This window comes from Oncorhynchus mykiss, chromosome 20, assembly GCF_057628025.1.
Source record: "Oncorhynchus mykiss isolate SJ-2025 chromosome 20, ASM5762802v1, whole genome shotgun sequence".
In the NCBI taxonomy this organism is placed as follows: Eukaryota; Metazoa; Chordata; class Actinopteri; order Salmoniformes; family Salmonidae; genus Oncorhynchus; species Oncorhynchus mykiss.
The window spans coordinates 21,658,755-21,730,843 of NC_143041.1; the positions used below are offsets into that span (position 1 = coordinate 21,658,755).

The 72,089-nt window shown below is 41.8% G+C and overlaps 2 protein-coding genes and 1 long non-coding RNA gene across 3 annotated transcripts; 2 read left to right on the plus strand and 1 right to left on the minus strand.

Annotated features, from left to right (window-relative positions):
* The first annotated feature begins 295 nt into the window (after positions 1–295).
* Positions 296–17,758, plus strand: LOC149974431 (dual specificity protein phosphatase 3-like). Its single transcript, XM_090212591.1, has 3 exons — positions 296–715; positions 10,663–10,895; positions 15,236–17,758. Exons 1-3 carry the CDS (start codon positions 543–545, stop codon positions 15,475–15,477), a joined length of 648 nt encoding a protein of 215 aa, XP_090068717.1. The 5' UTR covers positions 296–542; the 3' UTR covers positions 15,478–17,758.
* LOC149974432 (uncharacterized) lies at positions 4,736–42,410 on the minus strand. Its single transcript, XR_016489393.1, has 4 exons — positions 42,135–42,410; positions 29,258–29,371; positions 28,228–28,940; positions 4,736–6,413 (listed from the first exon to the last, which is right to left on the minus strand). It is a non-coding gene; the product is annotated as an uncharacterized LOC149974432 (long non-coding RNA).
* Positions 40,732–46,767, plus strand: LOC110499072 (sclerostin). The gene is made up of 2 exons (XM_021575950.3): positions 40,732–41,431; positions 44,587–46,767. The coding sequence occupies exons 1-2, from the start codon at positions 41,191–41,193 to the stop codon at positions 45,006–45,008; spliced, it is 663 nt and encodes a 220-aa protein (XP_021431625.1). The 5' UTR covers positions 40,732–41,190; the 3' UTR covers positions 45,009–46,767.
* The last annotated feature ends 25,322 nt before the right edge of the window (positions 46,768–72,089 follow it).

Genomic DNA, 72,089 nt, shown 5'->3' on the forward strand with positions numbered 1-72,089 from the left:
GACATGTCTTCCACTCTCTGATTAGTACAAGCTATGATGTAATATGTGTTGGTATAGAGTGTTTAAATGTTTTTTTTTAAGAAAAAAAAGAAAGAAAAAAGGTTTTTAAGATGCTTTAGACATATTTGCATATTTCATTATAGTCAATGGCAAGTGATGACTCGCCAAAATGTGACAACCAATTTATTCTGTAATTAAACTAAATATATAAAAAAATATAATTGGCGGGGAATCAACTAGCACAGAAAGAAGGAAAATAAGGCCACGTGTAAAAATGGGTTTACTTTCCCTTTAATGGTGCCCTCTCTGCCTTATTTTTCGGTAGCCACTCTTGTGTTGTCAACCAATTCCTATCCCGAGTGTCTGACCCGCGGTGGGCGAGTTGGGGTGTGTCTGCGAACGAAGAGAGCGTACGTTTCAGACTCCGTGTAGGTTACACAACATGACTTAACGGAGAATAAAATTCTGCAAAATCATAAATTGACACGACCCAAGAGTCTGACACGTGTTTGTTCGCCAGTTCGGAGAGAGAGCCTGGAACCATGAACAAATCGAGCCCGGCAAAGCAGCAACCACCACCAGCTGAAGTCGCGGTGCCAGACGACGAGGTTACCGTGCAACAACTGAACGAGCTTTTGTCAAACAGCAGCGGATTTTACAGTTTACCAACACAGCATTTCAACGAGGTCTTCCCTAGAATATACGTTGGTAACGCGTAAGTTATTTTTATTTGACCGAATTCTGAGGAATGTGTGCGTTAGTTGTGCCGAACAATTTCTAATGTATAACAATTGTATAGAACAGGACTCACCAACCCTGTTCCTGGTGAGTTACACTTGGTGTAGGTTTGGGCACCAACCCGAGGTTGTAATTTAAATGATTGTTAACGAGCTAATTATTAGAATTAGGTGCGCTATATTAGGTTTGGAGTGCACCTACAGAACAGTAACTATCCAGGAACTGGGTTGGAGAGCCCTAGTATACAATTTCATCACCAATTAAAACCCTAATTGTAAACGAATATTTTCCAAATCAAACCATTCCAAAAACATCGTCAAGACAAGGTGTCTCCGGATTCAATTGGATTGAACTAACCTTGTCAAGTAATGTATTTTATGCCTTAGGCGAATGCAATCTCTTCATAATATTTGCCACGAGCATGGGAGGAGGTAGCCCAATATTGGGCTAAAGGAGTCTAAAGTTACTCCTTAGTCCAAGAATCTTACATGTTGTTTTTAAAGGTGCAATATGCAGAAATCACTGCCATTTCCTGGTTGCAAAAATTCTAAGTTAGCCTAATTTCAGTTTGTGACAGAACAAGCAACCATTGTCTACTCTAGAGAATCATTGTACCATCTAAACTGCAGTGTAATATCTTTTCCATAACCCAAAGTATTGTATTTACAGCTGTTTGAATCTGGTGTACAAAACCTAAAGTAAACAAAAGGTAAGAATGGGAAGCATAGAAATGGTGCACAGAACAGATCTGCTGCTTAGACTTGCTTTCAATGAGTGACAGATCAATAACACACATTTCTATGTGAATTTGGTCAGTTGCCCAAAAAGTTACTTATTGCAGCTTTTAAGGGTGAATTGTCTCAAAGCCAAAACAGCCAAATACTCCATCCAAATGTGACTCGGTTGCGGTACGGTTCTAGAAACATAAATCCCAGTACTTTAATCACATCACCGATAATTTGACCAGCGAAAATGTATTCCATTTCAGAGAAGATAGCTAATAAGCACAAGTAGTTCACTCTGTCTTCCCCCTGATTTCCTTAAACGCTGTAACATGGCCGTGTGGGAACCCTAACCCTATAAAGGTGTATCAATTTAACCTTTTTGTTTTTTGAAAATAATTTCTTGCAGGTATGAAAAAGTCCTTATGCTTTCAAAACCGTACCTCAAGCGATATGTGTTTAATGTTCAGACCGAGCATTGCGGCTCTTAACAATACTTCCCCCTACAGAAGACGCCTTCGTCCAATGACTCTTATATGTAATGGAACTGAGTCAGGATCTAGGGAGGAGGTTGCTCTCTTTTTCTGAAGGAAATTGTGAATATTCTACAGACTCATGCACACCCTTGAACGTTCGTGTTTGTATTTCAAGGGAGATACGAAGCTCTATTTTTATTTTTTATTAAATGAAACAATTCCATATTGTTTAATGATATTGAGACACTTTTTCATTGGCATCACCCCCTTACCTCGTCTCACTTACCTTTTACACACACACACACACACACACACACACAAAGGGGGATGGAGGGTTAGACCAGTCTGTCATGGTATTCCGCTGGCTTTAAATCCATTGTGGTTGGTTACCCATAAAGGCGATGTACCCTACAATTTATAGCCTGCCATTCCACTTAGGTCAGTTCTTAGGCATCCTTTATGCTGATTGTGTGTGCAGGAGGTGTGGGGGTCCCAATGTAAATGCAAAGTCCACCTCACAAACACAGTATATACCTAGTCTAGACACAGAGTAAGGTGTAAAACAATATATATTATAATTCTCAATGCATATGTTTACATGTATTGGGTGAAAAAAATCCACATTGAGTACATGTGCATAAAAAAAAAAGTAAATGTTATTATATAGAATACGTCAATCTAGTAGATTGTATAGCTTTACTTTCCCTTTACCCATATAAAGGGCCATGTACAGGAAGCCCATGCTGTAGAAGGATGTCTCTATTGCACAGTCGTGGCCAAAAATAGAGAATGACACACACTAATTTTCACAAATTTTTCAAGTTTGCTGCTTCAGTGTCTTTAGATATTTTTGACAGATGTAATTATACTTCAGTATTCCATAGTAACACTGAAGTATAATTACAAGCATTTCATCAGTGTCAAAGGCTTTTGACAATTACATGAAGTTGATGCAAAGAGTCACTATTTGCAGTGTTGACCCTTTTTCAAGACCTCTGCAATCTGCCCTGGCATGCTGTCAATTAACTTCTGGGCCAGATCCTGACTGATGGCAGCCCATTCTTGCATAATCGATGCTTGTAGTTTGTCAGAATTTGTGGGTTTTTGTTTGTCCACCTGCCTCTCGATGATTGACCACAAGTTCTCAATGGGATTAAGGTCTGGAGAGTTTCCTGGCCGTGGACCCAAAATATCGATGTTTTGTTCCCTGAGCCACTTAGTTATCACATTTGCCTTATGGCCAGTTGCTCCATCATGCTGGAAAAGGCATTGTTCATCACCAAACTGTTCCTGGATGGTTGGGGGAAGTTGCTCTCTGAGGATGTGTTGGTACCATTCTTCATTCATGGCTGTGTTCTTAGGCAAAATTGTGAGTGAGCCAAATCCCTTGGCTAAGAAGCAGCCCCACACATGAATGGTCTCAGGATGCTTTACTGTTGGCATGACACAGTTCTGATGGTTGCGCTCACCTTGTCTTCTCCGGAAACAAGCTTTTTTTCCAGATGCCCCAAACAATTGGAAAGGGGATTCATCAGAGGAAATGACTTTACCCCAGTCCTCAGCAGTCCAATCCCTGTACTTTTGCAGAATATCAGTCTGTCCCTGATGTTTTTCCTGGAAAGAAGTGTCTTTGCTGCCACCAGGCCATCCTCCGAAAGTCTTCGCCTCACTGTGCGTGCAGATGCACTCACGCCTGCCTGCTGCCATTCCTGAGCAAGCTCTGTACTGGTGGTGCCCCGATCCCGCAGCTGAATCAACTTTAGGAGACGGTCCTGGCGCTTGCTGGACTTTCTTGGGCGCCCTGAAGCCTTCACAACAATTGAACCGCTCTCCTTGAAATTCTTGATGATCCGATAAATGGTTGATTTAGGTGCAATGTTACTGGCAGCAATATCCTTGCCTGTGAAGCCCTTTATGTGCAAAGCAATGATGATGCCACATTCCTTGCAGGTAACCATGGTTGACAGAGGAAGAACAATGATTCCAAGCACCACCCTCCTTTTGAAGCTTCCAGTCTGTTATTCAAACTCAATCAGCATGACAGAGTGATCTCCAGCCTTGTCTTCGTCAACTCTCACACCTGTGTTAATAACGAGAGAATCACTGACATGATGTCAGCTGGTCCTTTTGTGGCAGGGCTGAAATGCAGTGGAAATGTTTTTTGAGGTTTAAGTTCATTTGTATGGCAAAGAGGGACTTTGCAATTAATTGCAATTCATCTGATCACTCTTCATAACATTCTGGAGTATATGCAAATTGCCATCATACAAACTGAGGCAGTAGACTTTGTGAAAATGAATTTGTCATTCTCAACTTTTGGCCACGACCTGTATAATGATGTCATTGCCCAGAGGGCAGCAATAGGGTGAGTAGGACAGAAAGCAAGCACATTACCTCTCTTACAACAAAATCATTTTGAATATGCCACTCTCCAGGGCCAAGAGCCAGCTAACACGTTGACGAGACGTCTTGACTATTGTGTAAACTTAGAGGAAGACATGATCTAGGGCACGTGTCAAACTCGTTCCAGGGATGGCCAAGTGTCTGCTGGTTTTCGCTCCTCCCTTTTTTCTTGATTATGGTCGCTAATTTGTAATTAACTCCCGACACCTGGTTGTCTAGCGCTTAATTGAAAGGGAAAAACCTGCCGACACTGATTTTTGACACCCCTGGGTTAAGGGGGTGAGGTGTCTGTGCAAAAGGCTGTTTTTGCCTTGTTTTTAAAATGTGTAAAGTAGACCCTTTAGATATTTGAGACGGCACAGTATATATGTGCATCTCATTTGTTCTTACAGGAAATTAGAATATTTCACTCAGTTTTATTATTGGTTTACACAATTAAAATAACGTTTAATATGACCTTGCATATTGTGAAGCGTCATCCCCCAGTGTAGAGTTAAGGCGTAGGTACAATTAAGATTTATGGACTGCCTATCGATTTAAGATCCACTCACACAACTGTCCACTCCGGAGACTAGTGGCTTCACATGGTCTGTGATATACTGTAGGTCAGCTAGAGCTGTTGCTACCATAGATCAAGCTGATGAGTAGCTGGCTGCTGTTCAATCAAAAAAATGGACACGCACTAGGGGTGCCATTTTTAAAACGATAAGAAAAAAATCATAAAATTCTATGTCTATTCACAATGCAGAATAATGGTCCTATTAACGTGTGTATATATGACCTCTAGGGCCGGGCAATGAAGTCATCTACCGCAGTCATCCTTGAAAGCTCCTTGGTTTGTCTGGAAGGATAGCCTACACTACGTCTTTTTAAATGCGCCATTGGAACAGGCATTTTACTTGGCTGTAAAGGAATGACGCTTCTGAAGCGAGACTAATGTCAACTAGGCAACCAGAACTGTCAATCAAAATGTCTCGGATCTGCCTCTGCGCAGCCTGCCTGCACACAAAGTACTTTAGTGTGTTAAATACCGTGACTTACCAATACATTTTTAGTATAAAATATATCTTCCGTTAGTAATCAACTCCTAAGATTCAGTATTTTTGGAATGGAGGAGACTCATTAGTTGGTGTACTTCTGAGAACACAAACACTCACATCTTTTATAACGAACTAGAGAGGGGAGCAGCAGGTTGGCCACCAGGCAGATGGCGTCAGAACCGTGCATTAGGCGTATGAAATTTAATTTGAAATTACTTAGAATGTATGTGTTGCCCCCCTAGGGTCACACACTACTCATAAAGCAGATATAGAACTTATTATTCAAAAACATAAAATATTCATCAGACCAGAGAATCTTGTTTCTCATGGTCTAATAGTCCATCCCTTTGGTGGAGTGTTGGCGAAACTGCCCAAATCCATGTGTGCAAGGTTGTAATCGCTGCCAAATTCCTAAACTTGTTTTTGCTTTGTCATTATGGGATTGTGTGTAGATGAGGAAAATAAACGATTTAATCCTTTTAGAAAGAGGCTGTAATGTAACAAAACGTGGAAAGTCGAGGGGTCTGAGTACTTTCCCGAATGCACCATCTCAGGTGGCCTTAAAGGGTACAGTAGCACAAAGCACTCCCTCTATGCACAATTTAATATTGATCAATACTACTAATGTTGCATAATATTTTTGTCTATCGTTTATATTTATACCCTAAACCATTGGTTTCCAAATATTTAAGAGTGAACTTTGCTATTGTGTTTTTTTTTCACCATAAATCGCTTCCAGTTAAGCCCAGTATGCTCTTATCATGCCCGGTTTGTATTGAAACACATGGGAATAGTGTGTTTATCCCCAATAATCATCAGCATAAATAGTTTTGTTTTCGATTTTTAAGTTGATTTAAAACACACACAACTACAGTTAAGCATATTATGCGTCTAGCCATGGTGCCTTTACCAAGATTAGAAACCTCTGTACTCTTTCCAAGACGTTTGGAGTGGACAGGTAGTCGTTGATGCAGAGAGAAGAATAAGATCAGGGTTGAGGGATATCTGGGACAGAAGACCTAGAAGTGGTGGACCTAAAAAAAAAAATGCAAAGAAATGAGGGACACAAAGATTAATATTGGGAGACTACTCATGCACTCTTTGGGTGGGGGAATTGTCATCTTGTCGTCTTTCTTTCATCCAGGTGATCCTGTTTTTTGGTCCCCCACCTGTACCTTTTGTAATACAATAGTTTCAAACCTCCCGCTCTACTATCTTCAGCTAGGCTTTAGGAAGTGCTACTACTTCCCTGATGAATAGTAATGATCTGTTTCTTTTAATAACTGTAGGGGAGATTAATATAATTATTCTTACAGAAATTAGGGCAGTATGCGTCAGACATGTCTAAACTTACTGTATGTTTGTCCTGGCTGCTATCATGGTGGAACACTCCCTGAATGATACGTTCACTGTGCATCTCAGTGACTGGATTCAAGACAAACTCATTACACAAACTTGAGGCGTGAGTCGCTCTCAAACGACACCATCCATGGAGCCAAAAGTAAATGGAAGGTGCACTAAAATGCTTTTATTGACACCCGCTCAGTCTTTAATATAAAAGTGCTGGGCAGCCCCTGCTTGACGGCACACTTTGGTTCTTTTGTAAGGGCTTGTTTTAATAATGCATGGTCTGGGGCTGCACAGAGGAGGACTGAGTGGAGGACAGGGCAGGTAAATGGAGGGCGTGAAGGCATTAGCCATGCACTGAGTTCAGCCTGTGCATGTACCTATATGCGTGCACACATACAAACATAAGCATACACTTGGGTAGGCACTGGTGTACGACACATTCAGACGCGTAGATGCTTTATTTGTACACTTTGGTGCTCACAGGCACATCCTCTGACACGTACTGTACACATGCTCAAAGTTGCACATTCATCCTCACCCATTTACACATAGGCTTTGTCTTTACAAGAGAAATGTGACTCGATTCGCGAGAATAGACCGAGCCTCCGAGGGAGTAGTGAGAGAGTGAAGTAGATGGCAGTGAGATGAAGAAGGGTAGACACAGGAGAGAAAGGGAGGAGCGCGAAGGGTAGCTATATCCGGTTATGTGAGCCTCATGTACTCAAGCCATTGCTCCATCACCTCAGAGTAGCCTTGGCCTGCAAACAGGCCAGACAGATGGGCAACCTCATCCCCTAGTCATAAACTAAGATGGTGGCAGACTGGATCTTTATTAGTTAGCCCTGCAGTGGGAGGCAGTGCAGGCATGTTCACCCTCTGTCCCAGGGGACCCATCCAGGGTCACTCAACCTCTCCACACCTCTGCCTGGAGCCTGATGATATGCTCATCCAACTGCAGAGCACTCTGGGATGGGATAAAGCCCCCAGAGCATAGTAAATACAGTAAACGGGACCTGCATTCAATGAAAGAGCTCAGAGACAGGATTGTGTCGAGGCACAGATCTGGGGAAGGGCACCAAAAAATGTCTGCAGCGTTGAAGGTCCCCATGAACACACTGGCCTCCAACATTCTTAAGTGGAAAAAGTTTGGAACCACCAAGACTACTTCTAGAGCTGGCTGCCTGGCCAAACTGAGCAATCTGGGGAGAAGGGCCTTGGTTAGTGAGGTGACCAATAACCCGATGGTCACTCTGACAGAGCTCCAGAGTTCCTCTGTGGAGATGGGAGAACCTTCCAGAAGTTCAACCATATCTGCAGCACTCTACCAATCAGACCTTTTTATGGTAGTGACCAGATGGTAGCCACTCCTCAGTAAAAAGCACATGATGGCCCGCTTGGAGTTTGCCAACAGGCACCTGAAGGATTTTCAGACCATGAGAAACTAGATTCTCTGGTCTGATGACCAAGATTGAACTCTTTGGCCTGAAAGCCAAGTGTCATGTTTGGAGGAAACCTGGCACCATCCCTATGGTGAAGCATGGTGGTGGCAGCATCATGCTTTTGAAAACCTGCTCCAGAGCGCTTAGGACCTCAGACTGGGGCAAACGTTCACCTACCAACAGGACAACGCAGGAGTGGCTTCAAGACAAGAGCCTGGACTTGAACCCGATCGAACATCTCTGGAGAAACCTGAAAATAGCTGTGCAACTATGCTCCCCATTCAGCCTGACATCTGCAGAGAATAATGGGAGAAACTCTCCAAATATAGGTGTGCCAAGCTCGTAGCATCATAACCAATAAGACTTGAGGCTGTAATCATTGTCAAAGGTGTTTCAACAAAGTAGTGAGTAAAGTAATGTGATATTTCATATTTATTTTAAGTACATTTGCTAAAAATTCTGAATCTGTTTTTGCTTAGTCATTATGGGGGTATTGTTTGCAGATTGGGGGGGACTATTGAATCCTGTCGTGGAATTATTGTAATCAAAAGGACTTTATTTTTTACATTTCTTCAAAACAAGTAAACTTTAATCTAATACCTGCAGTAATGGAGCTTGTCAATGAGCCCGCCCCCCCCGTAGGTGATATGTTGAGCACACCGACAAAATATACCATGGCCTTATACAGCAAAGATACACCCCTTCAGTCTACATGGCAAACAACAGATGTATGGAATGAGTCACAAGGTTAAGATTCGTATGAAAGATTTTTACAGACAGTGTCTGCTGTAAAAACTGTTCTCATTGCGTAGAAACCAGTGTCTGGCCCCGAGCCATCTCTTCCTGGTACCTTATTTTATAAAACAGAAACTTTAACTCATGCTCTGGAATGCGGTATCACCCAAAGACATTGTAAGTCTTCTGTCAGTGTTAAATCTCCCAGAATTCCACTTTTAGTTCACATAGACACAATGGAGTTATAAGAACCCTCTATTCTGTTGCATGAAACAACCATTTGATGCAATTACAGTATTATAACATAATGTTGCTCTCACAATCCCATTTTAGAATAAGGCTGTAACGTAACAAAATTTGGAAAAAGTCTAGGGGTCGGAGTACTTTCCAAATGCACTGTATGATAAAGCATTCCATGCGTCATCTCATTTGCAAACGTATGTAAGAGCCTACTATTTGTAATGTGATGAGTAGATGGTCATAACTCCATCACTGTATGCAAAAAGGACCGTTAACTGCATTGCGAAACGCCTATAGTGTAGAGGCCTTGGCTATAGTTTTTATTTATTTACATTTGACAAATTACAGAGTACTCTACTGACACTCAGATCAATAAAAACGATGTTGTCCATATAATAGGCCTATGAGAAGGGGAGACCCAAATAAGAGGACATGATTGTCCAAAAACAAACTTACCACCAATAATAGAGTGAATGAGAGCACTCACCGGGGATATGGCCGATGCCAATAAGATAGGTAATAGGGCTACTGTTCCCTCAATTTAATTTGAGAATTTTGATAACTAAAAGACAAATTAGTCTTTTCTGTCTTCTCTTTACAGTGTTAGCCATTTTCTTTCCAAACTATGTTTCCTGCTATTAAAAAAAAAGATATATTATTTATTGTGATATTCCTGGCTAGGCCTCTAGTTTTTCTTTGACAGTTGCAACTCAGCAAGCATCTATTTTGTATTTGCAGTGCGATCTGCCTTTCCGAATGTAGGCAAAACAATACAAAAAAAATGAAGGCTAGGGAATCAACTTCTGGCCAAATCATGCTTTAGCAGCCTATTTTGAATGATAGTATTTCTGTGTAGGCTAATTAGGCCATCTAATTTTGGCAATAGAATTCAAGCCTTATGGACGCTCTGAGTCAATCTACTATCCCCCATAGTAAAGTTTGGTGGAGCAACTTTTAGACAGTGGATATGTCTGCCTATGTTAGTGGTTCCCCAGGGGACGGGAGTGTTCAGAGCCCAGTGCCATGCAGACCAGTGTTTCCATTAGTCGGTAATAGCGTGCTTTTGGCCATAATTTTTGTTGTTGAAAAGCTGATTAAATAAATTTGCCACCGGCCAATTGTCAGGCAAAAGACAAATGATTCATTGCTATAAAAAAAAATGTATATGTATGTAGTCTATTCATATGAAATTACCTGCTGGGCTCTATCGTCCCTCAATTGTCCCAGAGTCTGTTTGGGCTATTTCTTTCTCAACAAGCTGACCTTTCCACTTCACAATAACAGCACTAATAGTTCACCGGGGCAACTCTGTTAGCGCAGAAATTTGACATACTGACTTGTTGGCAAGGTGCCACGTTGAAAGTCACTGAGCTCTTCAGTAAGGCCATTTTAATTATGGAAGCCTTCAATATAACTTAATTGAAGTGTTCCAAAGCAATGTACTCGGGTCTGCCCCGTGCTTAATCAATGTCTGACGTCTACCTCAGAAATAGATAATTCTATGGTTTATATCTCACAGGTTCGTGGGCCAGAATCTGATGCGTCTGCAGAAACTGGGCGTGACCCACATCCTGAATGCAGCGGAAGGCAACTCCTTTATGCACGTCAACACCAATGCAGATTTTTACGCTGGCTCGGGCATCACCTACCATGGCATCCAGGCCAATGACAAGCCGCAGTTCAACCTCAGTAACTTTTTTGAGGAGGGGGCGGACTTTATTGAGAAGGCTCTGGCACACAACAATGGCAAAGGTGAGTCTGACCACTCTGGGTTCTCTTTTACCTTATTCATAGGTGATTATTGTGTCTTTAAACCATTTCACCATGTAGTTTATAAGCAAATACCTGATTTCTATATGATAGAATAGTGGCAACTGCCTCTTATACAGTGCCTTCAAAATATTCATACCCCTTGACTTATGCCACATTTTGTTGTTACAGCCTGAATTCAGGCTGTATTAAATACATCTCACCCATCTACACACAGTACCCCATGATGACAAATTGGGAACATGTTTTATGTTTTTTTTGCAAATGTATTGAAAGTTAAATACAGATCTAATTTACATAAGTGTTCAATACTGTATAATAACTAGTGATGCACCGATATGACATTTTTGGCTATACCGATATTTTCCTTGCCAAAAACAACCCAATACCGATAACTGATATTTACCATTTTTGCGACCTTCTAAGCATTATAGTACAGTTAAATAGTTAACACCCATACGGACGCAGTGGTCTAATGCACTGCATCTCTGTTTGCTGACTCTTTTGTACAGCTTTGACAGTGCTACTGTATCTTTTATGACACGCAAAGACCCAAACGGCGTTCCATAGAATGTATGTTGTGAAGCTGATCGCAGTGGCGCTATTACTGTGTAACTCCGGTAGGGCTACGTCTGAAAAATAGCGCACCGGTGCCCGGCCAGTCGGCGAAAGCCAACATCACCCACGACAAGCGGTTGATTGTCAAGGGCAATGAATTCTATTATCTTGGCTTTAATGGATTTCGCCTTTGAGTTGTCTCTCTAAAATGTTCTTACTCTTTCAAATGACTGCTCTACTTGTTGACTGCTTGATCCACACAGCAGACATTGTGGGCTAGGTTAGGAATGCTGTGTTGCACGTGTAGCGTAACATTTTACGTGGCGTCATTACGTCAATTACATTATATAGGTATGCACATCAGCTTTGACATCGTTTTTTAACATCGGCGTTAAACTAGACATCTGGCCTATACCGATGTTGGCATTGTTAGCTAATATCAGCCGATTCCGATATATCGTGCATCCCTAAATAATAACATTTTGTAGCGATGGCAGCTGTGAGTCTTTCTGGGTAAGTCTAAGAGCTTTGCACACCTGGATTACACAATATTTTCAAAGTTTCCAAGTTTGTTGGTGATCATTGTTAGACAAACATTTTTCAAGTCTTGCCATAGATTTTCAAACCGATTTTTAAGTCAAAACTGTAACTCAGCTACTCAGGAACATTCACTGTCTTTTTGGTAAGCAACTTCAATGTAGATTTGGCCTTGTGTGTTCTGTTATTGTCCTGCTGAAAGGTGAATTAGTCTGCTTTTCACCAGACGCTGGGAGATTAAGGCAGGTTTTCCTCAAGGATTTTGCGTGGAAAATTCTTTAAAAAGTCCTTAATGATTACAAGCATACCCATAACATGATGCAACCACTATGCTTTGAAAAACTGGATAGTGGTACTCCGTAAGTGGCATCTAGTGGGCAAAGCTTGGTACTTTCTCACAAATGTTATGGTAAATAATGCATGTGACTTCAAATGGCTAATTTCTCTGAACAGAGGAAAAAACATCACCAGATTCACAGGAAATGCATTACAAAGGATGAAGCTGCAATACTCCATGCAGCAGCTCCATACTACTTGTCAAACATGGAGAACTGATACTGTGTACTGGTTGGTTGAGGGGTACGTGAGTGGCGTTTGACCATTTTATTGGATTCCTCATCTGAGATGATGGGTGTCAGTCCTCATTCTTGTGCTTTTTGAGGTTGAGTGACTCCTCTAATATCCTCTGCTATCAATAGTTTGTTCCCCTTTGGTAAAAAACTGTAAACAGACCTTTGTTTCTCCAAGTCCAAGTTATGAGAAGGGGAGTAACAGCAACTGTCCTTTTCAGGGCACAGGATCTAACACGTTTAATGTTGGAATAGACACGGAGTATACAAAATGTCACTTGTTAAATTCACTTTAATCAGTGTAGATGAAGGGGACAGGATGTTTAAGCCTCGAGACAATTGAGACATGGATTGTGTTGTGTGTGCCATTCATAGGGTGTATGGGCAAAAAAAAGATTTTAAGTGCTTTTAACTGGGGTATGGTGGTAGTTGCGAGGCGTGCCAGTTTGTGTCTATAACTGCCACGGTGCTGGGTTTTTCATTCTCAACAGTTTCCTGTGAGTGTCAAGAATGGTCCACCACCCAAAAGACATCCAGCCAATGTTGACAACTCTCGGAAGTATTGCAGTCAACATGGACCAGCATCCCTGTGGAACGCCTTTGACACCTCGTAGAGTCCATGCCCAGACGAATTGAGTCTGTTCCGAGGGTAATAGGGAGTGCACATCCAATATTAGGAAGGTGTTCCTAATGTTTTGTTTAATCCGTGTACGTCATCAGTCCTCCAAAGTGGAGATGGATACTCCTGTAAACTCAGGCTAGTCCTATTCCACGTTGCTGTATCAGCTGACGTTTCGGTCAGTTCAATTTGAACATTCTGATGTTGTACCAAACCCCACACATTTTTCCATAGAGAGTAAACAGACACCACTTTGCCACAAGTTATTTTTCCTTTCCTCTGTGTTCCAAAGGTAAAACACGCTTACAAGATGCTACTTAAAGAGGACCATTTGATGTACAGTACCAGGACAGTGAAACACATTGCGTTGAACAGCACATTGATTGCGTTTGATAGTACTTTAAGACGTACTCTTTAAAATATGTCAGATTTTGTATCCGAGCACCAACACAAAACAAATGGAAATCTATCAAGGAAGCAAACAAGAAGAGATCAAAGGAGTCCCATCACTTCAACCAAAACTCTCTAATTCATAACAGCCATCTGTAGACGGAAAGAACAAGAACATCCATCTTATCGCTGACCACACCTCTGGCTCCATTCTCCTCTCCCAAATGTTACTGGTGTGTTGACATACCCTGGGGGCCCATTTCATTGGAGCCCTGAACACTGTTTTGTGGCGTGGATTTAATGGAAGCCCTGACACAGCGGCACAATTACAAATCATCTTAATTCTCAGCCAATTAGGCGGCAGCTGCGTCGACACCCCTGTAAATCAGTGTACGACAGTAGAGGAGGTGGAAGAGAAAGAGGTGGTGGACACATCTTTCCAACGAGACACACGATGCCGTAACACCAGTCCCTTCCTAATGGGTAAAGAGTCCTGGTGTAACCCACCGAGGCTTGATCGTGACATTTTGTGACCACCGTGCAGAGCTGTGGAAATGTCAGCGTTGGAGCATGTGACTCGTCAGCCGGGCTGCTCAAGTGGACGAGTGTGTGTTGCCAGCCAGGTTGCATGTTCTATTGACTATATATATATATATATATATATATATATATATATATATATATATATATATATATATATATATATATATATATATATATATATATATATATATATATATATATATATATATATATATATATATATATATATATATATATATATATATATATATATATATATATATATAATATTTATATAATATATATATAATATTTATATATATATATAATATTTATATATATATATAATATTTATATAAATATATATATATATATATATATATATATATATATATTTATATATATATATATTATATATATATATATATATAAATATTATATATATATATATATATATATATATATATATATAAATATTATATATATATATATATATATATATATATATATAATATTTATATATATATAATATATAATATTTATATATATTTATATATATTATATATTATATATAATATATATATATATTATATATTATATATAATATATATAATATATTATATATAATATATATATATATGATGCAAATCTAGGGCCTGACCTCTGCGGCAGATAAGTCAATGTCAACCATCTTCACTGCACCTAACCACTTCCCATAGCCTCATCAGATCAGTGTGCGCACCTGGATATGTAGGCGCTGCGTATCATCCTCAACGCATACGAACGTGTGGGTCAGGCCCTAGATTCGCATCTCCCTGGCTGAGATGCTTTGCCAGGCAAGGTTATATTTGGAGCATCTGTTCCCTCACCTCCTGTCATCACTGTACCTCAGTCTTCCCTCTTTTCTTTTACTTCAGTCGCCGTCTTCGTCAGAATCCTAATGCCTTAAATCCTCTCCTGTTTTTGTTTGTATTCCTTTTTAAGACCACAGATCTGACAGGATTTGATGGTTGCAAGCAGTATAGTGAAAACCTATCCAGTCCTCTCAACCGTCAGTGTTCATGAAGGAAAGGAGTTGCTTAAAGAGAATTGGGATGTATCCCTAAGTGTCTGTCTCTGTCCATCAGGGAAGGTGTATGTCCACTGCCGAGAGGGCTACAGCCGCTCGCCCACCATTGTCATCGCTTACCTCATGCTGCGCCACAAGCTGGACGCCCGGGTGGCGGTCGCCACAGTGAGGCTCAAGAGAGCGATCGGCCCCAATGACGGCTTTCTGCGCCAGCTGTGCCAACTCAACGAGACGCTGGCGAAAGAGGGCAAGTTGAGTGGGGTGATGCCAGTCGAGGTGGCCAAGTTGAAGACCAAATAAGAGAGCGTGACTTAACGCCTTCGAAAGGCCTGTGCTCCCCTAAGAGCCAACCGGACTCAATCCACCCCGGCCAGCAACACATCACTCAGACACACATGCGCATACGTACATCCACAACCTGTAACATGCATGCATATACATATAGTGCTGTGAAAGTATTTGCCCCCTTTCTCATTTTCTCAACTTTTGTTTATTTTTTTATACGGAATGTTAGCAGAGCTTCAACCTAAGATTAGATAAAGGGAACCGGAGTGAACAAAGTTATACAACACCCAATGCCCCTGTTTGGGGGAAAAAGTAATTGCCCCCTTTCCCCCTAGGACTTACCCTCTGCAGGTACTAGCCTGCTCGGGCTTACCTTCCGTGACTTACCAAATATCTTAAATCTACGATCAGTCGTGATACAATGGGACTACTGAATAAGCTCAGGTTTTCTAGTCCGAATCCTATAATTGGTTCAGCCTACGACTCATCTCCACAAGATGTCAGAATGAGTGATAACGGGTATAGGAACTGTGCCTACCTTGTTTTTGGTGCCGGCTCTTGTTTCACTGATTCGGACTCTCTATTTGGACTGTAAATCGTGGTTGACCCTGCTTGCAGCGCCAGCTGTTAGGCTCTACAATAGAGTAAAGCTCACAGATGACTAGTAAAGCTCAAGCCAAGTTTATTCACCCACTGGGTCACACAGCTGCATAAGACGGTAGCACAAGTATTTCTATCCTCCCCTTTAGGACGGAGTCTCCTTTTCCCTAAACATCGTTGTTGGGCGGGAAAGTAAGTGATCTGGGTAATAAACGGTTCCTTCTCACTTCATGTGACCTGACCTCGGGCCCCCATTTTCCCTCTCTAATCCACAGCTAGCCACCCTTATCAGTGACCGCAACCATGCGATTGCCTTTTCCCTCACTTAGTAACATTCCAAGTTCCTGGCTCTTATCCAACCTCCATTGACCCTACCATGTCCATTCCTCCTACATATACCCATTAACTTCTGGCGTAGCTTTAACAGACGGATGACCTGACGTTCTCCTGTAGAACCTCATGCCAACGGGTGAAGGGTGGTAATGTGATGGTATAGGGATGCTTTGCTGCCTCAGGACCTGGACGACTTGCCTTTTTTTTAAATAGAGGGAACCATGATTTCTACTTTAATGTCAGGCCAGCCGTCTGTAAGCTGAAGCACAGCTCCAAATGATCCAAAACGCACAGTGTCTAACAAGCGACATCTAAACTTTTAGGAATGAATGGCCTAGTCAACGTCCACACCTAATCCCAATTTGAGACGACGTGGCAGGACTTGAAATGAGCAATTCATGCTTGAACTCCCAAATGTCTCTGAGTTAAAGCAGTTCTGCATGCAAGAGTGGGTCAAAATTCCTCCACAGCGATGTGAGAGACTGATCAACAACTACAGGAAGCATTTGGTTGCGCACATACGCTATAGGTGGCACAACCAGTTATTGAGTGTAAGGGCGCAACACAAGGGAATTAAAAAAAAAACATTATTTTTAATTGTATAATATATTAGTATCCTTACGTATTAGGTTTTGAAGATCTGATAACGTTCCGTATCAAAAATAGGCAAACATTTTGAAATCAAAAAGGGGTTTTCACGGCACTGTGCATGCATGCATGCATGTTGACAGTCACACACACTAACTCTCTCTCGGACACAAACTGTATCTGTCATGCTGCTGTCCTCTTTCTCTGCCGGTATCCTTGGGTACATCTCTCCCAACAGCGGGGGGAGTTATGTTAGGCAGAGGAGAGATGGAAGCCTTCTAACCATGGCTCAGTGCTTTAACGTATATTCTGTCACCCATCTTCTCTTTCTATATTCCAATAACATACATGCCACTGCTAGTACATACAGCCCCAAAGATACCAGAGGTTTTGACCTGACCAATGAAGGATTCCCCTGACCATAGGTTTAGAACACTGGACAGCTCTCCCTGTGTGCCACTTTTGGAGCTCTGAGGTACAAATAATAGATTACAGCACAATATTTTCATAGTATCCCACTGCCAGGGCTGTCTGACTACAATGATGTCATGACACCAACAAAATGATCCCTGACCAGTCTGGAATGTTTTGACAGCCACTGGTTCATTTGGTCTAGTCCAGTGGTTCCCAAACGTTTTATAGTCCCGTACCCCTTCAAACGTTCAACCTCCAGCTGCGTATCCCCTCTAGCACCATGGTCAGCGCACTCTCAAATGTATATATATTTTTTGCCATCATTGTAAGCCTGCCACACACTATACGATTTATTAAACATAAGAATGAGTGAGTTTGTCACAACTCGGCTCGTGGGAAGTGACAAAGAGCTCTTATAGGACCAGGGCAATAATAATAATTAATAATAATAATTTTGCTCTTTAACATCTTACATATAAAACCATTGTATTTTAATTTTACCCCTTTTTCTCCCCATTTCGTGGTATCCAATTGTTTAGAATCTGCTATCTATTATAAAACCATATTTGTTCATTGAAAATTGTGAATAACTCACCACAGGTTAATGAGAAGGGTGTGCTTGAAAGGATGCACTTAACTCTGCAATGTTGTATTGGAGAGAGTCTGTCTTAAGTCCTTTTCCACACAGTCTGTATTTAGTTTTCATGCTAGTAAGTGCCGAGAATACACTCTCACATAGGTACGTGGTTGCATAGGGCATCAGTGTCTTAACAGTGTGATTTGCCATGGCAGGATACTCTGAGCGCAGCCTAATCCAGAAATCTGGCAGTGGCTTCTGATTTTAAATGACATTTTCACAAAACCACTTGTTGCAATTTTGAGGCTCTCTTGTTCAGATATCTGTAAGTGGACTGGAGGCAAACTGGATTCGATATCAGTTTCGGGAAAGTACCTGCGTAATTGAGCACCCAAATGAGGTGAGATAGGCCAGTCTTGAGAAACTCGTCGTCATGCAAGCGGTCAGACAAGTGAAAATTATGGTCAGTTAATTTTAAGCTCTTCTCTCAATTAAAAAAAAAAAACGTGTTAATACTTTGCCCCTGATAACCAGCACACTTCTTCTGTATGTTGTAAAAGTGTAACATGGTCGCTACCCATATCATTGCATAGTGCAGAAAATACACGAGAGTTCAGGGTCCTTGCTTTAACAAAGTTAGCCATTTTCACTGTAGTGTCCAAAATGTCTTTTCAAGCTGTCAGGCATTCCTTGAGCAGCAAGAGCCTCTTGGTGGATGCTGCAGTGTACCCAAGTGGCGTCAGGAGCAACTGCTTGCACACGCGTTACCACTCCACTATGTCTCCCTGTCTTTGTTTTTGCACCATCCATACAGATACCAACACATCTTTACCACACATCCATTTGATGTAACAAAACTGTCCAGTACTTTAAAAATACCCCCCCCCCCCCCCCCATAAATGTAACAGACTTATACCAGGAGCTGTGCCAGGCCTGCCACATCTGACTCATCCAGCTGTAACTCAGAGTTCACTGGCTTGTATGCGAAGCAGCAATTGTTTCAAAACATCTCCTGCCATGTCACTGATGCGTTGTGAAACAGTGTTTGATGAAGGCATTGACTGTAGTTTTTTGGGGGGGCCTCCACAATAGTATGGGGCTTGCCTGTCCTAGCCACTCAGTAGCTCACCATATAGGACGCTTCTAGCCCCTTATTAATGGTATATGTTGCTTTTTATACATGTCTTACTACTCAAAAGTCATCTTAATTCTTGCTCCAAAAACTCCTGTAGCTTACTTTTAAAATTGGCATGTTTTTTTGTTTCTAAATGTCTGCGCAAGAGTAAAGGTTTAATTGAGTTGTGAGAGTACTTTTGCACATATAACACACTGTCTGAGGAAAGGCACTACTCCCAATATTAGTGAACCCCAAATCAATGTAGTTCTCATCGATGGTCCAACATCCCTGTCTGTTCGGTGCTTTCCCGGAGAAGGGGGCAGTAGCTCTTCGGCTGCATCAGAATTACAACTGTCAGTGTCCATGCTAGCTGGACTACAACATGTAGAATTATTGATGCTAGCTTTGGATTTGCTCGTGGAAGCAGAACAACTTGTGTTGTCGACAGGTGCAGGTGTAGTACTGCTGGAAGTAGCAGTACTACCAGTAGAGCTGGTATGTGTCTCTATGGACACTGGCCTTTAATTATTTTATTTTTTTTACCCCCTTTTCTCCCCAATTTCGTGGTATCCAATTGTTAGTAGTTACTATCTTGTCTCATTGCTACAACTCCCGTACGGGCTCGGGAGAGAATTGGAATTCCCTCAACGGTTAATTATTTGACTAGGCTACCTGTATTTGACTTTGTTATTTCGGTGGTTTAATTAGATTTTTATGGCTGCGTTGGAAAATATAAATATACTTTTTTAATGTGAATCACATTTTTATTTGGCGTACCCTCGATGGCATTACGCGTACGTACCTCTGGGGGTACATGTACCCCAGTTTGGGAATACCTGGTCTAGACTTCCTGATTGGGTGTGACAGCGAAGCACCTTGCCATCACACCAGGAAGGGACAAATTTAGTGTTGGTTGATATTTGGTATATCAACAAATCATTCCATAGAGACATGGAAGGTCTGGTATCAGACCATGGTATCAGCTAAAGGAATACGCACTTACTGTGCCAGAGTTACCGCCTATTAATTCCATAGCACACATCCGTTCTGTCCGTCCCATAGATCTACAGTTCCGCTGTCGATCAACGTCACTCATGGAAATTCCAATTGGCCCTTACATGTTCACTGCCTTGCACCAAAATATGTGTATGCTAATGTTATGCCTCTTTTGGCTTAAATATTTCAATGCCCTACCATCCTATTAAAGTATATTGTATGATCGAATCCAAGATATAAACGTCACCCCTCAGATATCCGGTGTTGCCTTTTGACTTGACGTCATCTTAAAAAGTGAAAGACAGACATTGGATCCAGACATTGAGTCCTAACTCCATTTTGGACATGATGCACTAAAGAGGGTTCTAGAACCGTTTTGTTCACCCTGTTCGTCCCATGTGTCAAATCGGATAACGCTCACCATAGAGGTCTACTGACTTATTGGTGTGTCCACGGATGGAAGGAATAGAAGTGGGATTAGTTCTAGGTTGCTCACACAGCACTATCTATTCCTCCTTTTTTAAATATAAATATGAATCATGTATATACATATTTAAGCAATGTGTCAATAATGTGTAGGCATCATTTAGTACATGTGTTTAATTGTTATACTGTATCATTACTGTAGCTCTATAAATTAATTGCCCCATAAATTCAACATTTACACACTTAGTTTCTGTCCAATGTTAGATCACTCAATCCTCCCACCGCTAACTCCTCTACATTTCCCTTGTATTCCAATATCTGTATTTTAAAAGATGCTTTCATGCATTTTTCTATCTGTTTTGTTGAGGATAGATGGAGTGATTTGTAGATGTATTTTGATTAGTATCAATTCTGTGACTCCATGGTGCTAACTAATAGGATGTTCTCTAACTCTGATGCTCTGACCCCAAGTTGCCTCGTAACACCGACCATCATTAACGCATCACACACTACCATTCATAACCACCATCACGCCAACACCGCAAACTTTTTGTTTTTCCCTAATAAATCCATTTTAAAACAAAGTGATAGTCCAGACATGTCTAACATTCCTGTATGATCTGAAGACCTAGGATTTATACAACCTAACCTACTGTAGTTACTGAGACCCTTTTTGCCATCAACACAAACATACAGTGTGCCAAGATGTTCTGTTCCAAGCAACCTACAGAAGCTGGTTACAATGTAAATGACTGGCTTGGTAACGTGAAAGGAGTGTTGTCTATCAGGTCCATACGTCTGTTTTCCTACTGAACAACGATAGGCACTACAATAGACACATCTAATAGTGTCTATTGTAGAGCCTACCATTTTTTTCCCCAAACCGTATTGATTACCATTTTAAAGGTTCAGTTATTCAACCCATTGGGAGAATTTCTGGCTATTGGTCTAAGATGAGGGTAAAAAAATAAAATAATTCAGCATTAACTGCCTGCCTACAGTTTACAGATTGAGTGCCCATTTTTACCACAAATTAGGTAAAATGGTTAACTTTATAACAAACAAGGGGTTGTAAAATACATTGAACCAGCTCCATAGGTCAGCATCAAACACACCCTTCTGTTAGTGTTGAAGGATAAACACTGCCCCCTGCTGTTTAAAATGATTCCAGTGGTTTTTGCACGCCATTAAGCTGACACTTTTTTATTTATTTGCAAATTATCATAAATGTAATTTATGTGCTGTATATTCACTCTTGAATATAATATACAATTGAAAGATTAATGTAACATCTCTGTGCTTATGGTTTTGCTATGTGATGTGTTAAGAATGTGATATTACTCTACTGTATATTACGATATGAGAGAGATCTAAGTTACAGTAATTGCGCTCTGGCTATTGTGAGTCACTGTATTTTACAATCACAAAAGGTATTTAATCAGCCCTATAGTAATATATCATTGTGTACCAGTATGCTGTTTCTAGTTATTTCTCTGTACTAATAAATGCTGCTGTTTTTTATTATTCTTAAACACTTCATATTCCGGCACCCAGCCTTCCCTAAGTCACTCTTCACTTTCACTGAAGGTCTTTTTATGTTTCCGGCCCAAACTGATTTTACCTTGGGTTTCAGACAGACTTAAATGTCACATTACTTTTTCCTACTCCACGTTGCCATCAGTGACATCAGTGCCCCCTCCATTCCGTTCAGGCATTATGGAGTAGTTGGAGATTTGGCACAAATGACCCCCACACTGCCTGGCTTCCACACCCCAGTTATCCTCTCACGTTCTCACAACGTTACATTCGTGTAGTATTGGTTTGTTGGGTTAATTTCCTTTTCATACTAGCGGTTAGCGGGCACTGCCTGGAAAAGGAGCAGGAAACTCATCAAAGGAAATGCATCATGACGGTAATGACACCGAATCCCACCCAAAAGCCTTACACTATAAAGATGTGCTTTCTTCACACCGTTTGGAAGGACAGCACCTTTGTGGATGGATTTTGAATTGCTATGTTATTTTTTTGACCTTTTTAAAAAAAAAGTGTTATGTTGAACAATAAATGGCTAAGATGTTAACCTTTTGTTTTGGTGGATGGCAATTTTTTTCAGCTTGCGTGTATGACAGTATTTTTGATGACACTTTACTTGGCACTTAGTGTTATGTCACAGCCATGTCATAACAGCTGACAACTTGTCATATGATCATGACACGATATGATCATGACCTTTTTGGCATATTTTTATGGCTGGTTATGACTCCATAAGTGTCAAACAACCTACCAGACGAGGCAAAACATTCTATTCCACCATAACCTACATGTCAACAGTAATTTTTATGTTGTACAACGTTTTCTGATTTTTGACCTTTATTAAATGATAATTGTAATTGCGGACAGTGTCAGACATGCACCTACCCCAGTTGCTGATTGGAATGACTTCAGGAGCAGGACAAGAGCCCCTCCTTTTTGACTAATGACTGAAATAAGGGCATGTACATGATAGGCCTATCTGTCTTCTATGATTTTTATAGAGTATTTTATTAGTCAAAGTGAAGTGGCACAGGATGGTCCCAATGCTTCCTGACAGTGTCATAAAGTGTGTTTTCTGCAAGTTATTAATATGATTTAACAACCAAACATGACTACAGAATTCACAATGGATTTAAGAAACTTAAACAAACAAAAGGAAAGGTGGGTTTTTGACACTGTCCATAATCAGCCATAAATTAAAGTGATCTGTCACATGTAAATATGTGTCATGACAGTGTTATGACCATATTATGACATGACTGTTCTGACACTAGGTGTCAAGTAGTGTTACCATATTTTCTCCAAACTAATCTCCGTCATTTAGCTTGATCTGTGACAGTTACAGCGCATATTTAGATATTCCATGTCTCGTGTTTTGCTCTGTTGTGTTTGACATTGGCCCCATCAATTACCCTGTAAACATGGTAGAACAATTTATTAACCTAGCCATCATTGGGAAAATACTCTTAACCCATAATTCCACGATTTCCTGGTAGAGCGCATCCAAGTAGATCCATGCATGAGAAGGACACATGTTTTATGTGGAGCGGTGTTGCTCGCATGACAAGATTCTATTATTGGAGCTATCTTATGCTGCAAGCTATCCCTTCCTTTGTCTTGATGGGCCGTTGATTACCACAGAGGAGAAGAATGCATTTAGGAAAAACCGAGCACACAATAGTCCCAAATCACAAGAGTACACAGAAGAGAAGGCCATGACCATCCATGGTCAAAAGCCTGCCTGGCCTGAACAGAGACTTCAATCAAACCAAGCAATACAAACTTGAAGGCCATGTGAAAATACTGTTCAAATCAAGTGATACGAGATTTTGGAGGACATGAGAGAATGTTGAAAGAAGTGCTTACCTGAGAGCTACTTCAGAATATTCTATGTCTTTAGCCTTAAAACAGAAAGCGGATTCTTCCTGCTGGGCAGCACACCGCCTTGTCTCATAGATAAAAAGCCACAAGTTGAATTTCCAATGTGGTTTCACTATACGTTCAACCATCTAAAAGCACAACCAAATTCCAATAGAAAAACAAAGTCACATTTTTGGTTTAGTTGTCACCCAAATGTATATCACTAAGCTTTCAACCATTTAAAAGCACAGCCAAGTTCAAATGGGAATAGAATGTCCGATATTTAGAATGTGTTATCACTGTGCTGTGTTAACATCTAAAAGCAGAACCAAATGACCTGGATTGCAGTTGAGATTACATTAAAAGTACGGCTTGGATCAACCCTACCCCCTCCGCCAGACGTCCAGTCTGCGCTCTGAACACTCAGAGAGAGCGAAACGCTGTACATTTACGAACGGACAATCTTGAGTTTGCGAAACGCCCATAGCGCACTCTGGCACTCCAGTTTGACTGTATGAACACATCCTATAAGTCAGTGGCACAGATGGAACTATCCAAGCAGAAGATGCATCTCCTTCTAATGTTTATATTTGCTTGCGTTGACAAACACAATTCAATATCACTAAATATCATTACATTTGAAATCAACCAGAGCTTGAAACCCTAGGCCTATTTGTAGTGTCTCTATTATTGAATTCTGGGTTGAATTGAAACAATAGCCGTTGAGGACTTTGCACATTCTATATAGGCCTGAGTGATAAACTAGGGTCACATTTCATTTGTTCTGTTAAACCTACCATTTGAAATGACTTTGATAGCAACAGTGGATCTATTTCGTTTTTAAGTGGAGATCTCTCATTCTCACGATAGCACATTGGTAATAGTGGCAAATATCATAGCTGGGCTTGGTTAAAAAAAAAACGGATGGGAGACAGATCAATTTCTCCAGTAGGAGTTGCTGCCCAACCTATTTCCATTTTGGGGGGATAGTGGACATAACGTTAAAGATGTGCCGTCGTATCAAAGGTACAAATTCAACATTTTTTTGAAAAGGTTTGTCAATGTTGAAATTTGGTTTCCATGATGACACAATCCTGTGGTTGAAATTTCACCCTCAAAACAACAGTTGATTACTTTTTTCAAATCCAATCTATTTTCTACTTCTACAACACGTTGACAAAATACATTGACCAAATATGTTGAAAAAAAAACATTGATTCAGCCAGTTTGTGCCCGGTGGGCTCACTCTAAACCTGTCTATATCTGCAGTAATGTAGTGATACTTGTCAGCCTTCTATCTCTGACACATTTGACAGGAGGAATACTACCATAATGCATTACTGTTCTCGCTCAGTCTGCACTCCACGCTTCAGCACAATTAACTTTTGGCTGGCATTGAAAACATTGGGCTGTATTTCACCATTGCAACAGCTCCGATACATATTCCTATTGGGGAGTCCTTTTGTGATCATCTCCCTGTCATTCAAATCCTCAATGGTGACACAAACACAGCTCCCCACATTGGTCACGTCAGATTTACCCCCCTCCACATCGCTCCGGCCAACTGATGTTTCTTTTCCACGATGAGTCTGGATTCTCCTCCCTCCCCGACGATTTCTAGAATGAGAACTCATTCTGACAGTTCTGATTAGTCCCAGAAACAGATGGGTTGAGCCAGAGCTAGCCTACATGATGACGTTGTCATCTTTGATATTCTGATTGGTTAGATGTGTTAATTAGACAATCCAACCACTGATGAATTTGTTTTGTACAATGCCCCTTGTACAATGCCCCTTGAGGTCATGCAAACGACTTCTAGGATGGAAGTTTCAGACTGAATGTATGTAGCAATCAATAGAGCAGCGGAATTAAATTAATGGTGAGTCGTCAGGCAAGCGTCAGATAAGGCTGGTGGGTGAGGTGACACCATAGAGATGGATAGAGATCTTTACTTGGAAAAAACAATTTTTTTGCGTGGACAGTGCAATTGAGACTTTCCACCATTCAACTGGGTGGGACTTCGGATGGGTTAAGGAAGGATGGAGATGGCCTCAATGACACTGCCCGTGCTCTCAAAGACGCCATAATGGGACAAATACAAAGATTAGTCGTCTAACTAAGTCTATGGGTGACACTAATCCAATGTCACATCATCTCTGTATTCTATCTCCTGAATGGCATTGTATCACCTGACCATTAGATGGAGACACACTCCTCTGGAGAGCCCTGTTGAAATCTCTCTCTCTCTCACTCACTCACTCACTCACTCTCCTTTTCACACATCGAACCAGCAGCCACGTCTCCCTGATTTGATCTAAATGCTCTTTTAGGTTTTACAACGTTGAAGTGGCACACACCTGGCTCGGGGATGGACCCTCTCAAACAGCATGTGTCCACGAGGACTATTGGAAAGGCCCGATACTGATTCTGCATTGACTCCCCGCTCTCACCACGGCCCCTTGCACTTTGCAATTACTGTAGCCCAGCTGTAACGCTCCCCAGGGGCACCCGAGATCCAGGGGTCTCCTCCCTGCCTTGTCATATCCAGGGCCCCTGCCGGAGAAGCAGGCGGGGGAGCAGAGGTAAAGTGGAAGGATTATGTGTTGGATGTAGCAGGCATGGGTCCCTAGATCTCTGCGGCTCAGTGTTAATCCAGGATCGCTGTATCCGGAATCTCATCAATAATCGAGCTAGGCTTAGCATGATGACGTGTAATTTACTTCAGCTATCTGCAGCTAGTGGTATTCTCCGATAGGAAGTGTCTATGTTGTGGTGATGGCAGAGGATTCGAGGCGGACGTCTTGCTAAGGGATATGTAGCACAGTTGGAAGTGAGAATGGCCTCATTCCTTCGCTATATTAGGGAAACAGTCAGATACTCTGAGGATGTGTCAGAATGCTGGAAGAGAGAGACTTGTCTTCCTTTAATCTGAGTGATGTCAACAGAACCATTCTCTCTTACAGAGCTGTCATTACATCAGCGACAACACAGTGCATAACCCAGCATGTGTTGAAACTAGCACTCAAGTTTTATGTGAATATTTATTAGCTTAGGAAGGAGATGCTTCAGTGGTGTAGTGTACTAGTCATATGTAAAGCAGATATTATCGGTTTAATAATGCTAGTCGACTAATTTATCCCTTTCCCCTCAGGGTTTATAATGTCAAAATACCAGAAGGCAAATTTTTAAGTTCAAAATTAACTCTGCGTTCTGGGTGAAATCAATATGTTTGGGTTCATCCAACATCGAGCGGCTCGGATCTGAATTCCATCTCTGCAGCGATATTGTAGGTTATTTTGCAATTCTTTAGGCCTTTCCGCTTTCATCTTTGTCCTCTTTTTAATGACTTTATCAAATTAAAAGCACATGATGCTCCCCTTAACTCCTTGTCCTAATACTCCACCGCGCTCATTTCACAAAAACAAAAAAAACGGGGCGGTGAGGTGGAATAGAGGGAGGGAAGAGGGGGAACATCTGTGGCGCAGCGCTAATTATTGGGAAATATCAGATAGAATGGGGTTTGGAATGGATGGCCCTCAGATCCTCTTCCAAGCGCCTGTGCCCGTGGTGGTGTTGCTCTTTTCATCTCCTCCTGCTCTGTTGTTTTACAGTGCTGTGGAGCCGAGCCAAGCACGCCTTTCTGATGTTTATTAAGGAGAAAGAAGAAACTGTCATGTCATGCTTGACACAAGATGGCCGCCAAGCTCTTTAGAACTACCCATCCCTTTAAGAGTTGGCGGTGAGAGCATAACATATTTAATGTCCCCCCCCGCACAAAAAAAAAAAGAAAGCAAAAAAAACATTTTCATTTTTCTGACCTTTGAGGGAAAGCGATGGGGAGTGTAACTCCAGCTTGCCTGCTGCGGAATGTCTGTTATTCTTTCCAAAGGTTTTCATTTGATTTGAGTTGGGAAACATGCAGAGTAATAATAGTGTCAGACAGTAATAATGATGGATTTATTTAATAAGGGACCAGTTCATTATTGGTTTTATCCTCATCCTGTATCGCAGATATTTTATCTCCCCTTTATCTCCCTCACTGGGCACTGTTTGCCAATCCAAAGTGCAGGTTGAAAACAAAAGGAGACCGGGCATTTGCCATTAGGGCCCCTAGACTTTGAAATTATCTGCCAGATGAGATCAGACTTGCAGATTCAGTGCCTCTTTTTAAATCCCTGCTGAACACACTTTGAAAAAATATACTATTAATGTATGATTTCAATGTATAATTAGCTCTTTTTTTTCTTTCTCCTTCCTCCTGTCTTTGTTTATTTGTTTATACTTTAATTGTATTATTTTGTGATGTGAATCACCTTGTTACCTGGAGGGGAGGGTGTGGTAAGTTGTTCCAAATGGGTAAGTCGAGCCAAGGTAGCGCGTCTGGTGAACAGGTCAGGTTCCCTAGTTGCAGTCAGTTGAACAGTTGAAACTGGAGCAGCAGCACGACCAGGTGGACTGGGGAAGGCAGGAGTCATCAGGCCACGTAGTCCTAAGGCATGATTCTAGGGCTCGGGGAGGGGAGGGAGAATTAGAGGGAGCATACTTAGATTCACACAAGGACACCAGAAAAGACAGACTGACCCTAGCCTCCCTAGAATAGATACTGGAGACTGTCTCTGTAAACTTCAATATGATGTCCTAAACCTAGCAGGAAAGTGCATTCTTGTACTGTAGGTGTAATGCAAGGTATTATCACTGGGATATGAGGTAACAGCAGGGCTTGGACTTTGTTCAAATGGTTTAATAAAGTACAAAGTGTTTGTGAGGTGTTAAGCCTTTGTTAAAAGATGCATACAATTATTAAAAGACAAACAAGTGATTGTGTTGAATTGTGTTCGGGAGAAAACAAATGATTTTTAAAAGGTAGTGGTAATATTTCATTCAGTACAGATATTTGTCGGTGGCTTAACTTACCCTGTCCAGTGGCTCCAGTTACCCCATACCAGCAGTAAGTTGTGCCACTTTTTCTGGACTATGTTTTCAAAACTGTAAAGTTTACTTGAATTCTGATTATTTCCAGGGATACACAACATTCTGAAACATATGTTGATATCTTTATTAGAAAGAAAACTATATTTCCCTTGACTGAGTGATGTTGAATGTAAAAAATAATAATCTCAATTATTATTAATATTGCGGAATGTGAAACATAATGTGGTCAAATTATCCACAGGCCTAACATCCGCATGAAACTCTTGCTAAGGTATAGTAATAACAAGTCATAAAAGAGGAAACTGGGGTGATATTGGTGACGCTCCACATAGGGCTTATATGTCCTCCTGCCAAGGTTAGCCTTAAATAGCATGTGTTTTGGATATCAATTGTGCAACGTGATATTGAGTGCTACTTACTTTCATTTACTCTGGATGGCTTTGTGTGACTGTGTACCACCCACATAACATAACCTGGATTCAAAGGTACTGTAGCTTGACAGGAACATTTTGTTAGCGCCATACACGGTACATCTGAAAGAAAATGAGCAAATATACTTCAGGGTATATAAAATAAATATGGCCTGTATTTGCACCCTATTATTGCCACTGGCTGTGGAAAAAGACCACCCAGAACTACATGGCAACAGGCAAAATTCTTGCAAGAAATACAGTATCAATATTCATAGCATGAACAAGGAGACATTTTTATTTATTTATACATGTACTATTTTACCATGACCATATCTACCTTATCAATCTCTATTATCACATAGCCAACCCATGAACGCCCACATTGAAAACACCCAAGGGTGGAGGTAAACACAGGGATATACCATCTAATTTAGGAATTTAGGGTTCATCTGTTTCTCCGCAACAGGTTTGTTTTCACACTACTGTCAGCAATGGATAGGCAGTGTTCGAGTTTTGGGAGATGGGTAAGTGTTTTCTGGAAGCTAGCAGGCTGGGTGGCCAAAGGGAATGGCTACTTATCTGCGACGCTCAACAGCTACCTTTTCTGAGACAATCTGTGGCATGACCCCTTTATTTCTGCTTTATTTCTTTATTGCATTAGATGCCAGAGCTGGAGATTATTTTCACGTTTCGTACCTCGTTTTGTTAGTCCTGAACGGCTCTAAGAATGTTTTTACACCCAGTGTGTGGATGTCAATTCTTGTCTGTTCAGCAGCTGAAGGTTGTTTATAATTTCATGGCTAATTAGAACACCTCACTCGGTATTCTGGGAGATTATCACACTCCATTGGAATGTGTTGCCTTTCTCTGGGTTCTCATTCATCAATATGTTTCAAGCTTCCTATAGTTTAGATTTGGGTGGGCCATGCTGCTAGTACTTATGTTTTCTCAAGTTGGGTTTGGGCGTATACCATGTTTCCTGACAGGTTGACGCGTGCAAGGAATATCAAAAGCTTTAAAAAACACAGTCAGGGAATATTTGGTAGGATAAGAAATACCCAGGATATACCACTACATCATACATTGGACAAATTATAAATAATAAATGATAAATTCATGAACTTCATGAACTTCTTTGAGGAAAAGATTATGATTATTAGAAAGCAAATTACGGACTCCTCCTTAAATCTGCGTATTCCTTCAAAGCTCAGTTGTCCTGAGTCTGCACAACTCTGCCAGGACCTAGGATCAAGAGAGACGCTCAAGTGTTTTAGTACTATATCTCTTGACACAATGATGAAAATAATCATGGCCTCTAAACCTTCAAGCTGCATACTGGACCCTATTCCAACTAAACTACTGAAAGAGCTGCTTCCTGTGCTTGGCCCTCCTATGTTGAACATAATAAACGGCTCTCTATCCACCGGATGTGTACCAAACTCACTAAAAGTGGCAGTAATAAAGCCTCTCTTGAAAAAGCCAAACCTTGACCCGGAAAATATAAAAAACTATCGGCCTATATCGAATCTTCCATTCCTCTCAAACATTTTAGAAAAGGCTGTTGCGCAACAACTCACTGCCTTCCTGAAGACAAACAATGTATACGAAATGCTTCAGTCTGGTTTTAGACCCCATCATAGCACTGAGACGGCACTTGTGAAGGTGGTAAATGACATTTTAATGGCATCGGACCGAGGCTCTGCATCTGTCCTCGTGCTCCTAGACCTTAGTGCTGCTTTTGATACCATCGATCACCACATTCTTTTGGAGAGATTGGAAACCCAAATTGGTCTACACGGACAAGTTCTGGCCTGGTTTAGATCTTATCTGTCGGAAAGATATCAGTTTGTCTCTGTGAATGGTTTGTCCTCTGACAAATCAACTGTAAATTTCGGTGTTCCTCAAGGTTCCGTTTTAGGACCACTATTGTTTTCACTATATATTTTACCTCTTGGGGATGTCATTCGAAAACATAATGTTAACTTTCACTGCTATGCGGATGACACACAGCTGTACATTTCAATTAAACATGGTGAAGCCCCAAAATTGCCCTTGCTAGAAGAATGTGTTTCAGACATAAGGAAGTGGATGGCTGCAAACTTTCTACTTTTAAACTCGGACAAAACAGAGATGCTTGTTCTAGGTCCCAAGAAACAAAGAGATCTTATGTTGAATCTGACAATTAATCTTAATGGTTGTACAGTCGTCTCAAATAAAACTGTGAAGGACCTCGGCGTTACTCTGGACCCTGATCTCTCTTTTGAAGAACATATCAAGACCATTTCAAGGACAGCTTTTTTCCATCTACGTAACATTGCAAAAATCAGAAACTTTCTGTCCAAAAATGATGCAGAAAAATTAATCCATGCTTTTGTCACTTCCAGGTTAGACTACTGCAATGCTCTACTTTCCGGCTACCCGGATAAAGCACTAAATAAACTTCAGTTAGTGCTAAATACGGCTGCTAGAATCCTGACTAGAACCAAAAAATTTGATCATATTACTCCAGTGCTAGCCTCTCTACACTGGCTTCCTGTCAAAGCAAGGGCTGATTTCAAGGTTTTACTGCTAACCTACAAAGCATTACATGGGCTTGCTCCTACCTATCTCTCTGATTTGGTCCTGCCGTACATACCTACACGTACGCTACGGTCACAAGACGCAGGCCTCCTAATTGTCCCTAGAATTTTTAAGCAAACAGCTGGAGGCAGGGCTTTCTCCTATAGAGCTCCATTTTTATGGAACGGTCTGCCTACCCATGTCAGAGACGCAAACTCGGTCTCAACCTTTAAGTCTCTACTGAAGACTCATCTCTTCAGTGGGTCATATGATTGAGTGTAGTCTGGCCCAGGAGTGGGAGGGTGAACGGAAAGGCTCTGGAGCAACGAGCCGCCCTTGCTGTCTCTGCCTGGCCGGTTCCCCTCTTTCCACTGGGATTCTCTGCCTCTAACCCTATTCAGGGGCTGAGTCACTGGCTTTACTGGGGTGCGTCACCTGAGTGGGCTGAGTCACTGATGTGGTCATCCTGTCTGGGTTGGCGCCCCCCCCCCCCCCCCACTTGGGTTGTGCCGTGGCGGAGGTCTTTGTGGGCTATACTCAGCCTTGTCTCAGGATGGTAAGTTGGTGGTTGAAGATATCCCTCTAGTGTTGTGGGGGCTGTGCTTTGGCAAAGTGGGTGGGGTTATATCCTTCCTGTTTGGCCCTGTCCGGGGGTGTCCTCGGATGGGGCCACAGTGTCTCCTGACCCCTCCTGTCTCAGCCTCCAGTATTTATGCTGCAGTAGTTTATGTGTCGGGGGGGCTAGGGTCAGTTTGTTATATCTGGAGTACTTCTCCTGTCCTATTCGGTGTCCTGTGTGAATCTAAGTGTGCGTTCTCTAATTCTCTCCTTCTCTCTTTCTCTCTCTCGGAGGACCTGAGCCCTAGGACCATGCCCCAGGACTACCTGACATGATGACTCCTTGCTGTCCCCAGTCCACCTGGCTGTGCTGCTGCTCCAGTTTCAACTGTTCTGCCTTATTATTATTCGACCATGCTGGTCATTTATGAACATTTGAACATCTTGGCCATGTTCTGTTATAATCTCCACCCGGCACAGCCAGAAGAGGACTGGCCACCCCACATAGCCTGGTTCCTCTCTAGGTTTCTTCCTAGGTTTTGGCCTTTCTAGGGAGTTTTTCCTAGCCACCGTGCTTCTACACCTGCATTGCTTGCTGTTTGGGGTTTTAGGCTGGGTTTATGTACAGCACTTTGAGATATCAGCTGATGTACGAAGGGCTATATAAATAAATTTGATTTGATTTGATGATTGGACCAGGTTCCATATCAAAATGCCCTGAATCGTGTTAGTGTAGAAATTCAATTCTCTGTTCATGTATGTGGTGTGAGTGTGACCTCCACAGCCATACCACTATATGGACACACACACAGAGACAGCGAGAGAGGGCTCCATTAACAAACCATATGGCCACAATCCCACAAGCAGACCTCTCCTCCTGGCCCAATCGGGCTTCACATGCATGCAGCCCCGTTGGAGCTTCCCCATTCTAAGAGGTTAAATAAACGCTGTGCACATAATTTATGGCCAATGTATAATACCGTCTTGTAAACCTACAAGGTCAAGGTTTCCAATCTAATGAATAGCATCGACATTGAACATCAAATGGCAAACCTAGGTCACAGAGAAGACTGACAATGCCAAACCAATTAAGAGGTAATTTTAAGGTATGGGAAACAATGCTCTGTTGAATCTCTGTTGGCAATCCTGGCCCCCATTTGATAAAAGCATTTCAAAAGTAGCAATCTGGATTATAACAAAGTGGAGCAGCGACCAAAGACAATCAGGAGAAACATGCCGGCCTGCGGAGAAAAGAAAGGGAGGGTGGACAGACAGTTGATATTGGATGTTTTTGGGGAAAAGGACCATAACGTTTGGTTTTCATAACGACTAATGTTGTGTGCAAAACCCCCTGCTCCTCCAAAATATCAAATCAGAGATTTCTCCTCCTGCCGTCAGCCATGTGTATTTGGTGAGAGGTCAGTCAAGGAGAGGAGAAAGAAGCTAGAATTTTGTTCCCTTGCCTCGTAATCTACCGCTATGTTAGAGCTTCTTGTAAAACGCTCCAGAGAAAGCCTTCACGTTGGCAGTGAATAATTTGATTTGTAGGGTAATTACTTTGGCAGCTAAGAATAGCACCTGCGGCAGGCGGCATGGTGAGCGGCAGGCTGGGTAGCGCAACTGGTTAGCACATGGTTCAGGCTCCCCAGTCAAGCCGCAGTCGAGGTTCCCACAGTTCCCACCACATGGCTCATGCCTGCTTTGGTGTACGGAGCAGATTTAGATGAAGGCTCAGTTTGGAAAGCATTGGGACAAGAGATAAAGAATGTTATGTGCTCCTGCTGGTGTCCACTTAGCCTTGTTTGCCAGGGCATAGAATGAGACTACCGTCTACCTACGAGAATATGCAGCATTAGGTTTTAGGCCTAGTAGAGGATAGAGCTGAGAGATACAGTGTGATTTAGTGTGTGTGTGCGCGTGTGTGCGTGTGTGTGTGTGTGTGTGTGTGTGTGTTTGCTAAGGTGTGGAGAATCAGCAGGTGGTCTGTCCAGTTAAAGTGTTGAACAGTCTAATGCTTGTAAATAGAAACTGTCTTTGAACCTGTTGTTATCAGACCTCATGCTCCGATACAAACTGCCCGACAGTAAGGGAGTGAACACTTCGTGGCTAGGGTGTGTGGGCACCTTGATGATGCTGCAGGCCTTCCTCAGGCAACATTTTGAGTAAATGTCCTGGATGGATGGGAGCACGGTCCCAGTGATGTACTGGTCCATCTTCACCACCCACTGGAGGGCCTTGCAGTCATCGACGAAGCAATTCCCATACCAGGCCGTGATGCAACCGGTAAGGGCGCTCTCGATGGTATTATTTGGAAAGGACCCGGGGTGGCATGCCAGGTTACTTCAGCCACCTTAGGAAGTAGAGTCGGTGATGCACCCTCTTGATAAGAGTGGTGTTGATGTTCGACCATGTCAAGTCCTCTGTGATATGGACGCCAAGGAACATAAAACTGCTGACTCTCTACTCCAGTTCCGTTGATGTGGATCGGGCCATGTTCCCTCCTCTGCTTCCTGAAGTCAACAACCAACTCTTTTGTTTTGCTGATGTTGAGGGAGAGGTAAGTGAACTGTCTGCAAACTTTATGGTGGAGCTGGTGTCGTGCAAAGCCACGCAGTCATTGGTGAACAGGGAGTACAGCAGAGGCCTGAGGACACACCCCTGTGTTAAGAGTCACTGTGGAGGGGGTGTTGTTGCCAATCCTCATAGCCTGTGCCAGTTAGGAAGTCCAGGATCCAGTTGCAGAGGGTGGTGTCCAGACACAGGCCTCTGAGCTTGATGAAGAGCTTGGAGGGAACAATAGTGTTGAATGCTGCTGTAGTCAATGAACAGGATTCTCACATAGGTGTTCCTCTTGTCTAGATGTGTTACGTCCGTGTGAATAGCGATGAAAATTGGATCTTCTGTGGATCTGTTGGTCCACAGTGGTAGGCAAATTGGAATGGGTCAAGTGTGCCTGGCATGCTGGCCTTGATGTAGACCACAACCAGCCTCTCAAAGCACTTTATGATGACCAAGGTGAGTTCGATGGGGCGATAGTCATTTGGGCACCTTGGTTTTCTTGCGCAATGGGATGATGGTGGTCTCCTTGAAGCAAGTGGGGACTACAGCCTGGGACAGGATGAAGATGTCTGAAGACGCCCGACAGCTGGTCAGCATACACTCTGAGGACGCAGCCAGGGATGTCATCTGGGCCAGCGGCTTTTGAGAGTTTTCCTCACGTCAGCCTAGGAGAGCGAAAGCACCTAGTCGCCCAGAGCAGCGAGAGTCTTCCTGGATGGCTTGGTATTGTCTGCCTCGAGGTGAGCATAGAATGTGTTAAACTCGTCTGGGAGGGAGGCTTCGGTGGGCACCACACAGCTGGATTTGCCTTGTAGTCCTTGATAGTCTGTAGTCCTTGTCACATGCGTCATGCGTCGCGAGTAAATGGGAGATGGGTGGCGTAAAGCTCAACAATTCCTGTCATGACAAATGGTTGATATTCTAGCTTCGCCGTTGAAATAGCAGAGGATTTTCACAGTTAGTTTAGCTTCAGCTATAGAGGCAGGGTGAAAATGTATATCATAAAGCATTTCCTAGATAGAAAATGTCCTGTGTACCTGTTTTGTGGCGAGTGCAACATTATAATGTATGTTGATCAATCTTTTTCATTGTGTGACAATGTGCAGAAGCAGTTTAGAATTAATTGTGTTTATATGAATGGATAATAAATCAAGTGCCTGGACTGTTTGAAAGCAAAGCAAAGCATTCCTGCCCTGTAAAATATACACTGTGATACAGTGCAGAACACCTGCCAATAATGCATTGCTTTTAAACATGCAGGGATTGATAACCTTTCCCCAAGTAGCTTAGCTAATACACATTGTTAAATGTTTCCATGTATCTGATATCTCCTCTCCAAAGCAACAAAAAAAAAAGACATATATTTCACTTAGGCAAGTCAGTTAAGAACAAATTCTCATTTTCAATGACGGCCTATGCCGGCCAAACCCGGACGACGCTGAGCCAATAGCACGCCGCCCTATGGGACTCCTAATCACAGCTGGTTGTGATACAGCCTGGATTCGAACCAGGGTGTCTGTAGTGATGCCTCTAGCACTGAGATGCAGTGCCTTAGACCGCTGCACCACTCGGGAGTCCCCAACCATAGACAGATTCCTACAATATCTCTTTCAATTTGTGGTTATCAGGGTCCCTCCATTAAATTGAGTAGATTTAGTGCACTCTTCTTGTCTTTTGAGTTGCTTGGACACTCCCGTCCTCAAGTACAGTCCTATGCATATTATGTGAACAGAGGGACATGAATGCATGGTGATACAGTATACAGTATATTGTTCCATCAACATGTTTGTCTGCATTTTATGTCCTTTCCATTTTGCACTCTATATGACCCTCTCCAATGGAAACTATTAAGATAGATATCACGCCAGCAGGGTGTATTTAGGGGAAGATGCCAGATATGAGAGGTTTTGTTGATACTCTGCAGAACTACAGACGACACGTTGTTGACTGACTTAAACAATGACGAAAAATGTAAACAATTAAGAATTTGGGCAAAATGAGTTGCAAAACAGACATTTACGATTTCACGCACCATTTACAACTATTTTCACCCATTATACTGCATCTGAAATAAACATATTTTTCAAACGTGTGGTCAAGCATCTTGAATCACTGTTTCCCAACACCCAGTCCTCCAGTCCTGGCTGCTGCAACCTGGTTTCATAGCATTTCGTATTAATCTGTATCCATATCCGAGACACTTAGTATGATGTGTTACGTTTCATATGGTATGCATTAATTTGTGGATGTCCATCACCCATTTCATATGGTATGTTATGAATGACAATTCATATTATATGTTATGAATTTCAGCTAGGTGGCTAACGTTAGTTAGGGGTTAAGGTTGGTTAAGATTAGGAGTTCAATTAAAGGGTTAAAGTTAGGGTTAGAGGAAGGGTTGAGTAACATGCTAAGTAGTTGAAAAGTAGCTGAAAAGTAGTAAATAGTTGAAAAGTTGCTAATTAGCTAAAGTTGTCTGTGATGAGATTCGAACTCGCAACCTTATACGTCCACCCCGACCAACCACCCTACTTTCGTTTTTTTGCCTTAAGTAACCTCCTGTCTTATGTAACCATACCAAACATAGCGTACTAATTTGAGTGTCCTGGATTTACATTTACTATGTTATGTCTAGTCTATGAGACCAGGTTGAGTCCTGAGCAGCTAAATGTTTTATGTGGCTCAGACATGGTTTGTTCGTCTCCTATAAAATAAAATATCCACCCATCCTTTCTCGCTGCTGACAGCCCACAATCTGGAGAGCATCTGATTGTTATTCAGGTCCTCGGCTGCTATCGATAAACCAGTAAAAAAGCACTGGAGCCCGGGTGTTCTATTCAGAAAGCCAGAGAGATCTAAATGAGGACTGTGAGCGGCAGGGACGGAGGCAAGGTAGTAATCAGAGTTGGCTCTGGGGTGAACACGGGACCGTTCTTCACCAGCGTGACGACAGAAGGGAAGACATGGAAACACATGGACAGAGTCTTCTGGAGAGTGGTGTCCAGTCCACTAAATCACTGTGCCAAAGTTAGAAGTTCATCAACAACGATAATGATCTCTCTTTTTGACAGGTTTTAGGCTGTTTGTTTGTTGTGGCCCCTGAAAGGAGCATTTCAACAATAATGAATCATCTTCATCCTTGATCGTTATTGGCATGGTTTTGAAACCGGTTGGATGGCTCCCTTTATTCCAACCCTGATTTAGGGTTTCAATAGGCCTGAAGCTAGAAGGAAACCATCAAACATCTCATTATGACCATTGCTCAGTTCCCAAAATGAGTAAGAGAGGAGACAATGTGTCATGAACAGTACTATTTTATGAATGTGTGTAAAAGTATAATTTTTCATGCAACACACCATGGTTGGCCTGTCTGTGCATGTCTGCTGTGTTCTTAAAAGGACTCCAATAGGAGAACATTTCAGTTTGATCAGAGGGCAGTCATAATCCTATCTGCTTCCTCTGAACAGTTTATTTGTTTATTGTCCCTCAAGAGGGCAGTATTTGTACAATTGAGCCTCCGACTCCAATCAGGGTCGTCAATGCACCCATTATTCTGCCTTGGGAGTTTAGTACAACTGCCACATATAGTATAACCCAAGAATTAAAGCAATTTTAGTACTTTCGAAAGCAGGCATGCCAGCTAAGATAGTAAGACAAACTACACTAGCTTGATTGATAGCCTGAAATGGGTTGGGAGATTGGGAACCGATCTAGCTGGCTAGCTAAAGCCAACTTAACAAAAATTGCCAGGTGGCTAGTATTATAACCTGGTCTCTAAGCATTTTATATTATTCTATACATACTGTAAATCTGAGACACTCCATTTAGTATGATATGTTTGGTATGGTTACATAAGACAGATGGTTACTTGGTCAGGGTGGATGGGTGGGCATATAACGCAATAGTCTAGCAACCCAAAGGTTACGAGTTTGAATCTCATCATAGACAACTTTAGCATTTTAACTCATTAGCAACTTTTCAACTACTTACTACATTTTAGCTACATTACAACTACTTAGCATGTTAGCTAACCCTTCACCTAACCCTAACCTCAACCCTTTTAGCTAACCCATCCCCTAACCTTAACCCTTTAACCTGACTCATAAATTTAACCCTACTTTAACCATAACCCCTAGCCTAGCTAACGTTAGCGAGCTAGCTAACGTTAGCCACCTAGCCACCCAGCTAGAATTCGTAACATATATGGTTTTTGCAAATTTGTAATATATTGTACACTTTTCAAATTTGTAACATTTTGTACATTTAAATAATGTGTAACATATCATACGAAATGGGTGATGGACATCCACAAATTGATAGATACCATACCAAACGTGTCTCGAATTTACATATGAAATAATACATAATGCTCTGAGACCAGGTTGAGTATTACAGAAAAACACATTTCTGCCCTGCTAGAGCTGCCCCGGTCAACTGTATGTGCTGTTATTTTGAAGTGTAAACGTCTAAGACAACAATGGCTCAGTCACAAAGTGGTAGCCCACACAAGCTCGCAGAACGGTACCGGTGAGTGCTGAAGTGCGTAATGTGGAAAAATTGTCCGTCCTCGGTTGCAACACTCACTACTGAGTTCCAAACTGCCTCTGGAAGCAACATCAGCACAATAACTGTTCGTCTGGAGCTTCTTGAAATGGGTTTCTATGGCCGAGCAGCCGCACACAAGCCTAAGATCACCATACGCAATACCTAGCGTCAGCTGGAGTAAAGCTTGCTGCCAGTGAAACCGCATTCTCTAGAGTGATGCTTCACCATCTGGCAGTCCGACGGACAAATCTGGTTTTGGCAGATCCATGGAGAATGCTACCTGCCCCAATGCATAGTGCCAACTGTAAAGTTTGGTGGAGGCTGATATTACAGCAAAAGGGGTCGCAACTCCATATTAATACCAAAGATGTTGGAATGCGATGTTCGACGAGCAGGTGTCCATATACTTTTGGTCATGTAATGTAGCTTGATCAAATTCATTTACAAGCATACCCCCTGTGAGTCTTGCCTAATCACCCGCAGCTAACATCAAATAAAATGCTGTGTGTGTGTGTGTGTGTCACTCTCTCCTCTTCAACTGATGATACTGTCTGCAATCATTAGAGTGTCCTCCTTAAACATATCTTTGCTCCATAGTGCATCTTGAAAATAACCATTTACTAGGGAGAATAGGGGGTTGGTTACTCTTTGCCTGGTCCAGGTAGTGTGCCCCCTCTGCAAAACACCACTGACAGATCTTTTATTATATATATAAATCATTATGATAAAATGTGGTCTTAAATGAAGTTAAGTAAATAATTTAACATCTGAAAAATGAATTTAATTTTTTTTTTTAAACAAATAAATACAGGTTATATATTATTTTTAATTACATAAACAAACAAAATATCAAGCAGCAGGTGCCCCTGTGCCAAATATGGACATGACACCTCTGCAAATCCAAAGGCTGTGATTTTCAAGGATGCCAAGAATTTTCTGGGTCCATTTTTTCCATCCTAATTATCTTATTGAAACCAGGATGGGACTCCATGTGTCATTCTCAGTTAATAAAAAAAAATAGTGAAAATTAATTAATGAGATTGTTTGATGATGGTGTTACATTTATATAGATACTTTTTCAGTGGTCTATGACTGTAATAAATGTTTGAAGTTAGTCAATAGTCGAACTCAAAAGCAGATACACGAGCATACAATAAACAGCAATAAAATAAATACTATAAAACAAACAAGTAATATTGCAAATAGACTGCTGCGATCTGTCAACGTGTACGAATTTCACAATTTTGCATATTTTTTTTACAACACAAAATTGCGCCAGCTATCAAACACATTGTCTATGATGGAGAAGGAACCAGCCTCGCCATGAAACATCACTCAATGGTCATCGAGACTGCGCCCTGTATCACTCCAAACAAAACCACATCAAAACAAATGGAATATTTTAGAGACACGTACATATTGCATGAATCACTAAGGAAAAATGCGGCAATACTGGAACTAGATGCGCTGTCTCCCTCAAACCAACGAACCCCAAACCCGCACGCACCTCTCTTGGCGCGCACACATGCACCTCTCCAGTTTCAATGAATTTGGCTGGGGCAGGACCCCTCCCACTTCGTGTAAGCACTTAATTGTCAGTTTTGACGAACGCTGGGGTACTTAAATAGCGTCAAAGTTTCTTGTATGGGTGGAATTGGTCAACTTGCCACAGAGCGCATGTTACTCATAGTTTATTCCAGCTCCGCAGATCGATAAGCATGCAGGTGTCTCTCGCGCTCCTTGTCTCCAGCACGGTGCTGCTGCTGCTACAGGGATGTTGTACCTTCGTGCAAGGATGGAGGGTGCTAAAAAACGATGCTACAGAGATCGTACCAGAATATACTGAAGACATACAGCCTCCCGAGGAACCAATACCACAGGCTTCTAATAATAACAATAATACAATGAATCGACCAAAACACGGGGGAAGGAGATCATCAGCAAACACAGCCTCCTATAGTGAGTATTTATTTTTACGTTATCTGGTAGCCGACATAGCTAGAAGGAATATAGGATGTCCATATTCAAGGCGCATTATGAATACTTGTAATAATGACTTGCTTTATTTGTGAAACACTCGTAGCCTACAATGTGAGATTGGTATAGAGAAACGATTTATCTGTATGGATCATCTTTCATCAATTTAATTGAATACGTTGGGATATTGCTTAATCAATCTAACAAATATTTCCTTCGAATTTTACTCTAACACAGATTTATTCCTAGGATACTTATATCAAATCGAGGAGTTTAAAATAAACTGCGTGGAATAGTGCTAATATCTAATAAAAATATATAATATCTAACAATATGCTCTCGTGCATAATGTGCGCAGTCACTTAGTGAAAAAATTGAGTTTTCAATTTGTGGTAAACGTTTCGACAATATCTAAGAATCTGTAATGTTACGCATGTGAGATAGATAAGGCATTATTTCTCAAGCACTGAGCTTTTGGACCGTCAGCACTGTTCAAAGGGCGCGAACTGCTCTTTTCCCCAGACACATATTTCCCAGCATAGCGTCTCCTCCTTTAGGCACGGGTTAATTTGTTTCTGTCAATGTGCAAGACCACACACGTCCTTTTAATCAAAAAAAAAATGCGCAAGGTGTCGATTAAAATATCAATGTAGCCTATAGTCTCTGGAGAATAATGAAACCTTACCTGTGTGGTTTATGTAAATCATTAAGGCAAGAAACCCTCCAAAGACCACCCAGAATATCCAATAATGTTTCATTTATGAACGTGCCGAGAAGTGCTACTTTCTGTATGTAGAATAGTTAATAGCAATATCATGAGTAATGCCCCAACCTTCAGTGGCTGTTTTAAATTGCAGCTTTCCCTGCTGATGCATTAGACTGGAACAGCTGTACTGTTCAATGGAGCAAGCCGGGTTGCGGTTAGATGAATGCTATGCCAAGGATGATAGGGCAATATGTCACAGACACATAATATGCCCGTGGTTTCATCCTCACACGATCTGAAGAGCTGCACTTATGAGAGATCAGGGTTTTTCACTCTATCCTTGGTGCTATTTCCCTCTCTTTTATACAACGAATTAGTTCAGGTCTGCCTATGCTATAACTATTTAATTGCAACATCATGTGTCCAAATAGAAAATAGAGTTTCTGCTCTTAGGGGATTTCTTCAAGGTATTTGGAAATTGCAACACTGTGATAGATAATTGAGTCCCACCTGTGGCCAGTACAGGTTATGCTGTAGTCATGCAGATTTTTTACAGAGGAAATATCTCTGATTGTGCATCTTGAATCCATGAGACAAGGCAATGTCGTTCTTTCCAAGTTTTCCCCGAATCTAATCATGTCATTTCAAATCTAAAAGAGTCGTACATAGAGTACAAATGACAAATGTTGTGATTAGGATATAAAATACTGTAATGATGGATGAGATACATTTAACATAATACTTGAAATCGATAAACAACAGATACATCTGCAGGATATTAATTTGAGACTGTTTGCTACAGAAGGGAAATGAACCTGCACCAACAGGAAATGCCATTTATTATGTAGATTATAATTCATTAACATTTTTGTAGGTCTTGATATATTCTTCGTAAGGGGAAGTCAAGTCAGAAATGTCAAAGTGTAAATGATAAACTTCAGAATGCTTTTTAAACCTCAAATACACCGTACATATAACATTTCTTTGCACCAGGGCAATCAGATTAAGATCCTACACCTGTAGCTTTGCGGTGGGGGTTGGAAGAACACGCGTCTTTTTAAATCTCCTCTTTTACTGATCAACATCCATCAACCGAGAGAGAGAAATAATAATCTATTGGGTCATATCATATGCGATAGGGGTCTTTCTCATAGGCCTATCTGCCTTCCTCTGGGAGTACCATATCTTCCCATGATTCTTCCCATGGTCCCAGTGGGGTCATTGAGGCAGAGAGGGTGACCTCTGTCTGGCTCCCCTCCATGACAGTCCATCCCTGGTCCCTAGGCCCAGCAGTCAGCACACTGGGAGAGACCTGAGAACAGGGGAGAGACCTTATGCTGTGGCTGTCCGACCAGCCGAGCCACAAAATAACACCAGATCAGGTTCTCTGAGGGGAGAAAAAAGTCATCCTTCCATGAATCCTTTTTTATTGCCTTTTTGCAATAGAAAAGCCACAGAAGAAAACAGATGCATCTCAGAGTGTATAATTTCTTAAACCGACATGTCCTCTGCCATTCTACACGCCACATGTAAAAAATAAAAAAGAGGACAATAACTCTTGCATAGGGCTGTTGAAAAGGCCATGGCCGACATATTGAATGACCAATTATGCACTGAATATGCTTTCTCAAATCGTTTGGTTCATTTGTCTCATTTCCAATTGTCAAATGTTGTATTTAGGAATGACAACAAGCATTTAGAGAAAGTTTCCAATCTTCACATCCTTTTTCCGGAGGGCCTGTTTTGTGTATGCCAGCTTTTGTTTCCGATTTAAATCTCCATTATGTTTGATTGAGCTGTTTAATAGCATTCTGGTCTGGATTTACTATCAGCTGATTGCTGCCAGCTGGAATTCCACATCCAACCTCATTGTCAGGCAACAGTCATTATCAGATCATGCATCAACGTTAGTGTTCAGTTGCAACTTATTTCCCCCCCTTATACTGAGCCCTTAACCAAACATGGGGACAACATTGGTTTTGAATTGGATTTGTATATCAACATTGCATTTATTTGATTACCATTACATTTTTTTTATAAAAAGTACTCTCTGCTTTAAGAAATTCTAAATGTTATGTTTTTCTGAATGGTGAAACGGAAGGAAGAGTTTATGAACATTTCCGATGAATTAAATTGAGACTCATATTCCATTTCCCAGCCCAGCTCCACGCTTGCAATTAAACCAAGTTCTTAGAATAAACAAATAACATTATACGCACAGTGGGAATCGTACTTTTGACACTGACACACACGTACTTTTGTCATTGACATATTCAGCACGTCTCACAGAGACACAGCTCTGAAGCTCTCTGCTCTTGAACAGTTAAATGGAAGATTGTTTCCCTCGAGTCGGTCCGACTTCAAAGTGTTTGGTTTTTTTTGGAGGGATGCCACAGATTGTGTAACCTTGATATCCTCCTCTTCACCCCAGGTGCCTCGGAGCTGAGCTGCAGAGAGCTGCGCTCCACCCGTTACATCACTGACGGCTCCTGCCGCAGTGCCAAGCCCGTCAAGGAGCTGGTGTGCTCGGGTCAGTGCATGCCCGCCCACCTCCTACCCAACTCCATCGTGCGCGGCAAATGGTGGCGGAGCAGCGCTTCCGACTACCGCTGCATCCCGGCCCACTCCCGAACCCAGCGGGTGCAGCTGCAGTGCCCCAACGGCAACAGCCGGACTTACAAAATCCGCGTGGTCACCTCCTGCAAGTGCAAGCGCTATAGCCGCCACCACAACCAGTCAGAGGCCAAGGAGGCCTCCTCTTTGCCCGAGCCCCGACGCAACAAGAAACGCACCCGGCCTCCTGGGAGTCAGAGCAAGAGCAAAACCCCGACGCTGGTCAGCAACTCCTACTGAGGATTCCTTTCCTTCTTCCGTACAAATGCAGAGACCAAAGTAGCACGCTCACTCATACACACGCACATGTTACACACAACCCAACATGGCTCCTTCAATGGAAGAGGGAGAGGAAGAGACATTTCAACAAAAAGGGATTTGTTAAGCTGTTTGTTGGACTGGCTTGACATGCGTTTTTCTCACCAGACAGGCACTATAGATTTTGCAGCCTATTTTCAAACATATTTCAGAACCTTTGATTTGCATGACCAAATGAGTCAACAGACTATGCCAGGGAAGGCCATGTGACTGGTCAGGAAAGTTGGAACACTGCTCGGATTGGAGTGTAGATTATCATTACACACTCCAGTTCATAGATAACGGCCTCTGACTCAGGCACAAGTAGAATCTACCTTAGCCACAGCAAGAGGTGCACCTAAACTCAAAATCCACCTGTGAAAACATCAAGTGGGCAGGCTACACTGCTTGATAGGCCTATAGGGTTGAAAGGTGTCTCTATGCTGTAACTGGTTCTAATCCATCTTTTCCATGGCTGTGTGTACTGTACCGTAGCAGCACCTGGTAGCCCTGGGGCTTCAGGCTCTGGAAGTGGGCTGCTGACAGGCCTGAGAGGCCCTGGCCTTGACCCCAGACCACGCAGTCACATGACAGCCCGGGCAGCACCTCACTCACCAGGAGTCTCCCAGGGCTCTCGCTCCGTAGCAGCCTTACAGGAGCTGTCAGTTAGGGCCCCTGGCCCAGTGGCCCTAGAGCCCCTGTGAGAAAGGCAGAGGGAGAGTGAGAGAGGGGAAATGGCTGTGTCAGCAGTCCAAGACCAGGGTCCCTTCGGTCAAACAGGCAACTAGGCATTCCTGTGACTCATCTTAATGACTAAATGAGCCCATTCCTGTGTTTAGAATTTCCGCTAGACATGGCTGGTTCCTGTTTGCAGGAATCACACACACACACAAAAGGTCCACGTGTGGAGGCGGCTCCAGTAATTGTGCCTGTTGTTACCCTCTGGCACAACGTTCTCCACTAAACCCACACTGACTGGAACTATTTTGTTAGCAGCAAATAACATTGGCGACCAACTAGTCATGTCCCTATTCTATTCATTGTGAACCTAGAGTGACTCATTCTCTGAATAGCACTGACAGGAAAGATAGGAATGAGATAAAAAACTGAATCTCAATCTGAATTGTTTGATATTGGCTGTTGATATCCTACAGGATGCTGACGGACAGAAATAGACAGAAAGACAGACAGACAGGAAAAGGTTGTGGATGCCCAGTCTGCCCATGCTGACAACCCATTCCCTTTTTTCAACCCTTTCAGTACTACAGCCTGTATTTCATGAAGAATACTCATAACGTTTCCACTTATTGTCCACATTCCATTGTTCCATTCTCTCATATCGCTTCCTGATTTTCAGTTTTCTAAACTGTACTGACAGTGTTTCCTTCTTGTTCAATTGTGTGTTTGAAATAGCAACTGGAAAGGATTTTGTCATATAAGTAGAGTTGTCATGTATAGCTTGATTGTACATATTGTTCCTGTCTGGTCTTTTGGCTAAAAGCAGTTGGGGAGGGAAAAAAAACCTTGCAGACTCAAAGAAATGAACTGCATATTTATTTTTTATTTCCACATGTAAATTATTTATGCAACTTTTTGTAGTAAATGATAGCCATTATTGTCATTTAGAATAATAGTGACTGTCAGATAATAATGAAATGCTGTACAGTACACGAATCAAGTAAAGGCAGATATATTTGAAAAACTGTGTGTTTGTTATCATTCTTCTCTGAATGGGCTTGCTTTGTCAAGGTCGTTCTCTCCTTTATCTGTACCTGCACGCTAAGCGTACCTCTCAATGTGTCTCATGAAAACACATATCGGTAATTAGGAAGTTGAGGTTTTGTAGCTCTTTGGAATGTCTGGCCCGGCTCACAAAAGGAGAGGAAGAAGAATTTGCACAAAGGAATTCACACATGAGACGTTAGAGGCTCAGTCACAACAGCAACATTGCTTTGTTCATAGAGGTGGATACGAGCCATAGAACCCGTCATTCAGCCTGTTTCCTCGCCTCCCTCAAGGTCCTAATTTATTCACTGAAAACTTGGACTCTCAGACAACTACCAACACCTACTGGATCCAGGCACTACAATGCACCAAATTAGGTGTTTATGATGAGTTTTATGGACCAACGTAATTCTGAATGATAAAACTGGCACCTAATATACTACAGCACTTTAGAAGACCAAATAATGTTAAACTGTAGTAAATACAAAACAGAGAACCGAGTGGAAACTATTTGTAAGTGGGTGCTTGTCATTACCCTTGCCAATGACTAACAATTGATATTCGGCCATAATCAAGCCCTATCCAAGAGAGCAGATATGCCATGCTTTTTAGCTCAAACTACTGGCACCCGACTAAGTTTCCCAGTAATTCAAGAACAGGTACTTAAGTGCAGTACATGAGTAGTACCTTAATAGATTGATGCTGACAAAAGCATCTGCCTGTGTTACTGCGTTTATACAGGCCATTACTCCACAATTACCTAGCGTCGACCTCGGTAGGCCTAGGGAACACGAGGGTGTACGGCAGGTCAGACGCGATCAGTTTCCCTTGGGCACGTCATATGTCTACTCTAAAGCAACTTAACTACGCCCAATACGAGGGCCGCCGTTGAGGTTCTCAGCACCAGGTGCAGAAAGTCTATGGGGGCCTCGGCTATTAAAAGAGAGAGTGCAAAAGCCTCAGATTTGGTCCCCACAAATCAACTTTATTGGATTCACAGACGGTTCCTGATCGTTTCATGGCATGTACTGGTATGGTGAATATTTATAGAACTGACAGGTTTTTATAACCATTGATTCCCACCTCCCAAACTTAGCGAAATAACTGATATATACATAGAAACGTAGAAATGTTGTATAATTCAAATGAACTTTTAACGATTCCTCTGACGAGATGTTGCATTAAGCCCTTCTTTCAGCTGCCAATTTCTCAGGCTAATCACTTTTTGTTAGGCTATGTTGCCTAACAAAAGTGCTTTCTGGACTTGTGCTCTAAACACACTACTACGCTCATCAGCTAAAATACAAATGCAACCATTTCAAAGATTTGACTGAATTACAGTTCAAATAAGGAAATCAGTCAATTGAAATAATCTATGTATTTCACATGACTGGGAATACAGCTATGCATATTTTGGTCACAGATGCCTTAAAAAAAAGGTAGGGGCGTGGATCAGAAAACCAGTCAGTATCTGGTGTGACTACCATTTGCCTCATGCAGTGCGACACCTCTCCTTCACATAGAGTTGATCAAGCTGTTGGTTGTGGCCTGTGGAATGTTGTCCCACTCCTCATCAATGGCTGTGCAAAGTTGCTGGATATTGGCGGGACCTGGAACACGCTGTTGTACATGTCGATCCAGAGCATCCCAAACATGCTCAATGGGTGACATGTCTGGTGAGTATGCAAGCCATGGAAGAGCTGGAACATTTTCAGCTTACAAGAATTGTTTGCAGATCCTTGCCACATGGGGCCGTGCATTATCATGCTGAAACATGAGGAGATGGCGGCGGATAAATGGCACAACAATCGGTCTCATTGATCTCGTCATAGATAAAATGCAATTGTCTTCTTTGTCTGTAGCTTATGGCTGCCCATACCATAACCCCACCGCCACCATGGGCACTCATTTGCCCAATGAAGTCGATTATGATGCCAAACTGGAGTCAGATCTAGACCCTGGTAAGGACAACGAGCACACAGATGAGTTTTACTGAGACTGTTTCTGACATAGTTTCATCAACTGTCCGGATGGCTGGTCTCAGACAATCCCACAGCTGAAGAAGCCGGATGTGGAGGTCCTGGGCTGGCGTGGATACACGCTGTGAGACATCTTTGCCATTGTGTTGTGTGACAAAACTGCACATTTTAGAGTGGCCTTTTATTGTCCCTAGCACAAGGTACACCTGTGTAATGATCATCCTGTTTAATCAGCTTCTTGATATGCCACACCTTTCAATTGGTTGGATTATATTGGCAAAGTAGAAATGCTCACAAACACCGATGTAAACAAATTTCTGCAGAACACTTGAGAGAAATAAGCTTTTTGTGCGTATGGAACATTTCTGGGGTATTTTATTTCAGCTCATGAAACACTTTACATGTTGTGTTTATATTTTTGTTAAGTGTATAATGGAATGGTAAAATATCCCATTTCAACAGTGTGCACAGCATTATTGTTTAGCTTGTGCCAGAATGTTTTTTAAAGATTGGTAACCACTTGAATGGCTTAGCAACTGCCAATACAGACTAAACTGATGTCTTGCCAGAGAGCAAATTAAGTAGATTGTATTTCACCATACAAAGATGTTTGACTAATACGCATGTTTGCCAGTGTTGTCTGTATTACAAGAGTAAACGACTCTCTTCTGCTGAACTACATGAACGGAAATTAAGTTGAGGAGACCTAGCATGTGAACCTAGCATGTGAACCTAGCATGTGAACAATGTTGGCTTATTCAAATCAAGCTAAGGGCAAGCAATCCTCAAAAACAATCTTTGGCATATTACAATTCCCCTGGTCGGCTTCCTGCGCAATAGCCTAACAACCTCGCGGCCTTCCAAGTAATTTCCCAAAAAGGGATATATTTACTGAGCAGAGAACATTGCTAATGCAATACATGATATTCTGACCGTTTTCAAGGATTATATAAACGTATGATACTATTATGCCCCAGTAATTTCACCTCTGTGTCCCAAGTCAAAGTGCTCCAGGAGCAGATATTATTCCCCAAGTCAAAGTGCTCCAGGAGCAGATATTATTCCCCAAGTCAAAGTGCTCGAGGAACAGATATTATTCCCCAAGTCAAAGTTCTCCAGGAGCAGATATTATTCCCCAAGTCAAAGTGCTCCAGGAGCAGATATTATTCCCCAAGTCAAAGTGCTCCAGGAACAGATATTATTCCCCAAGTCAAAGTGCTCGAGGAGCAGATATTATTCCCCAAGTCAAAGTGCTCCAGGAACAGATATTATTGCCCAAATCAGACACATATGGAATATGACAGATGTATTTAGAGAGGGATGTTTGTGTTCAACTGACCACACCCTTCTCAGGTCATGAGTGCTAATAGCTTAAAAGAAATAGAAACCAGAGGAGCAGCTTGGCACAGATCTGCAACGTGGAAAGCAACCAGTCTGACGCATTTTTTGTATCCTCCTTAGCCAGTTGCTGGAGAAGGAGGATAGGGTTTCAGAAGAGGGCTGAGAGACTAATGTTCAGCGGGGAAGCCAGGGTCAGGGGAGAGGAGAGCAGAGGCGAGCCGGGAGATGTCCTCCCACATTAGCGTCAACATGCTAACATACAGTTGAAGTCGGTAGTTTACATACACTTAGGTTGGCGTCATTAAAACTCATTTATCAACCACTCTACAAATTTCTTGTTAACAAACTATAGTTTTGGCAAGTCGGTTGGACATCTACTTTGTGCATGACACAAGTAATTTGTCCAACAATTGTTTACAGACAGATTATTTCTCTTATAATTCACTGTATCACAATTCCAGTGGGTCAGAAGTTTACATACACTAAGTTGACTGTGCCTTTAAACAGCTTGGAAAATTCCAGAAAATGATGTCATGGCTAGAAGCTTCTGAATGGCTAATTGACATAGTTTGAGGCAATTGGAGGTGTAACTGTGGATGTAATTCAAGGCCTACCTTCAAACTCAGTGCCTCTTTGCTTGACATCATGGGGAAATCAAAAGAAATCAGCCAAGACCTCCAAGACCTCCTCAAATTTTTTTGTAGACCTCCACAAGTCTGGTTCGTCCTCGGGAGCAATTTCCAAATGCCTGAATGAACCACGTTCATCTGTACAAACAATAGTACGCAAGTATAAACACCATGGGACCACGCAGCCGTCATACCGCTCAGGAAGGAGACGCGTTCTGTCTCCTAGAGATATGTATATCCACAGTATAACGAGTCCTATATCGACATAACCTGAAAGGACGCTCAGCAAGAAAGAAGCCATTGCTCCAAAACCGCCATAAAAATGCCAGTCTACGGTTTGCAACTGCACATGGGGACAAAGATCGTACTATTTGGAGAAATATCCTCTGGTCTGATGAAACAAAAATAGAACTGTTTGGCCATAATGACCATCATTATGTTTGGAGGAAAAAGGGGGAGGCTTCCAAGCCGAAGAACATCATCCCAACCGCTAAGCACGGGGGTGGCAGCATCATGTTGTGGGGGTGCTTTGCTGCAGGAGGGACAATTATGTGGATATATTGAAGCAACATCTCAAGACATCAGTCAGGAAGTTAAAGCTTAGTCGCAAATGGCTCTTCCAAATGGACAATGACCCCAAGCATACTTCCAAAGTTGTGGCAAACTGCCTTAAGAACAACAAAGTCAAGGTTTTGGAGTGGCCATCACAAAGCCCTGACCTCAATCCCATATAAAATGGGATTTTACAAGGATTAAATGTCTGGAATGATGAAAAACTGAGTTTAAATGTATTTGGCTAAGGTGTATGTTAACTTACGACTTCAATTGTATGTAAGCGTCTCTACCCGGGCATGGGACTGGTAGGAGCCCGGATGAGGGTAGGGCTATACATGCCTTCCCTCCACCAGGGCTGAGGAGAGGAGAATGGGGAAGATTGACACACATCTTCTGAGATGGACGGTAGCATAATATGGGTCACAGGCCCGCAATTAGCCATGTAAGCCTCGGCCAGCAGGCAAGACTAAGGAGTGAGTCCGGGGCCGACCATATGTGAGGAGAGGATAACAGGAGGTAGAGAAGGGAAGGAAACAGAGCGGCCAATAAACATTTCCAAACAACCACAGCAACAAAGGCAATGGGAGAACGCTCTTGGGAGAGCGTTTCTCCGCTTGACTGTGGCTAATTGGACTCGGAATCGAAGCCGAGAAAGCCAAATTAAAATATGATTTTGTTTGGGCAGGCGTTCTGAGCTGGGTGTTGGGTGCTGGCCCCTGGCGCGCTTTGTTTTTGTTAAAGATTACAACATGTCCAAGTCAAAAAAAAAGGTACCCCTCACACTCAATCTCTGTTCTATACCAACAAACCCATGCCAGAGAAGTGGAGCGCATGTGTTGAGTCTCATATATAAATATGTGGTGGGGGGGGCAGGTAAGGGCCACCGAAACATGTGTGAGGTGTGATGTCACAACCTTTGAGTTATCGCAATGTGTGATGTCATCCTAGGATTTCAAGGAGGTACGTGTGTGTGTGTTTCAAATTTCAAGTTTTTATGTCACATCCACAAGTACAGTTCTTGCATGCTCTAACCCCAACAATGCACCAATCAATAACAATGTGATACTAAAAATAACAAGGTAGAACTAAAACAAATAAAATATAAAAACACGATAAAGTAAGTGAGCATACTAGTTCCAGGACAATATTTACAATGTGCAGGGATACTGGATCGATCGAGGTAGATATTTATCGGGGTAATGTGACTAGGCATCAGGATATATGATAAACACAGTAGTAGCAGAGTATATAATGATTGTGTATGAGTGGGTGTGTGTAGAGTCAGTATAAATGTAAAAATCAAATCACATTTTATTGGTCACAAACAGGTCTTGTTATTGCAGGGTATAGCGAAATGCTTGTGTTTCCAGCACCAACAGTGCAGTAATATCTAACAAATTCGACAACAATACACACAAATCTATAGGAAAGGAATGGAATTAAGAATGTATAAACATTTAGACAAGCAATGTCAGAGCATAGCCTAAGATACAAGAGTCTTTAGCGTTTTTCTGGACCTTCCTTTCACACCGCCTGATATAGAGGTCCTGGATGGCATAGAGCTCAGCCCCAGTGATGTACTGGGCTGTCCACACCACCCTCTCTAGCGCCATGCGATCGAGGGCAGTGCTATTGCCATACCAAGCAGTGATTGCAGCCAGTCAAGATGCTGTCAATGGTACAGTATTGGAACATTTTGAGGATTTGAGGGCCCATGCCAAACCTTTTTAACTCCCTGAGGGGGAGGTGAGTGTGAGTTAGTGTGTGTGTGTGTGTGTGTGTGTGTGTGTGTGTGTGTGTGTGTGTGTGTGTGTGTGTGTGTATGTGTGTGTGTGTGTGTGTGTGTGTGTGTGTGTGTGTGTGTGTGTGTGTGTGTGTGTGTGTGTGTGTGTGTTTGAGTGGCAGGGTAGTTAGGTGGGTTTATTAAGAATATAAACAGTTGGAAGTGGCTGTTTGTATGTGCTCAACACATTTTGCCCCTGTGGCAACTCCGGGGGCCTGCAGGGAGCTACAATGGTAAGAGCAGATCTTGGTCAGCTCCAGAGGGCTAGAGAGGTGAGCCCCTTCAGGAGGCCGTCACACAACTTAGCCAAGCCACGGTTCGGCCGGACCGAATGATGGAACCAGGCAAAGGTCCTCACCAAGCTAACTTGGAAGCATATCTAGAGGTTTTTGAGCGCATCGCAGAGAGCAAGAGAGATTGATGGCCCAAGGAGGACTAGGCTGGCAAAGTGGCCCCCTTTCTGACTGGAGAAGCCTAGAGGGCCTGTAGGGACTTGGCAGTGGCGGGCAACGACGACTACGCTGCTCTGAAAACAGCCTTCTTGGACCATTATGGGCACAACCTACCAACCCGGGCTACGCCCCTGTAAGACCTCAAATAGCCGAACTGGTTAGATTAACTAGAAGTTGGCTTACCACTGGGGACAAGCCATCAGCAATAGATCAACTGGTAATGGACATATGTATCCGGGGCTTCCTTACCGACGCAAAGTGCCTGGTCGCTTTATTAGAAAATCACCAGGTTAGAGCCCAGTAGGGCTGAAGTCAAGGCAGAACCAACGCGTGGTACAAAGCGAGACGGCTATTTGAACCCGGCTTCAAGACAGCCTCCTATTACTGAACCCAGGTCACCCTCGAGGCGGCGACCGTAGTTAGCGTGGACCAGAGAAGGTGTTACACTTGTGGCCAAGAGGGACACCTGGCCTGGAGTTGCCCGGGAAATGAGAAGTCCATGCCGACGGCCAGTCCCGCAGAGAAGACCACCAGAACCTTATGGGAATGGTGTAGGATACCCAGCTAGCTCATAATGTTCTCAGAACCATATGTTTCTTGGGTGGGAATTTCAGTATTTCTGCATAATATTCCCTACAGGTTTTCTCATGGTTCTATTAAAAGTAATGTTCTCTAAATGTTCAGAGAACATTAAGAAACAATGTTCTGCTGTGGGATTTTCAGTACTTCAACATGTTTTCCACAGGTTCAATTTAAAGTCATGTTCACAGAACATTAAGAAAACTTTCCATAAAAACAAGAAAATATTAACGTTCATTCCATTCTCACTGTCAAAAAAACTCTCTCTATCCTCTATCTTTTGTTTTCAGGTGTGTTGGCTGCGCCCGCTAATTGGCCACACCTGATCTTATTGAGTGCTTGTTTCCTTTGAAATGGGGTATATTTGAATGAACAAAAATTTGTATGAGACCTTGTATGAGCAAAAAAAAAAAAAAAACATGGCCTGCTAGCTCCATCCTGGTGGCACAGTGGACTGATTCCATGGAGGACAGATGATCATAGGTTGAAATCTCACTGATGCTGTGCCACAAGAAAAAATAAATGTGCGATGTCACAAAGTATTTATACAGAAATCCAGCATAAAACCCCCAAAAAGCAAGCAATGCAGATGTTGGCTAGGAAAAACTCACTTAAAATGGCAGGAACCTAGGAAGAAACCTAGAGAGGAACCACGCTCTGAGGGGTGGCCAGTCCTGTTCCGGCTGTGCCTGTGGTGATTATAAGAGTACATGGCCATTTAGGCTAGATTGTTCTTCAAGATGTTGAAATGTTCATAGATGACCAGCAGGGTAAAATAATAATCACAGTGGTTGTAGAGGGTGCAACAGGTATATTGCACCTCAGGAGTAAATGTCAATTGGCTTTTCATAGCCAAGCATTCAGACGTCAAGACAGCCTAAGAAAATGAATTTCCATGTGTCCTGTCTGTGATTGGTGTCCAAAACATGTAACCCAAACTAAGCTAGCAGTGTTATTAAAAGTCTTATTGAAACATGTTGTCGAATGTTATTTAATTACCTTCGAATAACCTATCATTTCCATCCTCAAAAAGTGAATAAAACCTCACAAGAAAACTCTCAGGGAACCATAATAAACATTTTGCAGAAACCTCCCTGCAACCTAAAAATGTACTTTCCCAGAACAGGCGAAATATTGACTTCCGTTCTCAGAACATTTAAATAACTTTCAGTTTTACCGGTCAGGAAACGTATGACTTTGTTCCCAGAACCAATGGGAAATTAAAAACTTACATTCCCACAACTTCCAAGGAAACAAATGTGCTAGTTGGGTAAATATAAGGATGGAATATCATCCATGTGGAAGAAAAGAGGACAAGTTTTCTAGCTTATACCAGGGTTAAGCACGACATAAGACCAACCCTACCCCTCCCAGGCCAGAGGGAAGGGATGGCTTAGAAATAATTGCCTGCTTTCATAATCTCCGAAAATGTCTGTCTCACTCAATGACATTCAGAGGTTCCTATCAGCCGCTGTGTCATGTCCAGATGGTGCTTGAACGAACCTGACTGTTTTTACTTATTGAGTCATGGACAGAGTTACTATCATTGCAATTTTGACATCGATGACCACACGTGTGACACACACTATAAGACACACATGTACAAGTACCCACATGCGTGAGCAAGAACACATTTGAGTCTCATGCAGGTTTTCAGTAAGCCAGTTAGAATTAGCATAAGTAGTAAATAATCAAACAGGAGGAGTGATTGTTAATGCTTGTTAATGCTCATTTAAAGCACACAGAACGATTCATTTTAGTGGGACGTTTTGAAACAGGAGCAAAGTATTTGAGTGTGTGGTAGTCATGGTATGTTAGGGATTATATCTCCCATGAGGAAAAACATTTACTGCCCTCAGTAGGCAGACATTTTCCAACAAACAAATTCCCTCATAGTTATACTTCTCAGAGAAGCAGTTAACAGTATGAATCAAGTGATTTCCCTCAAAGTCCTCTCTGAGCCCCACTGTGTTGGCGATGGATTTATGACCTGGCACCATCCATGGCGCTCCCTCCCACTTCTCATCACTTTTATGGGCATGTCAGCTGATTTTGAACATGACAGAAATCTGTTGGATTGGAGCGCGCATATGACGACACATGTTGTGTCCATGACTTTAATAAGTCTCTGTAGCATTACCTCAGCTCTCAACACATACTGTAGGTTTAGCCTTGTTCCCCAGTTCCCTTGTTCCCCCACGTTTCAGAAAGGTGCCAGTCTATTTACTCCAAGGCTGACTTTGTGCCAGTCTATTGGTTGGGGTCCAAGGTTAGCTAACCTCAAGAGTGGTATCTCCAGAAACCACAAACACAACTAAACACCAGTTCAGTCCACTGACATTGCACAACAATCTTGTGACTCCAGTTCAACGAGGTCAACTGGGATCTTTTTTTAAGCATTTATTCCACCATAACAATATTGCCATAAAAAATATGTTGTCCACTTTTATGTCCGGTAACCTAGACAAGCCAGTGCCTTTGTTTACTTCATCCTTCAATGAGGGGGGGGGGGGGGGGGGGGGGTCAATATATTCACCAGTCCTCTCTTTCTCTCAACATAGTATTATTTTATTTCAATCACACACTAAACACTTCTCTGATTGTGTACCATGTGGAAGCTGTTTTAATGCTGTTAGTTATTCTGATTAGACTCGTTCTTGACCCCACTTCGAGGAACACGAGGCAATCAGTAAAACTGCAGTGGAAATTGCTTCCTAGCCGTGTGGCCCAGGAGAGACTGGGCTCCAGATATCTTCAGGATCTGCTGGACTTAGGAGAGTTTAAGATCAGGATCAATTCAGCTCTCCAGCTCCTTATCAGATGACAGACAGCCTCTGGAATTATATAAGTAATTCACTTAAGTCTTGTTCCAAGCCCTGCTGTAATGTCAACGACGGAATGGGTTTGGGCAGTTGAGGACTTGTACCACACGGTTTTTCCAAAATCTCATCTGGGTGAAATTCATAAACTGTTTTGTTGAGTGAAATGCATCATTCTGATTGGGCCCGTCAGGCCTTACGGTGCCATGAAACGAATATTTGCTTTTCAAAGCTAAGTGTTTCCATGTTCTTCTGAAAAGCTCAGTGATGTGTATTCAGCTCGTTTCTTTGGGCAACATTCTGCTCGACAGACGATGGTATGATGGATGTATGGGTACACGTTTCCAAGGTCTCCCCTTTCCTCTTTTCTCACATAGGCATTCATGGCGGGGATGAGAGCAGCGCCAGGCAAGTTGAGGGAAGCTGGGCCTGGGTGCGGTGGATTACTACAGTAGTGTTTTGACAGCTACGGCTAATTGTTCATAAAATGGCTCTGTGAGCGAGAGGGCTCCGTGTCATGACTCACAGTCTACCATTTAACTGAGGAGAGGATTTTTCCATTCTGTCAATGAGCAGCCTAACTCTTCACCATCTTTATTGTGAAATCCTCTGCATCTCTCCATCTCTCCCCATCCCCATCCCCGTCCTCCCATCCTTCCCTTTTTCCCTAAGCCCGCTCCACACTCCATTCTTTCACAGGCGCTCAGAGGGTGTAAGGGAGGCCTCAGATCATCTGGTGTTGTTGCCGTGGCATGTTGCGATTACTCCCCTAGTACGCATATCTGACCCAGAGGAAGGAACAGGGGGCAAACTGACCATTTCATACCTCCACCGAGGAGAGAGAGAGAGAGAGAGAGAGAGAGAGAGAGAGAGAAGATCCTGCAAACAGATGTCTGTGGATCCGTCCCTGGCAGAGAGCATGGCTAATTAACTGTGTTAGCAACCCACACAAGGCTACTGTGCATAGTCTTAGTTCTAGTCTAGAAGGTCAATAGGTTTCTCATATAGAAATGCTAGCCTGTCATTGACTTGTGCAGGAAATAACATAAGCTCATGACACAGCTAGCTTGAATTGTCTCAGATGGAGCAATCTCATGAGATATTTTTTGATAGCTTTGATATGTTGTCAAGGAGTGCGGTCACATGTGTCTGCGAGCAGAGGATCACTGGTTCGAGCCTGGTATGGGTACAGGGACAGTGGAGGAAAATACAATGTGCTGATAGCAGCACACTTCCCAGCAAACACATTTGATTCCTTAGAAGTTGTGGGAACGCCCGTTTTTGGTTTCACATTCGTGCTGGGAAAAAAAGCAATAGGTTTCCTGACCGGTAAAAGCGGAGGTGAAAATGTTGCCTGTTCTGGGAATGTTCATTTTTAGGTTGTTGGGATGTTCAGAGAACGTTTTATTAGGGTTCCCTGAAAGTTTTCCTGGGTTTTATTAAGGTTCTAAGAATGGAAATTATAGGTTATTCGAAGTTAATCAAATAACGTTCTGTGAACATTCTCTAAATGTTGTGAATATTTTCAATTAAATACTATGGTTATCAGGAGGTTTTTTGATAACTTCCTTAAATCTTTCACTGAATGTTTCAGTAACATTTTTAATAACACCGCTAGCTTAAGTTAACTGTTTTGAACAGATAGGACACATGGGAATTAAAATGCAAACACATTTTTTTTTAATTGTGGCATGGTGCCAAAATAAAAATAAAACATTTTAAAAAAGCACTCATTAAGATCAGGTGTGGCCAATTAGAGAGCGAGGCCAACACACCTGAATACAAGTAACAAGATAGAGAATATAGAGAGTTGTTAGACGCTGAGAACAGAATGTACTGCATAGGACTTTAAATAGCATTCTTAGAATGTTCTTTGAACGTTACAAATTTCATGCTATTTTGGAAATTTTTCTTACTGTTTTGAGAACATGACTATAAATAGAACCACCAGGTAACCTGCAGAAAAAGTTATGCTGATGTACTGAAATTCCCACAGAAGAACATTGTTTCTTACCGTTCTCTCAACATTCTGAGAACATTACTTTAAATAGAATCGTGAAGAAACCTGCAGAAAACATTATAGATGCGGTAAAGAGGTCTATGCAGCTCTACCAAAACAATGGAAATGCCATGGAAACATGTGGGGGAAAGATGCCTTGGGGGAATGATCCCAAAATTCTCCTCTTTGCCCGCAAGCGGAATTAGACTATATTTAGGCTATGTGTATTTCACATTATGTTGAGGTAAAAATCAGAGTGTAATGCCTGTATGGATGTCAACCCCAATACATGTTCATGTCATCGTCACCAATCAACGGTATTGTCACGACTTTAGCCGAAGTCGGCTCCTCTCCTTGTTCGGAAGGCGTTCGGCGATCGATGTCACCGGCTTTCTAGCCATCGCTGCTCCATTTTTCATATGTCCATATGTTTTGTCTTGTTCCATACACACCTGATTTTCATTCCCCAATCAATATACATGTATTTAACCCTCTGTTCCCCATCATGTCTTTGTGTGTAATTGTTCATTGTTAAATGGTGTATGTTCATGCGCAATACTTTTATAGTTTATGTTCCGTGTTTTTGGGCACTTACGTCATTTTTGTGCCTATTGTTGAACGGAATAAAAGTGTGCCTGTTTACTCTACTCTGCTCTCCTGCACCTGACTTCGCCTCCCTTACACAGTCTTAACAGGTATTGCAGTTAAACACAATTTAGACTACCACCACCAATTTCTGTATGCTAGCTATGCTACCAGCTTATACGAATGGGAGTTAGCATTTAGCAGTCACTTCTTCTAAACCTGAAAAGGAACAACTTCTAATTGTTATGCAGTGAAAACACTAAATACTGTATATCCATGCTGAAGTACTGAAATTCCCACAGAAGAACTTTGTTCTTAATGTTCTCTGAACTATTTGAGAACAGTTACCAATGTCAAACCAGTTAGAAAACATTCCTTGAACATTACCAAAAATTAAATTAAATGTAACCATGTTTGAACTTTTAGTAAATGTTATTTTAAACTAATGACATACCAAGAAAATGTTTTTTTTGTTCCTTTTTGTTGCTTTTTTTGTTCCACTTAAGATCCTTAAATGTGCTGAGAATGTTCCAAAGCCAAGCATCTATCCTGCACCATACCCAGGAAGTTGTGGGAAGGTTGTATGCAAAATTACTATTGGACAACCACATTCTCACCAAGCTTTAAGAAACATATGGTTCTCAGAATGTTATGTGCTAGCTGGTTGACATCCGTTTCACTGGTGCCATGACCCGGATTGCCAGTTGGGCTCAGCTGCCTGCATCGCAGGCCATAAGCTCACTCCACAGCTAGCTTGAAATGTCTCCGATGGAGCTATCGAATTAGATATTTTTTGATAGCTCAAACTGTTTGTATGTTGCCACAGAGGGCAGTCGTGTGTCTGCGAGCAGGGGATCGAGCCAGGTATGGGACAGAGACAGTGAAGGAAGATGTACTGTTAGCAATACACTGATGTCCGTATCACTCGGAACAACCTCACTGGCTAAAATCTCTTTTAAACTAATGTGAATAATAGCCTTTGTAAACTGCAAGGACATTTTATTTGCCAAATAAATAACATCCTTTGAGGGACAGGTCTTTCAAGACAAACGTCTATTTTGCCTGCAGTACAATTTTTTATTATACACTTGATCATATTTTACAGTTTGGTCAAAGCAGAGTAGTTTTAGAAATATATTCTTCCAATCTAACCTGATTTTGTTTGGTCAACAGTTTAGCGTCCAATACACACAAATGAATTACTCTAAGGTGGAACTCTGATAACGTGATTGAATACAGGCGAAAGCAGCAAGGGAAATGTGACTTTTTACATTTCCATTCTTCCATAAAATGTTTTGCCATTTTCTCCAGCCTACATAAACCTTGTAACAAAAGGTTCAACAAACTCCTGCTGTACTGTATCAATGACAGGAGTGGTAAAACACTTGTTGTGCATGATCCCACAATAATTCGAGCCCATCGACACACCCTGCTGAGCCAAACCATCCTGAACCATACAGTGCGTGATTCCAGTTGCTCATGTCACGGTTAGAAACTACAAAGACCCACCCAGGAGCAAACCAACTTTCACCCCATCCTAATGAATACAGGTCGTCATTACTGCCTGGGTACCCAGCCAGAGATACAGAGAAGTTGGACAACTATACAACACTTACAGGGCTTTGTATCAGTATCCACGGACGAACAACATGATCCAAAGACCAGACTGAAAAATGAAATAGGGTCTGGTGGTCGGCATTACCTCAAGCTCTGGAATGTCCATATTACAAACAGCTATCACTCCCCATTTCCAGCATAACTGTTACATGTAGTTCATTTCAATGTCAGATGTTTTTTTTTCTACCCTTCCTGTGTAATGACATTCACTGTTCCATGTGTAGCTTTCTGGTCCCATAAATAAGACGGAGGTAGGGCTAGTCTGCCTGTTTCATCCATCATGGCCGCCGGTCTGGCTGAGCTGTGTTTGTGGAGCAGGAAAGAGCATGGAGGCCGGATCCATCCATGTTCCTAAAAGCAGTCATTTCCTGTGAGAACGTCCCTCGACCTTTAAACACCTTACGGCAGGTCAGTCTGATTGGACCAGCAGAGAGAGAGAAAACTACAGAAAGAGGACCACAAGTCTCCATAGGTCTCTTCTGATCCGTGGGAACGGAAGGTTGAATAGCAGGAACTCGGTTACCGAGATTTACCGGGATTTACCACCCAAAACCACTCCCGTTTCCCGGGATAAATAACTGTGAGAAACCGGTAAATTCGAATAAATTATTGATATGATCAGCATGACGTGAAATGGAACTGTTAAATGATATGCGATGAATGATGAATGATGCATGGCGAATCAACGTTCAGGGTGGGGACAGACTGCCCATCTCAGTATGGAGCACAGTTCACAAAGCATGTAGACCTATCATCTCATCATGGTTACTTTTTGTCTTGTGACAGGCAGGCCTAAATTTGCTGCAGCATAGCCTAAGCTACAGTAATATAAAGACCGAATGTGTCTCTAATTTACCCATCTCCATCTGGCTTTTGGGGGTCACCTTGTTTTTCCATTTAAAAGATGTATTTTATTTGATTACCACTCCAGAGTTTTAAAACAGCATATCACTCCAATATCGTTGCTTTGAATCAGTGCCCATCAAGCACTCTCTCAAAGTCTTTCTTTGTCTCCATCAACTCCATTCAAATTGCATCCAAAGTATAGAATCCTGTTCTAGATTGATATATAGCCCTATATATAGATGTCCTAGCCTACCTCTTTCAGGTAATACATTCAATGCAGTATTAGCCTGTTTTTAGCGAATAAAAAATGAGATATGCATCATAAGCTTCTAACTTATAGCCTCTGTCTCTTGCACAATACGCAAGCACCTGTGCGTCGCTGGCCTCTCCATAAAAAAACGCTCCCTAACTCTTGGAGTCCCATGCAGGAAAAGCTATTCTAGAAAAGCTTGTTGGATATCATTTGTTTTGCACTTCTTATACAAATAGACTATTCGAAGAGGGACACAAGCTCTTTTTTTCTGAAGGTTAAAGACAGCAGCCAATAGAACTCACAGGTAGTTTGAAAGAAGAGTGAACACGGCTGAAGCGGTTATTCATTCAGACCCATAACCATTCAATCCTCGTGAAGAGAAGTGAAGGCCTTCTGCATCTAATTCTAGTCTTATATTATTCAAGGATGTCATTAGAAGGATGAAGATAAGGACAACAAAACTTATTTAATTTAACTGTTGAAAGCGAGGAAGCAATGAAGCAACAATAGAGCGAGAAAGAGGAGATAGGCTAATATATATAAAATGAACGGTATATACAGTTGAAGTCGGAAGTTTACACACACTTAGGTTGGAGTCGTTAAAACTCGTTTTTCAACCATTCCACAAATTTCTTGTTAACAAACTATAGTTTTGGTAAGTTGGTTAGGACATCTACTTTGTGCATGACACAAGTAATTTGTCCAACAATTGTTTACAGACAGATTATTTCTCTTATAATTCACTGTATCACAATTCCAGTGGGTCAGAAGTTTACATACAGTAAGTTGACTGTGCCTTTAAACAAATTGGAAAATTCCAGAAATTGATGTCATGGCTGTAGAAGCTTCTGATAGGCTAATTGACATCGTTTGAGTCAATTGGAGGTGTACCTGTGGATGTATTTCAAGGCCTACCTTCAAACTCAGTGCCTCTTTGCTTGACATCATGGGGAAATCAAAAGAAATCAGCCAAGACCTCAGCAAAAACATTGTAGACCTCCACATGTCTGGTTAATCCCTCAGACTACGGTTTGCAATTGCACATGGGGACAAAGATCGTACTTTTTGGAGAAACGTCCTCTGGTCTGAAGAAACAACAATATAACTGTTTGGCCATAATGACCATCATTATGTTTGGAGGAAAAAGGGGGAGCGTTGCAAGCCGAAGAACACCATCCCAACCGTGAAGCACGGGGGTGGCAGCATCATGTTGTGGGGGTGCTTTGCTGCAGGAGGGACTGGTGCACTTCACGAAAGAGAGAGCATCATGAGGCCGGAAAATTATGTGGATATATTGAAGCAACATCTCAAGACATCAGTCAGGAAGTTAAAGCTTGGTCGCAAATGGGTCTTCCAAATGGACAATGACCCCAAGCATACTTCCAAAGTTGTGGCAAAATGGCTTAAGGACAACAAAGTCTAGGTATTGGAGTGGCCATCCCAAAGCCCTGACCTCAATCCTATAGAACAGTTGTTGGCAGAACTGAAAAAGCGTGTGTGAGGAAGGAGGCCTACAAACCTGACTCAGTTACACCAGCTCTGTCAGGAGGAATGGGCCAAAATTCACCCAACTTATTGTGGAAGCTTGTGGTAGGCTACCTGAAATGTTTGACCCAAGTGAAACAATTTATAGGCAATGCTACCAAATACTAATTGAGTGTATGTAAACTTCTGACCCACTGGAAATGTAATGAAAGAAATAAAAGCTGAAATAAATTATTCTCTCTACTATTATTCTGACATTTCACATTCTTAAAATAAAGTGGTGGTCCTAACTGACCTAAGTCAGGGAATTTTTACTAGGATATAATGTCAGGAATTGTGAAAACTGAGTTTTTGAAATGTTTGACCCAAGTGAAACAATTTATAGGCAATGCTACCAAATACTAATTGAGTGTATGTAAACTTCTGACCCACTGGGAATGTAATGAAAGAAATAAAAGCTGAAATAAATTATTCTCTCTACTATTATTCTGACATTTCACATTCTTAAAATAAAGTGGTGGTCCTAACTGACCTAAGACAGGGAATTTAACTAGAATATAATGTCAGGAATTGTGAAAACTGAGTTTTGAGTTTTGGCTAAGGTGTATGTACATTTCCGACTTCAACTGTATGCGCCAGCCTACTAATCACATAATAAGGCCCTATTATATTTAAAAATTAAAATCAAATTCATTAACCTATTTTTGTAACTTTGTAGGCCGCATGTGCTGCTCCAGAATCGCGTGTGTCTTCTGCTTTATCATGGTTTGAACGATGTGCGTACTTCCAGTTCATATAATACAGTATGATACAATACAGTACAGTAATACAGTTCATATTTAATGTTAATGTAAAGTCAAACATGTTAAATGAAACACTGTTATGAAGGCAGGTGTGAGCCAGAGAGGTCCACACGCATTTCACCAGTCCAAAGAGCTAACAACACGTGTTCACTATTATTCTGCCTTTATTCCTGTTTACAATTTCAAATTCTTACAAAATATGTAATCCATTTTCCCTAGATAATCTCGCTGGGCTGCAGTAATAAAGTACATGTTTTGAACATTTTATGGTTGCTCATTACTTCAAATGTCCCGCAATGCTTAGGCCCACACATTAATTACTTAAGAAATAAGTGAACTGCTTATTGATATAGCATTACGTAATCACAAGAAGCCTGTCATATTAAATAAAACGACCTCAGCTTACATATTATTCTACAGCTTCCTGACAGTCATCTTGAGGTCATCTCAAGAGTCCTCGGAAAACCATGACAACGGCGATCCCTAGATAAACACGGACAAATATTGAATGTCAGCAGCGAGTCAGAGAAACCTGGAGCCCCAGTCTATGGGGACGTGATAGAGCCTAATATGCCATTAAGTCATTCTAGGGAATGAGGCATACATACTGGTTTTTATGGGGGAGTGTAGCGCAGGTGTTGAAATTCACAGAGCATGTTGTTGATTCTCAAACTTCAATGCTATGCATCTGGCTAATAAACCCCATTAACCATTAACAAAGAAAAGGCTTAACCCTGATAGACGTGCCAGTGGTTCTCATCACTTATCACTTTATAAAGAATTCAACGAGAAAACACAATAACAATTCTTGGTAACACAACCCTATAGCAAAACTGCTGTTGATCACAAACAAATAGTGTAGGGGGAAAAAAAATGAAGTATCCAAGAAGTACCCTAATATCACAGTAATGGCCACCCAGATCAGCCCCTTCCGAAGTAGGAGAACGTTCCTGTTTGATCTCACCACGCCCTCATTAAAGAAGAATGCCATGAAGTTGGAGTCTTCATGGTTTTGAGGCGGTAATCCCACCTAGGGCGGAGTTGGCCTTTTCAGAGAGGCATTGGGTTGTGTTCAGTAATGACTGAAGAGGTGACCGCTCCCAACACACTTCTTAAAGGGATACTGTGAGATTTCAACATTAAGGATACCATTTTTATGTCTCTGCGTGCAGTTTGGAGATTGGTCATTTATAGTTTTACGAAGCTATACGTACTGTCGTAAGGGAGCGGTCGAAATTTAAATAATAGTTACCTTGAGGAAAATGGGGGAGGGTCATGCTTTTTAAAATTCAGTCAGGGGGAGGTTTTAATATATTTTTATTTAGTCCAGGGGAGGGTCATGTAATTTGTAATCGATTAAATGTCAGATTGATCAGGGTTTGAGAGTTAGTTGCTTATTATAAACTGGATGATTCAAGGCCTGAATGCTGGCTGAAAGCCATGGTATATTAGACTGTATACCACGGGTATGAAAAAACATGTAATTGTAATGCTCTAATTATGTTAGTAACCAGTTTATAACAGTAATAAGGCACCTCTGGGGCTTGTGATATATTGCCAACATTGCCGTATTGCTTGATTACACAGTGCAGTGTATAGGCATTCTTAATCACGAGCCCCGGCCTGTACTGCTCTTGCTGATTTAACCTCTAATGACTCCCCATCCCGCATGAGGGAGCGTAAACATCGCCTGACACTAATTAGCGTAACGCAACGGACATAAATATTCCTAGAAAATATTCCTATTCATGAAAATCACAAATTAAATATATTGAGACACAGCTTAACCTTTTGTTAATCACCCTGTCATCTCAGATTTTCAAAATATGCTTTACAGCCAAAGCTAGACAAGCATTTGTGTAAGTTTATCAATAGCCTAGCATAGCATTTTGTCCAGCTAGCAGCAGGTAACTTGGTCACGGAAATCAGAAAAGCAATCAAATTAAATTGTTTACCTTTGATGAGCTTCAGATGTTTTCACTCATGAGACTCCCAGTTAGATAGCAAATGTTCCTTTTTTCCAAAAATATTATTTTTGTAGGCGAAATAGCTCCGTTTGTTCTTCACGTTTGGCTGAGAAATCGCCCGGAAATTGCAGTCACAAAAACTGCGAAAAATATTCCAAATTAGCTCCATAATATCGACAGAAACATGGCAAACGTTGTTTATAATCAATCCTCAAGGTGTTTTTCAAATATCTATTCGATAATATATCCATCGGGACAATTCGTTTTTCAGTAGGACCGATTGGAGTAATGGCTACCTCTGTATTTTACGCGAGAATCTCTCTGGGAGCATCAGGTGACCACTTGCGCAATGTAGCCGCTTATGGGTATTCTTCAACATAAATGCGTAAAACTACGTCACAATGCTGTAGACACCTTCGGGAATACGGAGAAAGAGTCATCTGGTTGATAGCCCATTCACTGCTCAATAGGGACGCATAGAAACGCAGCGCTTTCAAAACATGAGGCACTTCCGGATTGGATTTTTCTCAGGCTTTCGAATGCAACATCATTTCTGTTATACTCACAGACAATATTTTTTCAGTTTTGGAAACTCTAGAGTGTTTTCTATCCTAAGCTGTCAATTATATGCATATTCTAGCATCTTGTCCTGACAAAATATCCCGTTTACTACGGGAACGTTTTTTTATCCAAAAATGAAAATACTGCCCCCTAGTCACAACAGGTTTTAAACCCTTTTTTGCTGCCTAACCAATGACTGTGTTGTGTATGCTGGCATGTCAGGAGGCTTCTTCCGAAAATACTTTTTTTTTTTTATCCCAAAAATGCACTGTGTGCATGTGGACTAGCCCTACTGATGTCTGTTGAGTTTGAGAGGGGAGAGTGAAGATGAAAAGAAGGACCGGAGGTAAGCTTGCTAATGCAATAATTTATTTGAATAAAAACAATATTTTTTGTTGCCCATAATGAAGCTATTCATCACCGTTATTGACCTCACAATAAGCCATATTCGAGTAATTTACAACTTACATTACAAAGAAGCAGCAGCCGCGGAGATGGACAGCGCACGGGTGCTGACAGTAGACTAATTAGAGAAGGCCTGATTAATTTAAAGAGTCTTGATTTTAATTCGACTGTAGGCTACTAACAACAAGAGGGCTTTGTGTTGGAGCCTGTTTTTTCCTGTTCATGAGATAAGAGGTCTATTATCCACAGATTTTGTCAGCCAATTCCTTCAGTCACCATGCACTCTTTAAATATCTCAGTGTCAGTGAAGACCATGGTGTGCTAAATTAAAACTAGGGCTCGAATTGAGCAGGTATGTGAGGATATTGTGGCTTTTGTTAAAGAAAATGGCTAAAAGCATAGGCCTACCCCTTGTTAGTTTAAAAAAGAAAAATCTGTCGCTTTGATGCATAGAGATGTATAGAGATTGCAGCGTTGTGTCTGTCCCATTATGGCGTCTATGAGTGCACGGGCAGAGCCATTGAGACAGATACAACGTTGCGCTCTCTATACATCTCTATGCATCTCAATGCAACAACAGGACAGAGAATGAGGAAGTGGACAGGATTTTAGGACTATCAGTAAAAGTGACACATTTCTAAAATATTGATGACTATGTATGGCTTTGTAAGACTATAAATGACCAGCCACACAGCTTTGGAGTAGTTAGAAGGTGTATTTCCCTGTTTTTGAGAGGAGCTGGCTACTACAGGGGAAACAAGGGTTGGTTATCTCACAGATTGTTTGTCACAGTGTTTATTGCTCAAAATCAAGGATGGGGAGGGTTGTGTAATTCCTTTCTTTATACTGTACTGCATTCTACTGTGCTCTGCTTTACTGTACTGTACTGATTACAGGGGCAGCAGGTAGCCTAGTGGTTAGAGCATTGGACTAGTAACTGAAAGGTTGCAAGATCGAATCCCAGAGCTGACAAGGTAAAAAATCTGTCTTTCTGCCCCTGAACAAAGCAGTTAACCCCCCCTTCCGCACTGTCCCCTAGGCTGACATTGAAAATAAGAATTTGTTCTTAACTGACTTGCCAGGTAAAATGGGAAAAAAATACACTCTGCTGTGCTGTCCAAACTGTGATTGGTTCAGATTTGGTCGTCAACATTCACACACACACGCATATAGATAGGCATACACACACCTGATCCTGTTTGAATTGTGTTTTTTTTTACAGCTTTACTTTTTCACTTGATCAAAATATTACATTTTTATCTAAATATCAGATGGTTACTTGTATTGATGCATTGATGTGACAATTTGAGTGGAGTAAGAATGACAATGTCAAAGCAAATATTCAACTGCTTTACTTTTTCTTCAACTTTAGACAATTGGTTAAATTGTTGCTGGAAAACAAATGGCAAACACTGTGACAACCAACCACACACATGCTGTGTGACAACCAACCCCAGAATGGGGCTGGTTGTCAAAAGTGGACAGAGTGTGTTTAATGGCTTATAACATTGGTCTTTCTCCTAATAATGAAACTGTTATTGTAAGATATACTGGTGCTGAGAAATCCATTAATTACTAAAAAGTGTGACAACCAACCCCAGTCTCCCCTACCGCGATACTTCCAGCAATTGCACTTGCAATCATCTCCACACTGCACGCAGAGACATAAGAATGGTTTCCAGTTCGTCTGACTCTGGGTAAGTAGAAAAACAACATAAATCTCAATATCTCCCAGTATCCCTTTAACCACCACAGTCTACATACCACGGATTCCTGCTGACCATACAACTGGGCGAGCACAATTGCACAACTGAGCAAATGCAAAATGCCATGTTTGGTTTGTTACAGGATTTCATAATCTCGAAGTTAACCATACTATATCCAATGTCCAGCATCCCATTAATGACATTGAGTTCTATGACAAGAGGAAGCACATTGCTGAAGCTAATTGAACAGGACAGGTTACTGCTAGCCTAGATGTTAGTGCTAACGAAACCTGGAGCATTTTTTTCCCTTCTTTCTAATAGTTGGTGCGCTTGATTTATCTTGCCTGATGTGCAGAGTCTGCACTTTTGAAACCATTGGTTCCGTTGTGTCTTTACAGAAGTGTATAAGTATTCAACCCAAATACTGGCTAATGCAGGTTAATGCTAGCTAGCTGTTTTGAGAGGAGACGTGGAGTCTGAAGAGGAGAGGGTGACCTGGCGCTGCTCGGAGACGTGGAAGCACTGCAGGTTGTCTGTGAGATGGACAGCCTCATTACCAGGCTTCTTTCTGGGACCTGTCACCCTGTCAGACAGTAAGGACACGGCCCTGGTCCCTGTGACAGCACCCATAAGTCCTGAGCCAGACCCCGCAGCTTCTGGACTCTATGCAGGTGTCCCCTGTTGCTGCCTTCCGCAGCCCACGCCAACCATACATGGACTTTTCTAATCCCCTCCAACCCAGCCTGAGCGTTGTTTAATATCCACAGACGTGGGTTGACGCCATGCTCTGCTTTTGTTAGTAGTGAGAGCACTATCAGGTATCACAAAATTACACATCAGACAGAGTGTGTAGATAGGAAAGACTACACACATCATTCACTCCCCATCAAAAGACTAGGGAGGCTAACCTTAAGTTCCCTCTGACAGGTCAGGTCTAAAATGTAGGCCTACTCTTTAAACTTGCGTCTGATATCTCTGTCTGACAAGTGCACTTTGCACTTTGGCCACCTAGGAAATGGAGGAACCTCTATGCTGGGACATTGGTTTAATATCATTATTATAGAATAAGCCTGGTCCAAGTCATGAATTCAGAATTTCACTCAGTGTTCTCGAAAGAGCCAGACACAATGAGACTCGCATCACTCAAACTCAAAAACAAGCTGCGCATTTCGTGACGTTCCAACATTGCACACACATTTCTTTCATATAAATTCTGGCGTTGCACACGTTTCTGCAGCCAAAAGGCCCTCGGATGTAAAACGAATGATGTCCAATCTTCATCCAATAGTAATCCCCAATAGCTAATCCGTAAAAAGACGGCTAAATGCAGTTTTTGATTGTTGTGTTCTCCAAGACGTTAGAGTGATTTTGACAATTCTGGAAAAAAGTTGCAAAAAGAGGTCACGGGTGGCTGTGGGTGGATACATGTAGTTCACTTGAGCAATGCAACCGATGTTGTTGACTTTAAATTGACAAATGCTATTCCCTTCTGGGAGGCATTTCTCGATTTGCCAATAATGTTACAAATCTTGTGGTGGCAAACATGGACAAGTCTTAACTCTGGGCGGTTCTAACAGTATGGCTCCTTTACAGAGTATTCCACAGAAAATGTATGCCACCTGAGTGGTGTTGGCACAGAGAGAACATGCCACTTGTTGCCATAGCACCAACTTTATCCTTTAGCTCTTGGTCATAGGGTCCAGTAATTTCCTAGTTGAGTTTCCCCAATGGATTTTTATTTGACCTTTATTTAACTAGGCAAGTCAGTTAAGAACAAATTCTTATTTTCAATGACGGCCTAGGAACAGTGGGTTAACTGCCTGTTCAGGAGCAGAACAACAGATTTGTACCTTGTCAGCGTCAGGGTTTGAACTTGCAACCTTCCTGTTACTAGTCCAACGCTCTAACCACTAGGCTACCCTGTTGTTTAAAAAAAATCCTCCTATAAAACATGTCCAGAAAGTATCCAGGAGGCTGAGGGAATATCTTTGATAACCACACTTGCTAAAGGAATGTGGTCTCACATCCGGAACTATCAATTCGCTACAGGTATAGATTTGAATTTGAAGGTGGTACTGACTACATACAGCACAAAACGGTTAAATGTCGACTTTTAACTAAAGCATTTTAGAAATAATATAGGGTTGACTTCAGGTTTGTGAAGTTCAGAGAGCGAGGGAGAGTAATCTCACAGGACAGAGGAATTCACTGATCTGTGTGCCATTAAAAACAGCTTCCTTCAAGAGAATCAACAGACCACTGTCCAAATGGGCAGGAGCCCTGGAATCATAGTGCACCGCAGGGAGAAGAAGACAACCGTACCAGCTAATCCCTTCCCTTTGAGTAAACTATCAGGAAATGTATGTATGCAGAATGTGATGTCACGTCCTGTTTCTGAAGATAAGTCATCTTTCTGCCAAGAGTGAAGCTTAGCTTTGTATGTGCTTTTTGCTGATTGTGAATGGAAGCACTGTAATTGAAAGGTGCTACAATATACATTAGAAGTGAAGGCAGTCCAGACAAACAGTGCTGGGTGTCTCCAAGGTACTGATTGAGCAGACAGATGGTACATAAATTATGATGAAAAGACATTAGGTTCGACCCTCTCCATCTTTTCTAAATCTACAGCCAAGGGAGACTTTCTTTTCTTTGAAAGACAAGAAGAAAAGTCCAAGGGAATGATTACACTAAAGCATTGGCTGGCAGGCAAGCTTGATCTTGGAGTGGTTCTGCATCTGTTGCTATATTTTCCAACCAGACATTTCTGTTTTTCCTAAATAATTTATTGAACCATGTGAAATCACTTAACCTTTTATCTTAGTTGGAAGGAAAGATTGTTTTATTTTGAAAATTACTCTCATTTTACAGACTCAATCTAGTCAATAAAACTAACGACACCAGACAGTGAACAGACACCATATGTTCAGACTGATAA

Excerpts from the sequence above, each read along its gene's own strand:
- LOC149974431 (XM_090212591.1), top strand. The coding sequence starts at position 543 with ATGAACAAATCGAGCCCGGCAAAGCAGCAACCACCACCAGCTGAAGTC. Across the intron at positions 716-10,662 it reads AGAATATACGTTGGTAACGC|GTTCGTGGGCCAGAATCTGA; the intron begins GTAAGTTATTTT and ends TATATCTCACAG. Across the intron at positions 10,896-15,235 it reads GGCACACAACAATGGCAAAG|GGAAGGTGTATGTCCACTGC; the intron begins GTGAGTCTGACC and ends TCTGTCCATCAG.
- LOC110499072 (XM_021575950.3), top strand. The coding sequence starts at position 41,191 with ATGCAGGTGTCTCTCGCGCTCCTTGTCTCCAGCACGGTGCTGCTGCTG. Across the intron at positions 41,432-44,586 it reads AGCAAACACAGCCTCCTATA|GTGCCTCGGAGCTGAGCTGC; the intron begins GTGAGTATTTAT and ends TCTTCACCCCAG.